Consider the following 72,089-nt stretch of genomic DNA (forward strand, 5'->3'; position numbering starts at 1 on the left):
CCTTCTCACGCTTACCTGGGATCTTTTCAGTTATGCAATAAGAACATCAAAACACATATTTGGGAGCTTTTTGAAGGCACACAGGGTATAGCTAGATGCCTACATCTAAGCTAGATGCCCACATATAAGCTAGGTGCCCAAGCTCCCATTACAGTCAGTGGAAATCAAATCAATAGTCAATAGTTGCACTAAATTTTAAGAAACTAGGTTGCCCACATTCTCCACAAACTTGCTACTAATTTGTTGCATTTAAATTACAGCTTAGGTCACCTCTGCCAACGTGGTGCACTACAACTTGTGCAGTTTATGTGGGTCACACACATTTTATGCAGAACTGGGAATTTACTGCTAGTCTAATTAAAGTCTTGACAGTCTAATCAAAGAATTATTCGCAGTCTGGGCACAATCATATTAACAATTATAATTCAAATTATCCAAACAATACAGCTCATCCCAATAATGATACAGCAAAACCCAAAATACCCAAACTTTATAGTAATTGTCCCTTCTCTGGTATTATGCTCACCCTTTCACTGTCACTCTGGTGACACAGAGATCACATCCTAAGGTTGATGGCTACTGTCTAGGGAGAAGGGTGTCATAGCGAGTTATCCATGGAAAAGGTATGATGTTGGGGGGGTTCTTCCTTCTCTTTTCTGGAAATATGATGTTGGTGTTGATGGTTTCTTCCTCCTTACTCTTGGGTCTGCTTAGTACCATTATTACGTATTTGCTAACGCAGTCCACTTGCTCCTTATTCATTGGTTCACAATTCCATATTACATCCAAATCTACTATGTATGGTATGTTTTACATATATCAGGTACCTGTTCTTTGCTCTTTTTGTTACCCCTAAATTGTTTGACCCAGCTCTCAAGGCTGCATTCCTTTGGCGGCCAGTAACTGACTACTGCTGAGTTGTTTATGACCCAGGGGCCTCTGTTATCATCCTGTGTCTGCACTTTCAAGGCTCCAGTTATCATCCTATGCCTGTAATGCTCTACACTGCATTTTTATTCTAGCGCCAAAGATAGATCACTAGAGAAAGAAAAACTACATGTTGTATCTACTACTTATAAAAATGTGTATTACAGTAACCCTTACACCATTCAACTGTACAAAGCTAAGCAAAGGCTGAAACAAATCAGGTAACAGTCACCTGGTTATCAGACAACTGCTGTTACAGCTAAACAAACTAAACCCAACCTCCAGACAGGTCAAGACAAGTCCACATGAATCCTGACACGTCCTAATGCCTGTGTTGGCAACTTAACACAAGAGCCTGCAGCCTGCTACTTGTAACGGTAGCACCATATGCGCTGGGCTGTAAGGCTGAGGAGTCTGGAGAGCTATTCGGCTCACCCTGTAACAGATGCCTGCATTTGAAGAGCCCAGTCCTGCCTATAGTGTCCTGAATGCATTTTGAATCCTGGCAATGCATTTCTTGATCTTCAAGGAGAGTGAAATATTAACATTTTCTTTACCTAGTTATGATAGTGCGAAGATGAAATAACATTTCTAAAAGTCATCCTGAAAAGAACATGCTTGGCAAAACTGTTTTGAAATGCAAGTACCATGGTCTCATCTATACATGCTTTACCTCCACGAGAGCTCGTATGTCAAAACAACTAGTACATTACACATTTGGAACCAGCTTTTCTATCACTCATAACTCTGATGTCTGAATGAGCCCAACAAATACCACGCTTCCTTCATGACTGGGACATTTGCCTCAGAGTAGAAATAGCCGAGACCAGCACGTCCTTCCAAGTGGACATTTGTGTGCTGAGTTTTCTGTGATGCTTGTTGACACCTGAGTTGCAGTCCTATTACTGTAGTACTTACTGACTTGTCACTATACCTGCTACATGTAGATTCACTTTCGCTGGGATTCTTGCACAAGACCCAGATCTTCATCTCCAGCTGTAGATACCAGAAAAAAATGCTGGAAAACTCTATGGGTCCCATTCAGCTCATAATTCTGGGCTTCGTTTCTGTTGAAACTTGATACGGTACATATCAAAGGCTAGGAAATTTGGTATAATGCGTGCCTGAGTCTGCCCTTCAGATGGAGCTGGGATATGGTCAAGGGAAACAGGACCTAGGAAAGCAATCTTAGATATGTAAGTATAGGGAGCAAAGGCCTATTTCTTAGTTCCAGTCAAACTCTCTCAAAATATCAGCCAGCATCTTAGGCAATATGGTTTCTCACATCTGTTGGTTTCTAAGTTTCCAAAGGTTCTTGCAAATAATTTTTCGCCTGTTTCTCCTCGTCTGGTGCCTTCTCTCTGAGACTTAAAATTGCCTGCAGATTTTATAGAGGCTCCCATTTTCAATTCCCACCATCTTGCTTCTTATTGTACGTCAGTGCAAACAGCTTAATAGCAGTATTGTCAGCACATGATTTGGCACTTCTGGAAGCTCTCACTGCAGAGTATTCCAAATGACAAGGAAACAAGCTCATTTCATTCTTACTCAATATACTTATTAATTTATAGACTCATGGCTGGAACATGCCGTGGTCCTGATCCTCAGTCACTCATTCTCCTTTCTGAGATGGGCACCTGGGTTTTTTTCTGTTATGGCCACACTGCAGAACTAGCATGGTGATTGATGCCCACAAGATTTTCACCTCCAAGAGAATATGGCTGGCATGTGAATACAGTTCCAGAAGTATAGGAGACTAGTCTCCTATGCCTAGAATGAAACTCTTTAATACCCTTTCTCTCTTTCATCTTTTCCCCCTTACTCTGTTATGAGCAAAATTAGCTCTTAAGTGGCCTTTTCCTCAACTCTCCAGCCAGAAAGGACTAATCAAATGAGATAGCTTTAAAAAAAAAAAAAAAAAAAAAAGAGCTCCAACAGAGATGAAGTACCTTCTGCTATTTTTCTGAGAAACATACCCTTATTAAAGATACATTCTGCACACCCTATGGGTCAGCTGTCAGCCTCCTCATCTTGTGCACTTCCTTTTTATGTCTGAATTCATTTAGGAGCTCCTTGTTCATCCATGCAGGACTCTTGCTGCCTTTGTTTGATCTCTTACTTGTTGGGATGGACCTTTCTTGAGCTTGGAGGAGGTGCTCTTTGAGTATCAATCAGCTCTCCTGGACCCCTCTTTTTTCCAGGGTCATATCCCATGGGATTCTTCCAGGAAGATCTCTGAAGAGGTTGGAGTCTGATCGCCTGAAATGCAGGCTTGTGGCTCTGCTTTTTGCCCTGCTTCCTCCTCTTAGGATCCTCCTCCTCCTGGATCTTCCTGGATCCTGTGACTCCAGTGCTCACATGGCCACCGCAGCCAAGGCTGCCTCCAACTTTCATACCCCTGACCAGTTCTTCCTTGTTTTTAAGTATAAAATCCAGGAGAGCAGCTTTCCTTGTTGGCTCCTCAAGGCTGAGAGAGCTGGGATTGTTCAGCATGGAGAAGAGAGGCTCAGGGGGATCCCATCCATGTGTATCAACACCTGAAGGGAGCCAATGAAGAAAAGGTGGCCATATGCTTTTCAGTGGTGCCCAATGACAGGACCAGCGGCATTTATCTTAGAATGAGATGAACTGCATCATGAAAGTGCCTGTCTTTCTCCAGTCACTATAAAAAACATTCAGATATCTAGATCTGATGCAGACATCTGTAACAGAAACATCTAAATTTAGGTGAGCTAACTGCTCTGTAGTGGAATAAATCTGGGCAACACAGCTGACGAGTATTTCAAGATAAGTGTTCCTCCTTTCGTTTAGCTGAACTCACATAACCATGTGCAGGATCAAACCCTTACTGAACTGCTCAGTTTAGAGCACTTCTGTACTTTCCCAGCAGCATCTAAGACACTAAAGCATAGCACTGTCTTTTTTGCCTCAAGACTGACTTGAACACTGACATATCATGCCTGAAGCTACATACATGCACCACACAACTGAACAAAAGCTAGCTTCAGTGGAAATTGTCATTGAAGATTATTTCTCAAAATTAATTTTTACTTTCTGCCACTGCAGTCCTAGGTCAGCTCAGATGTTGACGGATACTTCCACTCACATTCAGTGAACTAGCCATTTTTTCCAGAAAGCTACATGCTTTTGAAAACAAGAGTATGGAAAAGACTTGAGCAATTTTAATTACAGTTGTGACTATGTGCGTATTACGAGTTCCTGAGGTATGTCTGGATAAAATTTAGGCAACTGCCTCTAGCTGAAATAGTACAGTGTATTCTGACAGTGGGACACATGTTGTTTGACTGCTAGCATGCTAGACCAGTGAAAAAGAACATTCTTCTCCATGTTTAACAAGTTACCTGTTGAGGTAAGCGGTCATATTCAGACAGTTTTAATGGCCACCTAAGCTCATGTGTCTAGCTAATAGGTAAAAACTATCCATGTCAGAAATCCTCTAAAAGTCGTTTGAAGGGCTTTGCAAGATACAGAATGCTTACTCAACAGGGAACTCGAGGCATAGGGCCTTAGACAGAATTTAAGCTGAGTTAGCATTGCAGCTGGCTAGGTTCGGTTGATGATATGGTGATTAATGGCATGGTAATGCTCTATTTTTGTTTATATTCTGACTTAAGTTCAAAGGAGACTAAGCTAGCATTACAAGGAGCCACTGTAACAGCGCAACACTGTGTGGTTTTTAATGCAGTTGTATTACAAACATAGAATAAAAGGGTGGTTCCTAATCCAAGAGGTTTACAATTTATGCAGAGCTTAATTTTATATAGAAGAAAATCAATTTGGGCATAAAGCCTGCTCAAGAGCTGTATATATGGCAAACATATAATGATGAACAGACTGAAAATTATTTAGAACAAAACCATTATCAGTACTGTGCAGGACAGTGTGTCACAGGACATCTAATTTGAATGATCAGCATCATTTTGATACTGAAAAGATCATTTTCATTTTATAGCTTTTTCAAATAGATTTTTATATTGTGTTATAAGTGTTAGGAGAAATGCCGATACATCAGACTTACTGACCTAGCAGTAACTTGCCGTGAATATATACTCAGCTTCCCTCTCTTCCTGTAGGACAGAGACCATGTATTGCAGTTAATATTTTAAAGCATCATTGGCACTACAAGAGCATGGAGTTACTTGTGTATCTATTACTTGATCTTTCCTCTTCTAGTTGTACAACAAACTGATTTTCAGACAACATCCAGGCCTTAACTGTTCAGATTTTTTGCATACAACCAATTTAAAAACAAAGTATCTTTCAGATTAATGGCTGAACTAATGTTTGAATAATCTTCTTCCTAAGGAATACACGCTAAAACTGTTTTCTACTTAATCATACCTTACCGAGAGTACAAAGACAAGTATTGCCAAGATCAGAGTGGAAATGTCTTGCCCAAATAGGACTTCATAACAGCAACGGATTTCTTCTTGCAGCATCCATCTGTATTGACTTTCAATGCACAAAGCATATTGCCATCTGTATTTTCTACCATTTCCTCCATTTTTTCCAACAGAGCTCAAGGGTTTGGGGATATTTCTTTTTTTTTTCTTTGTTTTCTAACTGGAGGTATTTTCTCACATATTTCCCACATTCCTTCTCAATTTGGCATATATTTACATTCTTTATTCTGTATTTCTACTTTACTGTCACCAGTTTTATCGACTCTGCCTGACTTCTGCACATTCCATTCAACCCCATTTGTTAAATGGAAACTTCAAAGCCATATGGGGATTTTTTTGTTAAACATTGTTTATTTCCATAACAGCACATGTTGGCTACTGTCAAGACTAGTTTTTTAACATCAGATCTGTATCTGAAAAAACACTGAAAAACTATACCATGTAAATTTTAAAAAATTGTAATTACTTCTCGGTTTTGTTGTTTGGGTTTTTTTTAGGTAGTGTCCACCATCCGTGTTTATTACACACAAATATTTAAATGATTATATTTTATGACAAGGCATTTTCAAAAAATAGTTATAAACTCACAGATTTTAAAGAGAACAACTTCAAACTGGCACACACTCACATGTTTACTCCTGTGATTCTTCTGCTTTGTACTGACTTGTCTCAAAGTACACATGCCCCTCTGAAGAGGTGGGACACTGTTAGACCCTCCTCTGTCACCTGTGTGGAACACCGTCAGCCTTCCCATTCATTCTTCATAACAACATCCAGTTTGTGTCATATTATCTGGAAATATGACTTTTTAAGAAGAATCCACTCTGAGAGACAAGCACACACTGCCTCAGCCTTTATTTAAGAAGGACTCCGTACCACTTCCTCTGGGTTCATAGCTTACTCCACAAAACTGGCTAAGCAATCATCTTGCAGTGGCAGCTTGCTACGTTCTTTTTTTCTGCAAAAACACCAAGCTAAACTGAAGGAGCTGTACTGCTGCTAATGTGAGCATTGGCTCTCCAAATTTGTCTGAAGCGTAGCTATGTCTGTTTGTCAGATAATGTTCCTTCACTTCTATGGTCTCCTGCTTTAACCATGGTTCTGGCCAGCAAAGGTAATTAGTACAAGTTGCAAGGGAGACAACAGAGACATAGGGATCTCACCATGCTACCAATTTAGACAAAGTACAGCTATGACGAGCTTGTCAGAATATACCTGAACAAGTTTAAAACTGTCTCTGTGACTAACAGGAAATAGCTGTGGCAGTATAGGGATCCGTGCAGACTGCAAAATCCATCCTAGACCAAGGCAAATATTTGAGATGTTTCCCACCCTGAGCTCTGTGTTGCAGTAATGACATTTAAAGCTGGTTCAGATACATCCATATGCTATTCGGACATATCCAAGGACCAGATTTGCAAGACTATACATGTATTATATACACACTGAACAAAGATGATGACAATGTAATTGAAAATCTGTATTCAGGTACGATAACTTAAGAGTAGCCCAGTGTTCCTGTTAATGATGGCTCTGGCATTGCCTATGTTGCCTAAAAAAGGAGAAGAAAAGATGAAGAAAACCAAGCCAACCTCCCGCTGTTTCTAAGAAATTCAGTCCCAGTGGTTTCTTTAAGCAAACTTCCTGCTTAAAGTAGCTATCTAAATCCATATAGAGATCAGAAATTTTGTGCAGTTTACATAACTAAGAACATGGAATTAAAAATAAATAGTTTATAAACAGAGTTTGGAAACAGCGAGGAAAACAAATACAGTCAGTAAATTCACAGCCTGGTTTCAGGTCGGTCCATGAGTAAATTAGGTACATTAATTTCATTAGATTTACATTTGGAAAAATCTATTTATTTCCCACTGACATTATCTGTATTAGAGGTTTGAAAACCAATGCAAGATGCAAAATGAAGCTACAAAACCTGAAATTTTATTTTTTTGTTCAGTTTTTGGATAGAAATGTACAGCTTTTATTCTAAATTCTTTATATGGTACAGCAAGCAAAACAGGACAGTAAGCAGAATATTTACTTAAAATAGTACAAAATCGTAGAATAATATAAATCTCAGTATTGGTTTTATGTATGTTTATTAAGATAAAATTAATCTAGTTCTGAAATCTACCTATTATTTAAGCTCCATCAGAAACCTTAAAAACTTGAATACCCTTATACAGGTGAAGAAGGGTAAAGTTAAATATAGTGCTTTCTTATTTGCTGGCCATTGATTGAATAATGAATGAAAAACAAGTTTAAAATTGCTAACAGTCTTGTACTGCTTGCCTTTGTGCAATTACGTTCAGACTTGTCTGAATTCAGATCACATCCTTCAAGTCAACTTTTCACAGAACTGAGCTTGCAACAGTTATTACTACCAACAAGATTCTTTTCTTGGCTCATTTTCATGGTGGAGCAAAGTTTAACCTGTTGTAAACTTGCTGACTACCAGCAATTAAGTTTCTTCTTTTCTAAAACAAATCTGAAGCAACACTTTCTTTTAAATGTTGTTTTGACACTATTTTGTTTACATGCTATTTAGAACACTCTTTATGTTTCCTTAAATACAGATCTTTTACAACAAACAGTTTACTGCAGGATCCAGAAAACAGTGATAACCATTACCGTCACTGTAGGCCCTTAAGGTTTAAGAAGGTCAAACCGAAAAAGTAGATCTTAAAATTAGTATTAAAGTGTTTTAGTCAACACGACTTGTTCATCTAAGTAATAAAGTCCTAACAGTTCTGAAATACACATTCCTCAAGTTCCATATATATTTTGTACAAGAGAGTACGAGAGAGACATGGACGTACTGGAGAGAGTCCAACAAAGGGCCACCAAGATGATGAAGGGACTGGAGCATCTCACATATGAGGAAAGTCTCCGAGACCTGGGACTGTTCAGCCTGGACCAAAGAAGGCTCAAATGGGATCTCATCAATCTCTATAAAAACCTCCAGGGAGGGTGCAAAGAGGACAGAGCCAGGCTCTTTTCAGTGGTGCCCAGTGACAGGACCAGAGGCAATGGGCACAACCTGAAACACATGAGGTTCCCTCTGAACATCAGGAAACACTTTTTTTTACTGTGAGAATGACTGAGCACTGGCACAAGCTGGCCAGAGCTTGTGGAGTCTCCATGCTTGGAGATAGTCAAAAGCCATCCGGACATGGTCCTGGGCAACCAGCTCTATATGGCTCTGCTTGAGCAGGAGGGGGTTGGACCAGATGACCTCCAGAAGTCACTTCCAACCTCAACCATTCCGTGATTCTGTGGTTCTGTGATTTAAAGGTACCTTACTGCTTGCTGATTACTTTGCGTTATAAATTAATTCTATGCCATAGTCAAAACCTCTGGAACTAGACAGTTAAATTAAAATATACAGATAACACTATTTTGAAAACACAAAGATCTGACAGAAATGCATGACCTTCCTTTTTAGCCTTCTACCAGTACAATGACATAGCCTCCTATCCAGTTACATAGCTTTAAAAAAAAGTGTCCATGTTCCAGAAGGAATAAGAACTGAAAGACGGACATATTTAAAGCCTAAGTTAGTCACATCAATTGTTTTGAGGATAAGTCCCATAAGTACACTGATAATATTCCTGAAGAAAAAGAAGTTAGGTCTCTGTGTATCTCGTAAGTTGTACCACCCATCCAAAATTTGCCCCTAAGTATGAAACTCCCTCCCCACACACTTTTACTACCTCTAGTGAATCTACCCCTGCTTCTACTGACTCTTCCCCCAAACTCTATGGAATATTTTCTAATTTCCCTATTAAAGACATTCTAGTTCTTCCTTACTGTACTTTCTTCCCTTAAAAGAAGTGATTTGCACAAGTTCAAAACTGAAAGTTACATCTTAATAAATGCTTACTCAATTGTATTCCAACATTTACAGACTGAAATGTTATGTGGCAGCTATTAACTAGTGCCCAAGTTGGAGTTTCTAGGACAGTGTATTCCACAGAGATGAGAAACAAAAAAAACACTTAAAAAACCATGGAGGTCAGGTGACATTTTCAAAATTTCAGATCAACACTCCATTTCTGATTTGTACACCACTTTTCAGGAAACTTCTACCTGGGCTGAGATGTCACATGCAACACTTCAGAAACAATTTACTTCGGGGAAATTTGTTTCTCACAATATAGAAAACACTAGAAGTTAAACCTATTACATGAATGGTCGAAATTCCATTTCCCATGAAATCTGGTAATATAATTAAGAGATTTTCCTTCTGTTTGGTAATTGAAGCACAGTGCAGTACTCTGTACAAACTATTCTTAAACTCAATATGACCTTTACTAATAACTGTTCCTTTTAAGACAGAATAATTAAACATAGAAACTTTCATTATGTATAGAGGTAAAGAGGAAAAAGGAGGAAATCCTGTTAGGAAAATAATAACATTAATCCATTTCTAACCTATATTTCTCTGCCAACTTTGTTTCCTAACTGCTAGGGCTTTTGATGTTCAACAGAGTTCTTGTATGAGGAACATAACAAATGCAACAAACAATAGATAGGTCCGAACTTCCCAAACTTGTTTTGTTTGGGTAGCTTTAGTAACCGCTGCATTAGCCAGATACAGGCTACAAGCAAGGTCCCAGGCACATGCAGAAAGCCTCACGCTTCCACCTCCTCCTCCTTCATAATCCTGTGTATCTGCATTCCCACCCCCATCTAGAAACAAAACTCTGAGCTTGCCCTCCTTCTCTGCCCTCCTACATGCACATACTGTGACTTCACTCCACTCCCTCAAGTCCTCACCCAGCTTATCAGTAATGACAGCCTGCACGAAAACAGCCTGCTGTGCAGGTCAGCCTCCATACTAGCAAGCACCCTGGATAAAGGTGATGATCTGGGCTGCAGGACAAAGTTCTGCATGCAAGCCATGAGCGTTATCAAGAAGCTGCTTTCGTGAGAGCATTTACCTTGCAGATCAGTTATACTCCGCTACATGTACAGCCACTGCTCTCCACTGCAGCTAGGAGTTGCATCTACAGCTATTTCGAAATTGTTTTGTACCACAGTTACACCTCTGACAGTTTGGGAACCTAGGAATGAGTCAACCTAATCCGATACGCCACTATGAGTGAAGGTGTTTTTCACTGTTTTTACCCCAGGAGGTCATAAACATTTAGTTTTAGGAGAAAGAGAGAAGAAAAAAAGTCACAACATTTTCTTGTCTTAGAATGGTGCTTTGCCTTCAAAGGAACAGAGGGCAAGCAGGCTCATGACTTATAATTACTTTAGGTAGATGCCTATTCAAAATCATTCTACAGGTCCCCAAGATGTCTTCTGTGCCATATCCTACTTCTTCTCGCCACATGGAGATGATTATCTAAGCAAGGCACAGGTTTGGGACATAACAACCTGACAGAACAGTACTGCAGAGGAAAGTCCGGGGAAAGGGCTGAGGTGCAGACACCCAGTCATGAGCTGGGCACCGTGTATGCTACCTGGGAAAAGGCTGAGGATGGCCGCCAGCGGGCTCAGCTCAGCTCAGCACAATGCGCAGGCTTGCAGCAGGGCCAGGGCCTCTAACAGCCCTCGGCCTAGTGGATCCACAGGAGGCATCAACCCTCAGTGCCTTCAGCAGCGGCAGAAAAGATGGCGATGCCCACAGCCAGGAGACCACACAATAGACGGCGGGCTCACCAGCCTCGAAGGAAACAAGGGGAGAAGGGGAGGCGAGAGGAGCGGAGCGAGGCGACGGCGGCAGGCGGAGGGGAGTGGGGAGGACGGCGGCGCGGGGCGACCCTGCCTGCGCGCACCAGCCAGCCCAGCCGCACGCCCCCAGGCTTGGCGAGAACATGGCTGCCACAGCCGCAGCCCGCCCCCGACGGCCCGGGGCGGGCCCGGCGCAGCTGCGCGCATGCGCGCCGGGCAGCGTCGGGGTATTGGGCTGCGGGAGCACGCGCGGCGGAGCACGCGTATGGTAGCGCGTCACGGAGAGGGGGCGGTGACTCCTCCGCGACCCGCCCCGCCCCGCCGCCGTGCGCCCAGCGTGGCTCTGCCGGCACCTCCCCTGGCGGGGGCGGGGCGCGGGGAGGGCGGTGCCTGGGCCGGCCCCGCCGCCGGGGGGGCGGGAGGCGGCTGCAGCCGGGGAGCGCCGGGGCGGCGGCGGCTCCGGTAGAGCGGGCGGGGGAAGGGCTGAGGAGCTGGTCGGAGGAGCTGCGGCCGTGCCTGTGCGTGTCCGCGGGCGGCCAGGATGGATCACCACCAGCCCGCCAGCCGCTACCGAGTGGTGAGTGCGGCGTCCCCGGCGAGGCCCCGCTCGCCTCCCCCCGCCTCTTCGGGTCGGGGCGGCGCGGCGGAGCGGAGCGGGGGAGGGGGCGACCGGGGCGCCCTTCCCCTCTCCCCGCCCTCCCCCCCTCTCCCCTCCCCCCCCCCCCCCGGTTCTCGGCTCCCACGCGCGGGGGTCTGGCAGGGACCCCCTGGCGTTTCTCCAGCGCCGGTACGAGTCCGAGCGCGGCCCCGTCCCCTCCCCCTGCCCCGGCGGCGGCGGAGCTCTGACAGCCGGGCCTTGCCCGGGCGGCGCGGCCCCGGCGGGAGCTGCCCCCCCCCCCCATCCCCCATCCCCCCCCAGCAGCCCCGGCGCTCGGCCTCTGAGGGGGCGGCTGGCCGGCCTCGGCCGCGCTGCCGGCCTGCACGGGAAACCGCCTTCGCCCGCTCCCCTTCCCCTCCCTCCGGCTCCCCCTCGGCGGTTGGTGCCGGTCTGGGGGCGGCGGGTTTTTCCGAGTGCATCCCCCGCCGGTGAGGGGGTGGCGGGCCTCTCCGGAGAGCGCAGCCGAAGCGGGACAGCGGTTCGTGCCCGCCTCGCTGCGGGGTTAGGGAAGGGGTAGGGTTAGTTACCGCTGGTTAGTACGTGCCTGGGAGTGAAGCGGCGTTTCTGCTCTAAAACCTTGTTATTGTCAAGAGCTCGTAGCTGTCTGGCACGGGGACAGAGTGTAATGCGTGTATGTGTGTTGTCATCTTTAAGCCAGTGTGCGTGTCTGTATACACACACACGTGTACGCCGGCTTACTGAAGATTAGATGCAGGGGACCGTAAAACGCGGACGACTGACCTTCAGTAAGCCTCTGCGTGTGTGTGTATGCACACGCACAAACACACACGAGCACAGTGTCTTACTGAGGAACAGTCTTCAGTGCTTTGCAGTTCATTGAGTCCAATTTAAATGTCCGTTCTTTCCTTCCTGAACTTCATTACAGAAAGAGTCATTTAGGATGCCAAGATTTTTCCCCTGCCCGAATTGATGGTACTGCTTGTTTCTTGCAGTCATTAGTTATATTAATCTTGCAGTCATTAGCTTAATGTCAATTAGAATATGTAAGCTTTTCTGATTATTGGTCGCAAAAATGACTTAGGCGCAGTCAGTCTCCTCAAAAGTTTCAATTTTATCCTTCAGTTCCTTGTACTTCATGGCTTTGCTATGTATGTAAGGGTATACAATCAAAGTCTGAAGTCTTTGCTACTGTCTGTAATTAAAATTTCTGCTACAATCTTGTAGCTAAATCCTGAATTATTTATCTTACTGTTTGTGTTTTACAGCTTGAGCAGTGAAAACAATGTCCACAGAAGTAATCACATTTACTTCCGTGTGTATGTAGAACTAAATACTGATACTTCTATTCAGATTGTTCCTAGATTATGATCTAAAAAGAAGTAATAGGAAAACTCTTGTAATAGGTTTGGAATATTTATTTTGATAGTCTTACAGCATGGGAAATTTCTGTATGCTTTTGGACGATTATATACTGGGATTGTCATATAGCTGATGAACCCACCTAGTACCCTGCAACTTCTCAGGCGTGACGTATGCCTTTAGGATGCTAGTCGGTCACCAAGTGCTTTATGGGTCAGTGCTTTCTAGCACGTTTCTTTCCCTGAGCCACACTACCATAACTTGGAATCAGCAGAATTCCTAAAGTCATTCTTTCTTTTTTGCAACGGAGAACAAAAATGCTCGCAGAGCGTTTTCTTAAGAGCCTACAAACACTGTCTTCCTTGAGGCCTGAAGTAACCTGGGTATGTTTTAAAAGGCCTTAAAAGTATATGCTATTAAACTTCAGACAAATATAAGGGAAATTTTAATTCTGTTACTCAAAGGAGTAGAAAAAAAACCACGGTAAGGTGGAACGAAGAAATAATTTGCCTCTAATATTTTTATGTTACATTTGATTAGGAACTTCCAGCGATAGTGCTGGTGCCCAACTTTGGGTAAACGCTCTTTGGTGCAGCCTTTCAAAAGGGCTGATCTTAATATTCGACAGCAGGAGTTGGCCTAAGCAGTTCCCTGTGTATATTAAACTTTGTGATCAATTTGTATTACTGAATTTTGTTACGGATGTGTTCTCTGAAGCCTTCACAATTACAGCACATTAAGTTCCATTGAATTTGTTGTCAGTCACAATGAAAGTGATATCTTAATCTCTGATGTAGTCCAGAGTTTAAAATATGACTTTACTGATTACTGTCACATAGGAAAGACCGTGTTGTTTTATCTGCTCTCTGTTGTATCTGACTGCTAGATGTTGAGATTTTTGTAATTTTATTTACTTACTGTGTTGGGTCAGAGAAGGGAAGGAACAAGGCAATTGCAGATATACTTAATTAACATCTGATTATTCAAGCATGTGATCTTACGTGTTATGATGTGTTTGCTTACATAATAGCTGTGATAGGTAGTAACCAATAGATTATTGCAGTTTTTATGGTTGTGTCCTAATTTTTAAGGACAAAATATAGAAGAAAAATATGACTTAACGTGGCTAATACCACATCAGTTTTGTGAACGTCCCCCTCCCTCGTGCTAAGCTTACAAAATCAGACCAGTTCCGAATAGGAAACACTTTTTTTTTTAGTTGTACCCATTCTGCTTTACTTCTTACTGATCTGTTTTGCTCTATTCAGGGCAAGCTCTCTTCTAAATAGAATTATAGGCGTACATTATTATCAAAAGAATTACTGACTTGCATTTCTGTTCCTGGCAGTGACAGTAGCACTTCAGTGAAGTTGAAGGAGCTATCTCACTGCTGCCTCTTTTTATTTGTGGTTTCTTCAAGTAAGTTAAACTAAAAGACTTAAAGAATGGCAGGCAATTTAGTTTTGAGCTTTAGCATAACAAGCCAGTTTTATGACTTCTTATGGAACAGAAAATGTCTGATTGTAAAGCTAACCTTCAGCTTCTCTTGTTTTTTTATCTCTGTCAGAAATAGCACTAAAGCTTCGTTCTGCATCTTATTCTTTCTTGTGCGTGTGCATTTTATTTAAAAAGGAGTTTAAAAATGTTCAAACCAGGCAACTGTTAAAAAGCTGGTACTTGGAATTGCAGCAAAGTAAGCATTGTGAGCAAAGAGCAGGTGGTACATCAGCATTATGTAACTATCTGCCGCGGGCATGTGTGATTTGTATTGCTTTCTGCCCCTCCTTTTTTGTCCTCTCTTCATAGGGCAAAAAGACAACTAATCGATGGGTAAGAATTTGTCATGCTTCCCTGCAGGAATATGACATCAGAAGTAAATTAGCCAACCTTTGTTGTCTTGCTTTACTTCCTTTTTTTTTTTTTTTCCTTAGTCACTTGCATGCTGCAATCCTGTTGGTAAACGTGTCTTAAATTTTACATTCATAACAGGTATAGTCAGTTCAGTTGTGTTGTTTCCTTATTGTTGTATTTTTTTTCTTTTTCTTCCCCTGTTCTGCTTGTTGTTAGATAAGGGGACTGAGGCATCAACTTTAGGAAAATTACGATAAAAATTCTTCAGTGATCATTCTCCTGATTCTTTTTACCTTCTAGCTCTTTGTCATCTGACCTTAATTTGTACATTACTATCTTGTCTGAAATGTCTGCTGCTAGTCCAGCTTGTTTGCAGAAAAAGTGATTTGAATGATGCTTTGTGAATCTGAGATGAAACAAAGAAAAAGAAATGCAGTCTTTTTCTGCAGTTCGTAAAACTGGGTGAGCAACTAAGTATTAAAGCTCGAGATTGCCTTTTTTTTCTGTGAAATGTGGTTTTTCCAGATAACCGAGTCATGAGGGAAGACTTCACGTGCATATGAGTGATTTAGCCACAGAAATCCCATTGAAGGCTGCAGGACTTCCATGCTGAACTGCTTAAGAATTAGAATCAACTTACCGCTCCCCCAGTCTTTCTTGATTAAAGCTTTGGGTTATCAATCTGGGGTCAGGTAGTCATCAGTCTTTGACTTACGGGGTGGTCAGAGCTAGATAGGTAAGTGCTAAAATGGGTAGGTAGCAAACCAGAACAGATGGAGCCAAAGGCAGCAGTCCACGCGGGTGTCAGTTTAGCTGTCACTGAACTTGCCATGCCGCTGTAGCACCTGGGTTTGGCGGGGTTTGTATGTGATGTGTGATGCAAGACTCTGAGACGGCAGCCTGCTATTGTGCAGCACTACACAGGGATAAAGAAATTGTCATTTTTAAAAGGTGTGTGAATCTTGTATGAATGTAAGTTGTGTGTACTTTTTAGAAACAGGGTCAAGATATGAAAATCGCTACTGTAAACACTTTATTCCGATCCATTTGCCTGCGTAATGCTACATGTTGTGAATAGTTTTACAATTATCTCAGATAAGGCTTAATTTTCCGTATCTCTTAACTCCATTGTCATTGACTCTTTACTCTCACAATGTTATCTGGTTAAAAACCTTAATCAAAGTCAAGATGTCTTTGTGGGTCTCAAACACATGAAAGTCAGCCTACACAGGAAATGTGCACAAAGAAAAATCTCTTCCTTCTTCCTTTCTTTTCATGGGCCTGAGCGTCATAGTGATTGGCAAATAAAACCCCAAATACTGTTTATTCTACACCTTTGATAGAAGACCCCTATCTTATATCTAGCATATTTTCTATAGTATTTATTGTCTTTGGAGAACTCTTATGTGATTGGTGTTACTGAACAGATGGAGCTAGCTTACATTAGGGAAATTCTGTTGCTTTCCACAGATCTGGTGGTGATGTCATAACTGGAAGATAAAATACTGCATCTAGGGGACTATGTTTATAATACTGAAAAATATTGAGTAAAGATGCATTAAGTGATAAGCGTTACTGTTGCTTGCTTGTGACAGTTGCACTGATATTTTTAGTGATACGAGCCTCTTAATCATTGAAGATAAAATTTTTCAGTGCAGTGGCTTTTTGCATGTGAAACGCCTAGCATAGAACTTTAATAGTTTAGAAGGGCAAATGAGGAGCTTCTGAAATGAGGTAAATGACACTTTGAAACAATGGGCTGTCCTTGCATCTTAATTGCTTTTTGGAATTTCGTAATAAACATTTTAAATTTTGAATTTTTCTGTAACATTTTTACCTGTGACAAACTTGTCTATTAAACATAGTGAGGTTTTTTCTTGAAAGAATAGCTTTAATATTTTTATAAACACTTTTCCCTATTTTTTTATGAAGAATCCTGCCACAAATGAAGAAGAAAAATTATAAATGTTGAGGTATGTTTGCAGATACTGTAGTGATGCATTTAATGCTTAAGAACTAATACATTTTGCATTTTTTTCACTTTTTAGTTAAGTTTCTAAATACTTTCATGTTTTATACGAACAAGGAAATAAACCTCACATCTCTTTGTATGTTTCTCCTAAGTCAAGGTGATGAGGTACCGGACAGGTACGATCCTTTCTGTCTGTTCCCCTTCGTAAATTTAAAGTGGGGTGGTTTAACTTTGCGTATTGCCATCACTGTCTGGTTTTTGGATGTCTTTTGGAGGCCCACAGATATGACACCCAGCTCTGCAACTGATTCACAGGAAGAATTGCTGGCTCACTGGTACAGCAGGAGTAACAGCGGTTACAATAGCTTTCTGGTTCTTTATGTGGGCACAGGTTGTGGCACGTGGGCAGTTTCTTTTTGGCGTGGGCACAGAGAGTTTCTTTTTCGCGTGGGCACAGAGGGATGTGAGGTAGTTTGCACACAAATTGGTTTAGTTATATAGGGCACCAGTTTTACTGTACTGAACAAAATAAAATGAGTAGTAAAAACCAGCAAAATGTACCTGGGTTGCTCCGACTCAGGTTTTTCTCCAAAGGTCTTGGTAGGCCAAAGTTTAAGGTTGAGTCTGCATGAGGGTAGTGCAGGAGGAGAGGGTAGGAACAGGACAGTCCTTTCTGGTGGCAGCAAGCTGTTGGCGTGGCTGAGCCTATCTTGTGAAACTGTGGGATTTTTAGGTTCTTGAAAGACACACAAAGCCAAAAGAAAGATGTATCTGGTCTGTGCAGTGACACTAAGTCATGTAATGTAAAAGGACAGCTTCAGGCTGTGGCATGCATACATGCCACATGTAGTAAGTCTTCTAATCCTATTAAAAAAGGCGGAAGTTCGGTAACAGGAATAAAATGCCTTCAAATAGCAGGGTTCTTAGCAGAAGTCAGCTGTGATGTGGCCAAGCTAGATGTTCTTTTCATGCTACTTTAAAAAAAGAGAAACTCTAAGCACTCTCTCAGCATGTTCATATCCAAAAAATGTGGTAGGAACCACATCAGGATAATCTCAGAATCAAGTGCTGTGTTAATATAGCATGTTAGTAGCAGTCTGCTAGATGGTGAAGATGAGGTACTTTTGACAAATGGCTAATTCTAGGCTTTTTTTGAAACTTTCTTCCCAGTGACAGTGTTGACAAAACAACGAAGATGTGGTAACTTTTACACCTAACTTTGTGAGACCTCAGTGCTCAGTTTACAGTCATAGATTTGAATGGTGTATTGAGTTTCATAGCCTCAAACCTCTTTCTGGACTTCAGGTGCGTCAGCAACTTTGGGAAGGGGAATGAACAAATGTACATATACCAGTACACCCACATTAGGCAAGCAAGCCATTTTCAAACAGAGAAGAAAAGTAATCCTAAGAGATTACGAATAAAAAAAAGAATGAAAAAATTAGCAACTTGTTAGGTTGGAGAGGCACTGCCAGCTCTTCCTACTGAAACTGAGCTATTGCCCAGCCAAGACTGTGGGTTTGAGCTGCCTCAGGCTTAGGTCTCCCACTTCCTGGCCAAGTACTGTCACAGCTAGCTGATTTTAGTAAAATGGGCACCCCCTTCGCCAGCTGTGTTTTTAATGAAAATGACTAACTACTTCTGTTTTGTGCTGAAGTCATTTCAGACTTGCACAGCCAGAGCTCACAGCACATGTCAGGATGCGGATGCCTTACGGCTTTGAGATTTACAGTGAAAGTGGAAAATGTATTTCCCTTTTAACATTTAACTGTTTATTCCACTTAAGCATTGTTTCCATTATCACAGGCTAAGATTAGCCTAAAACTGATATAGTCTGGCTTACTCCTCAATCACGCTATAGCCAAAACATTAGATATTGAGTCACCCTGCAACCCCATCCCTGACTGTGCCTCCTCCAGCTGTGTTGGGAATGGACAGAATGATTTAGAAAACAAGCCTCCAAACTTTAAGTGGTGTAGACACAACAAACTCTGATCAATAACCTGTATATTACTTTATTTCTGTTTGTAATCCCTTTTTTTTTTTTTCTTGAGTTACTGTTCAAGGTGCTTGGCAGAGATTTGACATCTTCCTTCTTGTAAAACGTGGCTTTCCAGTAAAAAAATTGAAGAAAAATTTTGGTCTCCCAACTATTGTATGGTAACTTAACATACTCACAAACATAGTTTGTCCATTTTAGCTTTGAACAATATTTTACCTTTTGACAGTAATCCTGTTAATGTTGACTGATTATTGTTGTAGGAGAGGTCAGAATCATGTCCTTGGTAAAGTCGTATATGTAGCTTGAATTATTGAACATGGTTTTGCTTTTCCCTGATTAATCTGAAAAGGTTATGTAGAGCAGCCTTGAGGAAAGGTTATTGACAAGAGGGTGCCTACTGTATCAGTTATCTCCTTACTGCAGAAAATAAGGTTGTGTTGGGTTTTTTTGTGGTTTTTTTTTTTTTAAAGTAGCACAAGCTCATGTTTAAGCATTGCTTTGGTAATGGTTAGTGCAGTTAATACTTGATGCCTTTGGTAAAGTGTGAGACAATTGGGATAAGAGTCCTGGGTGATACGGAGGCCAATTGTCCATTTTGATCATGGTACTTTGAATCAATTGTCATATTTTGGAATTTAAGGGGAACAGTACTTAAGGAATGTACTGAAGCGTTAAGACTCTTAATTGAAACTCCAGAGTTGTGGTCACAAAATTGGCTTGCATCAAATGCATGGAATACATGATTAGAAAAAAGACTCGCACAAGCTGTTTACTCTTAAAAACCTGTTCCAAATTCTACAATGAGAGTGCATAATTTGAACAAATGAGCAGGCCACTAACGCCCTGCAGTGCTGGGCCACAGCTGATGATGAGTGATGTGGCCTGTGTTCCTTTCTCGCGTACCTCAATGTCTGCTACTTTTTTTTTATTTTTATTTTTTTAAAAATACTCCCTATGGTTTAGAGGTAGCACTAGTTTGATCACCTTCTGCTCTATTCCAAAGAGGTGAGCTTCCTGGACTGCTGCTTTTTTTTGTTGTTTTGTTTTTGTTGAGCTGCCTTATAATCAAACAACCTGCTGGAAAGTGCCTGCTTCCAGATGTGTGCATCATCTGTCTAGCAACTGAGAGGTCCAGAGAATTGTCCTTTGGGCCACGTATTTTGTAGGCTTGCTTTAAAATCCTTAGTTGGCACTCTTTAACAGTAGGATTGAAAAAACTCAATACTATCTGTTGACACTTAAACATGCATTCCTTAAAGAAAGGGCCTTTAATGTTCATTGCTGTTGTGAGAGTTGCGTTTGTCTTTGCTACTAAACTTTGTTAAAGATGTGAGTCCCATAGTGGATGGAAGAGAAGGAAGACCACATATCAAAATGAGAATCTTTTCAGTAGAGCCTGTTCTTCTGCATGCAGTGCGCAGTAGGTGTGTTCAGCTGGTGGTGTGTATGTGTGGGGTTTTTTTAAGCTGTTGAAATTTCTGTCTGTATTATCTCTGTAAATTGAGGAGCTCAAGTACTCCATTTCCAGTTACTAAGAAAATGAGTTATGCTGAAAAAGTCAGGCACAATTGACCGGCTAATAAGAATAGAGAGTGTTTGCTCATATTGATTAATAATATCCTCTGATTTATATTTTATTTAATCAATGATTTCATTTTGGGCTACTCTGTACTGTTGAGTAGGAGACTGTTCTGCTTTACTAGCTTTATTTAAGTACACAAGCGGTAAAACCTCTATGTTGTCAATAAAGTTGAGACATTTGAAGTTTTTTCTTAGAGTTTTCCTGCAGGATTTTCAAGGACACTTATTTACGTGTGATACAGGACACACAAACTCGAGTCCTTTTTTTCCTACTTCTCTCAAATCAGGGACTTAAGGTGAAACTGTATACTGCTTCTGCAGTTCAGTTTCTGTGATACTTCTCCAGGAAGAAACTCCTCTTTTTCTTTATCCCTCCCCTTGTAAAATAAATTTGCCATTTTTAGCATCCTCCTGCATTGTCTTCGTTAGGAAGCTTTGTGCGTTAGCCTTCCTATTGTACTTGGGACTTTAAGTGAAACATGCGTAGTATATTTAGAGACATGTTCAGCTTTTTCAATCCACATTGAATTTTTCAGCCCAGATGAACGTAGGCTAAAATGGAAGCTGGAATTAACTGTTGAATATTGAGTTTGCTCTTGGTGACAGCCCTGTCCATTTCCTAATTTTACAGGCTTTCCTATTCCGTCTACTTTTACAGTTTACATGTTTTGTATGTTCTGTGCGACTTCAGAGTGACCAGGATCTGTGTTCTGTACTCATTCTGTAAAGCTGCTGGTAAGTGAAGACATGACCTTTTGACTTGCAGTTCTTGGAGCTGTCACTGATGGTTTGCTGAAGCTGTTGGTTAGTGGCAGCTGCCAACAAATCCTGATGAAACATTGTCCATCATCGGGGAAGATAGTGAGAATGAACAGGAAGCATCATTGTGTGAAACCTGGGACCTGCCTGCATATTGGGTTCTGTACGCAGTTTTGGTCTCTCACAAGAGGAGCCTAGAGGAGCTACAGAAGGTAAAGGGAAGCAGGCTTCTTAAAAGCGGTGTCTGAAATGGGTGGTGGGAGTTGGAAGTGATCAATGCTTACAGAGTCATCAAGGCAGTGGATAAAGCAGTTGTGGAGCTGTTACTCACCAAATTGTGCAATATTAAAACTGGAGAGCACTCACTGAAGTTTGGTTTAAGTCATGGAAAAGAAACTACGCAAGGAGAAGTGAACGTATGCAATTTGTTAATGCACAAGATCGTTGAGGCAGATAGTACTAGCAGATTCAGGACCACAAATTCACGCACATCAGATCTGTAACAGATGCAAAGGGAATAGGCAGAGATGTGCGCTTTACCAGCCGTAATATAACAGCTGTGAATGTTGGGGGAGTATGAGGAAAGTGGATGGCAAATAAGTGACTAAGGCTCATGTGCTGTCCATGTATCTCCTGATGATTGTGTTGGAGACGGAACACTTCCGTAGACTGACCGCTGGTCTCAGTAACATACTTCTGTTTTATTAATGGGTCTCTTACTTCTAACTAGAAAGCATTCAAGGAGGAGAGCCTCATTTTGTACTTTGTTTATAGAATTTAAAGCAGTTTCTCAAGCTGTTCTCGAGTTACCGTTTGACAAACAGAAGGCTACATGGTACGTGGTAATCTTTTTAGTAACTTCTAGAGTGGATCAGAGTTGCAATACCTCATTGTGTACAAGCTTTAGAGTAAGCTTTTACCAACTTTTTTTCTAGAAATATTTTTTTATACTCATGCTTGAAGATTTGAAAAATGTTGGTCCCGGCCATAGTCTTTATTAGTATTAGAGACATCAAGTTTTTGTTGGCAAATTTCATGATTAATTCCTGTAATGATGCAATAGGAAAAACTCTTGGAAACTATGCCCGATTTATAATTTTGCAACAAATACGAAGCATATATCTGCTTGGATCATATCAAAATTCCAATATTCAGAATTATTTCTGAATAATTCTTTAGTAGAGAAGAAACCTAAAAAAATAAGTGGAGAGAAATGGATATATTTTAAAGGATAACACTACACTTCTAGTAGTGTTAGTCTCAGAATATTTACTTTTCTAAAAGATTTCTCGTATTGACACATGTATGTTACTGTCCTTTACTAATGGCTCTATTTTGCTGTTAATGTGGGGGATGGGAAGGAAAAGATGTCTTAGAAGCCATAGGGAATGAATGCAAATGCGTATGTTGTGCTGTTAAATGCGTAATTAATTATTTAAATCTGGATTATAATCCACGAAAAATGAAAAAGCAAGTAAAGTGTTATATGTAAAGTAGCCATTGGGATGGAGAGAGGGATATATAGTTATCTATATATATCTGTCTACACACACGCATTATATATATATATAATTTTTTTATTTTATTTTTTTTCCTTCACAAAGTCCTGATAACCATTGTTGTGGGTTTTTGGGTTTGTTTTTTTTTTTTTTTCCCCACCTGACATGCTTATAAGCTTCTTTTAAGAAAAACTTGAAAAATCCAATAGGTTAAAGATCCCTAGTTAAAGAGAACTGACTAAAATGATTTAACTATCACTTAAGTGAAGTGCATGTAAAACACTTTCACTTGCTGTGGATCACTTTATTTTTACATGAGGAGTCTCACTTTGGCAGAAAAGCCATTCTGTTGCAACACATTTTTCAACAACGTTCAGTATAAATCTCTTCGGATTCTTTTCCGTAGAAGTTTGCCTCCAGAGGTTGTGGGTTTCCATGGTACCTAATCCTTATTTAGCAGACACACTTGGTATTTCTACACAGCTGTGGAATGGCAGCAATGGATTTATGTTCTGCTTTCCTGCTTCTAGTGCAGATTTTTACACCTTTGACCTTCTAACATACTGACTACTGTTGAAAACTTTCTGCAGAGATGCATCAAGAAAAAGAATCACCACTCCACTGTCATGAAGGGCTATTGCTAGATCTGGGTATGTGATAGCTGATGCTTGCCAAGTGATGAGATAGTGGGGAAAAAAAGTGATGTGGATCTGTTCTGTGCAGTTGGGAATTCTGATCAAATTTGATCACTTAGTTTTAAATACATAAAAGCAAAAAGTAGCTGAAAGTTGCTGGACTTTTGTGTTTTACTGGAATGTACTGAAGTGCCTTACAAGCTTAATTGCTTAGTACTTTAGTTGGGTATTTATTAATCTGAAGGCTCCCCAGTCTCTACAGGGTGATGTTTCTCTGGAGTGTTGTGGCTGTGGCCAGGACTGTGTTTCAGGAGAGAGCGTGTTTGGTGCTGAACTGCAAATAGCTGCCTTTCTACTAGGTGGTCTGCACGGGTTTGTGTTAGGTTGGTGTTACAACAGGCATTTGAAGAAAAAGGCATGATGTTGTTGTAAGCTGCCTTATTGGTAGAGGATAAAAACTGATACTGAGAAGAAAGCTAGTAAGTTAAAATACAGTGTATTTAGTTGTGCTTTTTTTTTCTCAAGAATTCTTGTATTTTACAAAATTGTGAAATACTTCTTTCAAAGGCCTTTGTGGATATGGGTTTTTTCCCTGATAAACAAGAAAATTAAAACATTTACTTTGCAGAAGGATTTATTTATCTCTTCTGCTCTTATAATTCTTATCTAAGTGTAATTACAGATCATGGGGTTTAGTTTTGATTTTTCAGTGGCTACTAGTGACCTAAATTAGGGCTGATTGATCTTAGCACTTGAATGGCATTTATGGGTTAACGGTATAGGTTTTATGGGTTTTTCTAAAAATACAAAAATAATAGTCAATTGCATGAGCTGTTGACTATTAGGTGTCATTCAGAAACAATAGAGGTCAGTAAACAGAGGTCAAAGCTGTCTCCAACATGAAGTATTTTTATAACAGGTTCAAAATTAAATTTTATTTCAAGACTTCCTTTTGTTTTTTCCCTTGAAAATCCCAAGATTAATATTTTGCTATTTACAGATGAATAAACCTATTTTTAGACTACTAAAGCTGAAAAAATGCAAAATGTGGTAAGAAAACAAGCATTTAATACACAGCCTGTATTTGTTCAAGTGAAATTATTTTTATGTAGGTAGAGGATTCTGCTTTCAAGCCTCAATCTCAAGCCTCATTTGTAGGGAACAGTTTAGTACAGATTTACAAATCACTACCAGTAGGCAGGTGTAAAAGGCCTTTGAATTTTTCAGCAAATGAAAATATCAGGTGTAAGAGAGGTGAGAAGCTTCCTGAAAGCTTAATGAAGATGATAGCAGTTTTCTTTTTAACCTACTGTTGGTTACACCTCCTATATTTACTGCAGTAGAATTTCTGTGGAATAAATATCTGTGTACCAGTATGGAAGATGTCATGAATCCAATGCGGAAATGTTGGAATACTTCTTGTGCACTGCACAGGCAATCTGGAGAGGAGTCTTTCATGCCCTTCCCTCCAGCACTAGAAGCTGCAGTAAGTGGATATTTTTGGTTGACCTTTTGGCATAGTCTGAAAAACTGACTCTAGAAGACCAAAGTGTTAACTTCTACAAGTGAAGATGATGAACCTCTGTTGCTAAGAGTGTTGCTTTTTGCGGAGGAGGTGTACCAGCTGACTGGTTTGCGTACAAAGGTTGAACTTGCATGATCTACTTAGTTGTCTCCACACTTACTTAAAGCAGAATATTAGGTCCAGCATTATGGAGCTTCTATGCATTGTATTTGTTTTAATGCAGTTTGAAAGGACCCATGAACTGGTCGGTGTGAGGTCAACACTGGAGGAGCCAAGGTTCTTCAAAAATGTAGTATCATTTGAAAGGCTAGAAAGGAGGACACGTTAAAAAGTGCTCGTAATTTACGATTGCCAGTGAGAATGCTGTGAAGCTCTATGGTGCCCCAGGCAGAACCATCACTACTCAAACTTATGCAAAAGCTTATCCAAAAGTCAGGCTTTGTCAAGATGAGCTGGTAATAAAGATATAAAAGGAAACAGGAAAAGAAAGCTGGCTAGTTGTTTGGAATTTTTTTGCACTGTATGGCAGTATCTTCTGCAAAATTTTATGCTACACTAAAGAAATGATATAAATAGCGTGAAAATAGTGTATGTGTATAAAGAAGGTCTTTTAAGATGCTTGCAATGTGCTGTTGAAGTTAATTATGTTGCAATAATTTTATAATGTACTGATTGCTGTAAATCATTTTATGAAATGGGAAAACAGCAGCTTTTGAAATGTTCATAAAATGAGGTAACAGAAATAGTGAGTGCTGTTTGTGTGTTACACCATGAGTATGACTAGAGCTAGTGTGTGCTACTTTAATGCACTTTATCAGAAAACATCGTTCTCATCTTGTGTATGTATGGTACAGGCCTTATAAGACATCTTATTGTATCATTTTCCCCTGATTTTTTTTTTTTAATTTGGGATATTTTAATAACTTGCCTATATTGCCACTCTGGTACAGTCAGTTCATCACAAATGAAGCAAACCCTGTTTATCCATGCAAGCAAACTTTTGTAGGTCAGACAAAATTACTGTCTGCAGGTAAATGAAAAGTGTTCAGTAGAGAATGAGATCGTATTCCCAGTTTAAGTTTTTATTTTGAAAAGCCTAAAGAGTAAAAGCATCTGTATCAATCCCCTCAGTAAAGGCTTCTGTACTAAGCACTTTCTTGTGGTTTTTGTTCTTTGTAGAGTGTCAGGTGATTTCATGTGTTGCATCTGATTACTTTGGAAATAATTACACAAACGAAATAACAGACTGAAGGAAATAAATTACAGGAGGAGGTGCAGTACTTCTTTAAAGAAATTATTTATTTAAAAAAAAAAAGAAATTATAAAATAAAGGTAGCTGGATTTTCCACAATATTTTGGTGCTGAAAGGTCTGACATTGATTTTAACTTCTTTTGAAATGAAATAGTGAATCATTGTTTTACAGAGCTTTTCTGGGAAGGAAACTGAAGGTAGTATAGGGTGAAAATCATATGAAGGAAACTAATGTTTTTTCCTGTACTGTAAGCCCTTTAGTAGTTACCATGAGATTTTGAGTCATTGGTGGCAGAAGAGCCATTGCTCCTCGATTGAACTTTGAATTTTAAGTGTCCATATGTCTATGTTTTTTTTAACATAGATATATCTTGAGAATATGAGCATCATGACTTTTGCCTGTAATGTACTGTAGTTCGAGGGCTGTGAAAGCAAGGATTGAAATACTTGTATAAACAGTTCAAAGAGTAATATGTCTAATAACAAATTATTCCCTTTTTTTAGTTGTAAAGCTCCATATAGTCAGCCAGATACCCTGCGTACAGACTAAGATGTGAAGGAAAAAAATGTCTGTGTCCTGCTTTTAAAATGTGAGGGCAGGGGGCAGGGGAAGGTACTAATTTACAGTTGTCTGTAGTTTAATAGGTCCTGGCAATTGTTTTGACCATAATCTTGGCAAAAGCAGCTGTGTTGCTTACTACCATATAATGGTTCATTGGGGGCTTGAGAGGGGGCTGGGATGATGAACTGTAAGTTCTCCTTAGTCCTTTAATTAAAAAAATGGGCAAAATAATCTTACTATTGGGGAAAACAAAAATTTTACATATGATTTCTCTCCTTTTAATGTTAAATGCTGTTTCAGGTAACATTTAAGTACATAGCATAAGTAATGCCTTGAAACAGACGTTTTCTTTTCCCTTCTGAGTGTTTTTAGCTTGGTTTCTATGGCAATGAAACCTGTACAGAGTGTCAGGCCTCTTCTTCCTCTGTCTCCAAAAATAACTTCTAAATTTACCAGCCAGTATAAGCCAAAATTAAATGGGAAGGGGGAGGCTCAAAGGTAGTCGGATTCCTACTGTTTTCAAGCAAACTGGTGACTCCACGGAGGAGAATCAGTGCCCTGTGAAGACAAGGCAGAGTTGCTACAAGACAAAATGATATAACCACCGCTGTCTACCCTGCTGGCATAGGCAAAATTTCAAGCTTGCTGGAGCAAGTTCTGCTGCAGTTGTGGGTTTTTATTGTTTTGTTTTGGTTTTTACCCCAGTGGAATCCCCCGAGGAGCTGAAGTTACTGCCTTGAGGAGAGACTAGGAGACAAGACACTTGAACGAGAACTAACAAAAGCTGGTTTCTGTTCATGGAACAACTTGTGTTTATTTTTCTAGCTGTAAACACTCAAGCTGCTTAATCCACTTGTGATTTTTATGATGGGGTATTCTGTAAGGAGTCTTAAGATTTTTCTTTAAGTTGCTGCATTGTGATAACCTTCATGCCTTTCAGAATTTCTGAAAGGTCTGTGTAGTAGAAGACAGGATAAATAGAAATACTTGGTCTCTGAATATGAGTCCTACAAAATAAAGACCTTTTGAATGCACTAAAGGGCATAACAGGACTCTTTTGTATGGAGCCCTTAGGATGGAATTTTTCTGTTTCCTAATTGCAGTTGCTATAACAATTGAATGACTTGTTAACTCAGTCTTTGAAGGCAAGAAGTCTCATGTGCATGTTCTTCTCCCATCCTCATGTTACCTCCATCGTGTGTAACTTAGTAAATTACAGATAATTTGGAGAAAGGTAACTTTCAAGAAACCATGTAGAAGACACAAAATTAATTTCCTCATTAATGGCAAAGTGGGTTTTAAGCAGTAATATGCTCTTTGACCAATGAGCTGCTGTGGATCTCTAAGTGTCTTTAGGATAGTGACAGCACATACTATGGCTTGGTAGGGGAAAAAAAGTTGCAGTGATTGAAGCGGGGGGCCAAAGGAGAGGAAGAATGGAGGTAACAGACAGAAATCTGTTAACTAGGCTTTACTTCTTCCCCTGCTTATGGACCAGGTTGTTGTGGTGAGGTATTCAGAACTACACACATGTCTGAAATGAGGATGGGTGTACCAGCCATTAGTGTAGAAGTATGCCAGTAATGTTCTGTTATTTGTCTCATTGCTAATCAAATGACAGTTTTATTTAAAAAATGGTTTTATTTTAGCTGTATCCATTGCAATACTAGATTTTCTTGTGAATGATTGTACTTAATTTAGAACCATAACATTTATAGCTCTCAGGCTGTTTCTCTGACCTGTTTGACCTTTTTAGAGTTGAGTGTTTTGTCTTCTCACTTGCTTTCTGTATCCCTAAATATATTAGGTTGTTTTGAAGTGGGTTTGTTTTCTTTGGCCTTAACTACTCTAAATGGCTATACATATTTCTCAGGTTACTACTTCTTCTGGATCACTGATTAGCCATTAAATGACCTGATTGCTCAGTACTCAAAAACCCTCAATAACCCCTATCAGTTGCATTGAAGGTGGCTTTTCCTTAATAGTATGTGCTCATGTGTGTATTGTGCCTGTGTATATATATACTTACATATGTGTGTGCATATATATGTAGTTTATATGTATAGATAAACGCTTTACTCTTTAAGCTATAGTTCTTTGAATACAGTATTTGGAGGGACTCCTGAAAAACGATGAAAAATACTTTAGCAAGTAACTTTACTGCTTTCTCTAATTTGACACATTTGAAGAGAAGAGTGTGGTAGAAGTCATATGAAAATTGCATAAAGTTGTTCTGTTGCACTAACTTCTTTGGAAGCGTTTTCTGTTTTCCCTTGAAGTATCTTTTCAATTTACCTGCCTACTGTTGAAGTGTCTTCTATGCTTGTAATTCCTGCTGCTATCCTAGTTTTTCACTAGAAAGAAAAGCACGGAATTTGTAACCTGCAGAACTTGAAGATGAGCCAGCAGTGCGTCCTTGCCGCAAAGGCGGCTAATGGTATCTTGCACTGCACTAGGCAAAGCATTGCCATTAGGTGGAGGGAGGTGACCCTTCCCCTCTGCTCAGCATTGGTGAGGCCACAGCACTGTGCCCGGGTCTGGGCTCCCCAGTACGAGGGAGACATGGACATACTGGAGAGAGTCCAACAAAGGGCCACCACGATGATGAAGCGCCTGGAGCATCTCACGTATGAGGACAGGCTGAGAGAGCTGGGACTGTTCAGCCTGGAGAAGAAAAGCCTCGGGGGGGATCTCATCAGTGTATATAAATACCTGAAGGGAGAGTGCAAAGAGGACGGAGCCAGGCTCTTTTCAGTGGTGCCCAGTGACAGGACCAGAGGCAGTGGGCACACACAGAAACACAGGAGGTTCCCAGGTTCCCTCTGAACATCAGGAAACACTCTTTTTTTTCTTTTTTATTTATAATGTGAGGGTGACTGAGCACTGGAACAGGTTGCTCAGGGAGGTTGTGGAGTCTCTATCCTTGGAGATACTCAAAAGCTGTCTGGACATGGTCCTGGGGAACTGGCTGTAGGTGGCCCTGCTTGAGCAGGGGGGGTTGGACCAGATGGCCTCCAGAGGTCCCCTCCAACCTCAACCATTCTGTGAACTTTGATATACTGTGGATATAAAACAATTTTGGTGTGAATATTACACTGCTTAACAAGGAATTTAGTGTTCGTTCTTCTCAGAATGTGCTTTTTGTAATAATCTGATTCTGCTTTGCTTAATATGAAATTAATGTAGTTGTATTCTTAATATATTTGTTACTGAAATTAAAATAATATTTTTCTGTAGGGTGTTCATAGAAACTTAACAATTTGAAGTTACAGAATTCTTTTTTCAGATATGTTCAACTTACTAATCTTATTTTCTGGGTTTTAAATATGGTGCTTCAGTAGTTACCTTCCAGGCATCTTATCTTGTAGTTTACACTAGTGGGAACTAGCACTTTTTTGTTTAATGCTAGTACTCTTTCTTTTTAAAGTTTGATTCATATTCTAAACACTATCAAGTTAGCTAAAATAATAATAAATACCTTCTCTTTAGCTAAAATAATCAAAAATACCTTCTCTAAGAAAATATATTAGTTGCTGGATCTGAATTCCATGGTTTTAATCAACATTCTTGCTTATCCAATTTCTTATTTCTGTATATGCTTAACTGGACATGTCCTTTTAAAACTGCATTTTAAAAAAACAAACAACCAAACAAACCAGCAACTTAAATTTTTAGAGGGAAAGGATTCTTTCCAGACTGTAAAGAAAAACAGATTGTTTTGAAAAGTCTTAGAATTTGAGTGAAGCAGCTCTCTGACAAGATGCAAGAGTATAAAAATCCCAGTTACAGAAGTAGAAATGTGTCTTATTTTTTTATTTCCTGGATTAATACAACAAAAGATACTGTTGCTCATCTGTTGCATTTTAAAATGGGTTAATACATTTTATGAATGCATTTAAGAAAAACAAATGTAATAGTGTTAAAATATTCATATAATAGAAAGTATTTTACAGTCAGCATTTTCCCATACAGTAAACATTAAAAAACCCAGATTTTTAAGACTCTCTGAACATCACTGATAAGAAGAAATCCATTTCTAGGGGGGGGAGGGAAAAAAGGCAGTTAAGATTATCTTTAGCTGTTTGTTTAAAAGGATTTAACCAGACTACTTAAAGTAGTCACGTGCTGTTTTGTAAATAATTTTTGTTTCGTTAAAGGGTAATCTCTCTTTTTGAAGATGGTTCTGCAAGTACTAGGTTGTCATGGAAAGTATTCCCTGAATGTGTCTGAAACTTGTGTGTTTTTCTTCAAAGCTTCACAATGAGGATGACCCCCCAGAGTCTTCAGCAGCCGAGCAGCCTTCCACATCTACAGAGACTACGCAGACTCCCCAGACAGCAGCCTTATCTGAAGCAGATACTTCCCCTCCACCTTACTGTAGCATAGCTGTAGAAGCAGCTGCAACCTCAGGTATTTTTCTTACTTAACAGCTTGTCAGGGAGGAGTGTGTATGAATCAGCACTTGGTTCAAAGTGGTACGATGGTGCGGTATGGGTTTTTTTTTTTTTTTTTCTATGCACACAATTGCAGTAAAAAGCTATGCTTTCATGCACAGCCCTTTGTCTGGTTTGTTCAGAAGAAGCACACTTCTAAATTACGCTGATTGTTCCAAATTACTAGACTAAACGGATGTTCATTAATTAGTGTAATAGGTTTTATTTAAGTCTGCATGTAGTTCAGTTCCACATTTAATCTACATCTTAGCGTAGTGCTCCATTATTAGACCTCATTAGCAATTTTCATTGCCTCTTTATTAAAAAAACCAACAAGGCACTGATTTGTCAAAACTCAAACTTCTTAAGCATGTGCCATTGTTTGGTGAAAATATTGCCATGAAAAGATTCATTTTGCTTTAAAGGCTCTTGATAAAACTTCTTGTGGAAAATGAGTAACAGGGGTCTTTTTCTCCATTTATTCACTGCTCCCTTTCTCATGAGGTTGTGACTTTTCTTTGGCGTATGGGAGACTTAACAGCAGGCAAAATCAAAGTCCCTGCTTAAGCAAAGTTGCTTGGATTTGCATCTCCCATGTGCCAAATAAATATTTTAGAAGTAACCTCCAGCCTAATTTTCTTAATGTTGATTAAAGGAGCAATTTCCTGTCCCTCTTCTTTGAGACAGTGTTTGCAAGTATAAAACATAGCTATGCAGAATTATCCCTATATATAACATCTTTGTGTTGATGTGCTGGCAAATCTTTTTACCATGTGACCTATGCTGACAAATCTTTACCACGTAAGCAATCTTGTTGCAAACTACTGCTGGTTGTAGGAGGAAACTCAAGGTGTATTTTAAATAGTTTTTATTCATTTTGCTAGTAATTGTATTCTACATGATGATGTTTTGCTATTTCAATATATAAGAATGAAGTCTGTGGTCCATTTTGATAGAAGGAACATTTTTAAAAGAATGTGCTGAAACTGAAATCTTGGAAAAACTGATTTTCACAGAACAATTGGAGTTAGCAACAAGGCCATGCTAATAAAAAATACAGCATGATTATTACTGGACTTAAGTAACTAATTGATGTTGACAATTAAAAGCTTTTTTTTTTTTTTTTTTTAAGGATGTTTCCGTGCATGTCTTTTGTATGACTTGATAAAAAGCCTTTGGTTGGAATGCCTAGGGATGTAACTTGGCAAATACGATTTCTTTGTTCATAGATTTCTTGGCTCCTTGCAGTGTCTAGGTTAAGGTTTCTGCCTTGAGTAGCAACTAAAAGCACCATCAAGCTGTTCACTATTTTATTTTATAAAAATAAAGTTTTTTTTAAAACTTAAGAGCTTGGAATACAAATGTCATCAATTTCAGCCTCTGTTGAAAAAAAAAATACTTTAAACCTCAAGAGTTATGTGCATGTAAAATTTAATATTCTTGACATCTTTCTGGCTTAAAAATGCATAACCTCTTTATTTTGAACAGAAACACACAATGAATTTTATCCTGTACCACCTCCATACAGTGTAGCTACCTCTCTTCCTACTTACGATGAAGCAGAGAAGGCCAAAGCTGCAGCAATGGCAGCTGCTGCAGCAGAAGTTGCCCAACGCGTAAGTGATATAGTTCTGCTTTATTTCAATTTTGTGAAACATGTTAGGCTAATCTAATTATTTATAACAATTGGGCCCATATTATGGCCCATTTATTAAAATAATAGTGGGCTGGTGATTTAAATATTTTGGATGCTTAGGTTTTGTATAGATAGTGTAAGTTAGTTGTAAAGTACTATAAAAAGTGTGTCATATTCACTCTTTTCTGAGGCATAGCTGCTGTCTAAACAGCTTTAAAAGCCAAATTTTGGCCTGTTTTAATAGTTTGTCCAGTATTTTGTCATCTTTTAATTAGGTGTCCACTACTAATGTTACTTTGTAGAGTTATTGCTGATATTTAGTGTTTCAGATGGTTTAAAAAAAAAAATAAATGAACAAAGTAGACCTTTAGAGAGGAAGGAGAATTCCAACACTCTGGAAGGGGCAAAACCCCAAATAATGTAGATCTTCTTTAAAAGGAAAGGTCCCTGTTGTTTGCTCCATGAAAACTTTAATACTGAAGTTCAAACAAATGTTCCAAGTACTTAAAACGAACAAAAAAACCCCACACCATGAGTTATGGTAAACAGTACATTAAGTAATAGATATATATTCAGTGTTTATAGTTTTGTAAGAATTAATATTATAAAGAAACAGTCTTCAAAATAGAAAGTTAATATCTGCAATTAGTGTTAAATGTTAGTTTTGTAAGCAAAGTTCATTCTTTTTTTTTTCTCCCAAGTTTTGGAATGTGGAAATTCTGCTCTGTGGTAGTATTGGCCATAATATACTATACCCAAATTAGGCTTCCAGTGCTTTCACTAAAAATCTCCACCTTGAGATCAAATGTGATTGCATTTGAGATGCATTTAAAATGTTACTGACTGCAGTGTGCTTGTGACTGGAAAAAAAATTCTGCTCACCCAGCGGGAGGCTGTTCCTTCCTTGACTGCTGTGCAGTAATCACGGTGCACAACACTCACTTAAGGTATGCACAGCTAAAGTTAAAGTGGATTTGTGTAACATCGCCAGTGAAGGTGTTACACAAATGTGTTTTACTAAATGCAGCAGGGAACCAGGAAAGTTTGCGTGGTTACCTGCCAAGTTTCTGCTATGAGGTGATGATCTCCAGTTGTAACCTTTTAACTTTAACAGGAGCATGGATTCTATGTAGTCTGTCCTTACTGCTTGTCATATAAGTAAAACTTTTGCTGGAATACTGGTCTGAATGAAACCCTCAATCTGAAATTATAAACCTTTAAACTTACTTGGAACATTAGCAACCCAAACCTTAACTTTTAGGGTACCATTACCAGTCCTGTGACATGTGCAGCTCTCTTGCAAGATTCTTGTTGCTTTTAACTTGTAGAACCCTATGGGGTGAAAGTTTCAGACATACAAGCAATCTTCCTTGACCTGAATTTCACAGGGAAAACCTCAGGCTGGGATTCAGCCAATTTCAAGAATAAAGCTAAGCAAAAAAACATATCAATGTTTTTTGCCTTGTTATTTTAAGCTTTTTTTACTTTGGAGAATTCTTTCTCACATGTTCAGGTCACTGTGTCAGAAACATCTTTTGCCCTTCCTCAGAAAATCTGCCTGGTTTTGGCCAAATTACAAGTTTTTGAAAAATTAATTTCCACAGTTGATGCATACAGCTTCAAATTTAGTAAATGTGTGGCAATTGTCTTGCATGAACAAGTTTAGACTGCTCATAGCTCTGAAGGGGATGGGACTGCAGGTGTGCTGTTGCCAGAGAACATTCTCAGATGTCCTGTATCAGAGCAGGATTACGGGACTAAAAGTAGATACACCTTATGGCTGCTCTTGACTGCTTTTGGTGAAAACACTGGAACTGAGAAATAGGAATTTCTGGTGTGCCCTGAAGTAGTTTTATTATTCTTGGCCTTTGGTTAGAAGGGAAGAGGAAAGCCACTTGATTCAACTGCAAGGGCATCAATGGTAGGTGGAGGGAAGAAGGACGACAACTCTGAGGCTCTGAAGCTTACATGCTGTAGGAGGAGAAGTCTGGTTTTGCTTGGGCAAGGAGGTAACTGGCTCAAAGTGAACACAGGCAGGAATCAGAGAGGATGGGTCTAAGTCAAAACGAGAAAAGGCAAGGGTGAATGGAGAGCAGTGGTACAGAGGGAATACAGAGAGATTTAAATGAGAAACAGGAGGGAGAACGATAACCTGGGATTGGTGGAGAAAGGAACTTAAGTAGGACAACGTGGTACTGGGAAAGGAGCTGAAGCTGGTGTGTGAGAAAAGAGGAGTAGGGAGGGAGAAGGAATCTGGAGTTACGAGGCAGGAGAGTAGGATATGGTGACAAAGTGAGAAATAAACTTTTACATAGTCTGCTTTTCCAAAACATACAGTAGAACTTTGACATTCAAGAACTAGGTGCTGACACCACAAGAATTTCACTTATGAAAAATCAGTAGGAACACACCATCATTCCCCCAAAGCAGAGATTGGCTAAAAAGTTGTAGACTTACAGCAGTATTAAGTTAGTATCAGAAGTCTACTCGGTGTACCTAAAAGCCACAGTCCTGCTGACTGCTAAAGATCTCAAGTTTGACAGAATTTCTGCTCAATTTGCTTCTGTGTTTTTTGTTTTTTTGGTTGTGTGTTTTTTTTTAAAGCACACACATGCACACACACAAGCTATACTCAAGAAGCAGTATTAAGGTTGCAAAGTTGAGATTTGGGGAAAAAGTGAGAAATGCTGAAGTTGAGTTCCAGTTTTGTAGATGATATTAAAATTATGTGCCAACACAGTTTTAATTAATGCCATTTTAATTACCTTACCACGTGATACTGCCACAAAATCCCTGCCTTATTTAATACCTCTGATGGATTTACACTGGGGTGGACTAAGACTGTGAAATAAGACTGTCTTAATCTGGCAGATGACTGGAATAAGAAAAAAATGTCATGTTATGGTTAGAGCGGTGGTTTGCCATCTTGAGGGGAAGGATTTTGATCCTTAGCTCTGAATACCCATGGAAGAACAAATAAGTCACTTAAACTTTGCACTACTGGTAAGTAGTTAATTGTTTTCTGACTTTCACTGTCTTGGAGATCACAAGCAGTGACAGCTGCAGACAGTATCTGAGTTGTATATTACACACTTTGCAAAACATACACAAATGATATAACATGTAGTTTTTTCAGTTTTTATTTTCAGCCTTATGAAATTAACGCTCTTACAAATGTGAGCTCTGCTATGATCTGTGCTTCTAGTTTCTTCCTTGTAAAATGAGGATATATTGCCTCTTCACTACTACAGTGTGAACAGTTGGAAAAAGTTAAATGTCCTTATGTTACCTTGAGTGATACATGAAGCTGTTAATTGTTTCATGGTATAGTCCGAAGCGTGCAGTAAAGAAGGCTACAAACCTACTCATTGAGCAAAAGAGAGGAAAATGGTATAAAAAGGCAGCACGCTTAATAAACAGCTTTCACATTTTTTTCCCCTGAATCATGTAGCAATCTTACAAAAAACATTAGTGTGATCATATTAAAGACTTCATCATAGACCCTGCATCCACAGATTGTACGAACAATCTAAACATTTACTGAAACTTTCAGTACTTGTTTTTGTAGTCCTTTGTGTAGTTTGTCTTACAAGAATACATTGTGCATAAACATTTATTTCTTTCAAATGCTCCCAGATAGCTCAATGTATCAAAGAAATTGTAGCAGCCCTATGTCATCAGTAGTGATAGCATTAGTTACCCTGGCTTTTGATGTTTTCCTTTTCAAATTCTCAAGGTCAGTTTGGAAAGGTTAATTTAAATGGACAAAAATATTGCTAACAGTTAAATGACTTGTTTGTATGTTGCAATGAATGGCTTTTACTTAACGCTTTTCAGTTGCATTTGTCTTATGTTTTTCTGTTTTTACATGCTTAGCACGCCCAGTTTAGGGAGTCTAGGAGTCTGTTTGATGAAATATTCCTCAGTCGTCCAGAGGTATGGTATAGTTCTCTCTAGTTTAGACTTTAACTATGAATTTTCCTGCTGGCAAACAAATGCTTCTAGGGTTCGTTGTGCTTTTTTTCCCCCACGATTAACTTCTCCAGATTGTTTTGTATGCTGAAGATATTATTTATGGGGTTTATTAAGTAATTTGACCCTTTCCTCAGAAGTTTTTTCTCTGTAAATCCACTGCATTGAGAAGAGTTATATCAGTTTAGTTATCCAAGGGGTTCCTGAAAACTCTGGTTATTGACTTGATGAAAGGTGGTTGTCTTGCTATACGCCATGCTAGGTTTCAATTTGAAAGAAGTTAAAAAGCCTTGGGGGGAAAAAACAGTCCTCTTTTTTTGCAGAATACTACAGAGCACTGTAGTTTCAGACGAGTTAATAGATTCGACTTCAATAGATGATGTGTACCATTTGCTGTTCTTTTGCTCAGAGAAATTACTGTGTGACATGCCATTTATGTTGATAATATATTTTGCTGTTTAGATGTTTCTCTGGTCATAGGAACAGGAAGTTTTCTGTTTATACAGATCTCAGCATATTTAGCAAAGAAGAAATACTGTCCATGATCCTTAACATGGCTAAATTTGTCAAAAATCAATATGAGATACTGAAACAGTATTATGTATTTTATGGATTTGTGTGTGTCGTGATATGACATTCTTCTCATTAAAAAGAAAAAAAATATATATAAATAAAATATATAATTATTCTTATGGATAAAAAGTCAATATCTGATAGAAGTATTACTATGACATTACGTTTAGTTCTAAGCATCAGCAGAGAGGACAGTCATTCTTCATTGTCACTTTTCATTCCTCAGTGAATGGTGGCAAACAATTACATTTTGAAGAAGGACTGGGACAGTTGACGCCAACTAGATCAAATGAGAGCACTGTGAAAGACAGCCAATATTCGTGGGGCTTGAGCAGGAGCAAATTCGTGTCTTCCGACTGCAGGACTGATTATAAACCACGTAATACTAAATGATGTAGATAGAGACTGAACGTGATTTAAGCGCAGGAAACTTGCATTTCTTAAACATTCTGGTAATTTTCACATGCCAATTTTTGGAGACAGTAAATAGAACTTGGTTTAATATAACTCCCTTTTGACATGGAGTGTGATAAATTACAACTTGTTCAGTTATTGCAACAGTGCCTACTTGCAAATGTCTGCTCTCATGTCCCTAGGTTGTATATTGACCTGTGTTTCTCACACATGTAAGCCTTAGAGAAACCTGTGCGTATAGAGAAACCTGCTAAACTTGTTATTTTAGTTGACCGAAATTTTCTTTTTCTGAAGCAACATTTTGCATAGAGTGTAATTCAGTAATTGGTTTGGAAATGCTAGTATGAAATACAGTAGTTGGCAGACAGTTTAAAAAAAAGTCAAAAAATTATTTTATATGGGGTTTTATAGACCTTCCAAAATCAAAATTGAAAATATTTTTTGTTGTCCTGACTTGAAAAAGGAACTTTTGTGTCATACTTTTCAGAGATAAGCACATTCAAATGTAGCTCTGTTAAATGCATTTTCAGCCCTTCCTCCCCTTCTCCCCCATCACTCTTGTAGCTGCAGCAAAGTTGAGCTAAATAAACTAATGCTTTCATAGTCACTTAAGATGACCATTTAGGGACATCTGGAATTATGTAGAGTTGAATTATAGCCCCTTAAGATTGTTGTTCAGCTAGCTTTTTGTGCTTTCATTAGTATTGTCTATGTGAATAGCAGTGTTTTTGAAGTAATTTATCTGTTACAGAGTCCTGGTTAGTTAATCTGAAATGAAATAGCGCAGCTGGAATTTCATGGCCGTGTTACAAAGAGTAATGCTGGCTGCCTTGAGTTGGTACAGTTCGTTCTAGCACATTTTTAACGATAATCGCTATACCCTAGTAAATTATTTTGCTGTGTTGACAAAGGTGAACATGTCAATCACATGACAGAGCTTTAGATCACTGTGATTGTTTAATACCCTTTTCATTATGAACTTACTATACGAAATAACATTTGGTACAGCAACTGAATAGTATGTTAAAATCAGAAGTACATTATTTCAGTAGTGTTTGCTGTGGGTGAAACAGCTAAGTAAATCTCACTTGAACTAATCTCCCTTGATTTCATTTTTTTAATAGGTCATTTCTTACCTCAATTCTAATACATTATGATTAATTGGAGAAAAAATAGGAAAAGAATGTTATGCTTATGTCTAGACCATATGCCACTGGCAGCATTATTTAACTTGTATCATCCTGCATTGTTTTGATGTTATTCGTTTAAGTGTAAAAATGGTGTGTTTAACTGGTTTTACAGTTTTCATCATACTCTCTTTAGTAAGTGCTGTCACCATGAAAACTTTTACGTTTCCCAGTCTACAGTTGCAGCAATGTTTTACTTGTGCACAGAACTGCATACGTAAGATCTGCCAGGTTCTGTTGAAAATGAAGTACTGAGAAACAAAACAAACTCATACTTTCAGTAGCTTAAGATCTAGTACTTTGACAGGATGGGAGAAATCTTTGGATTGTTTTGATTGACATCTCTGTTTACTTTTGTTTAAGTACTGTGCTTTTTGAGTTTAGAAGACTTTTAAACACTTCTGATGTGCTCGCGCCCTCTGGTGTCCCTAGAGGTTTTCTTTGCTTTGCGTATGTTTTTCTGTAGGTTCTAGGATAGTCAAATTGGTTAGTGCAGTGCTGTTGCGTCAGCAATTTATTTTAAGATACTAACCTTATTCTAAAACTTTATTCTATATTTTGGGGAGCATTAAAAGACTTTTCTGGCAGGAAAAAAATAGAACATACTATATAATGATTTTTGCAAAAATTATTTAATAGCTTGGCTGCATGTCAAGATAGTTACAGTAAAAAAAGAGATTTGTCTTGGTTTTGATTGTCAAAGTACTCATCTGAAATAATTTCTAGCTTCGTTTAAGATGAATAGGCAGTATGTACATATCTTTTACAGAAACTTTTCAGTTAAATTTGGGCTCTGTCAATATAAGCAACAAATAAGACTTGTTTTATAGATATGAATTATTTTTCTTTTAAACTTCCTTGATGTGGACGTGTTACAGAAATGTCAATTTTCTTCTAGCTTTAGAAACATAATTAATACTTTAATCCTACAGATAGTTATTCTAAAATAAACTTTTCACTAAATTATCACTAACCTGTAAATCCAGGAAGAAGAGTATCCACCACGGGATGATTTCAGTGATGCAGATCAGCTTAGAGTGGGCAATGATGGCATCTTCATGTTGGCATTTTTCAGTAAGTTATCTTGTATCCCAGACCTACTGAGGTATATCTTAATTGTACCTTTTTTTCTATGGAATATAAAAGATAGCTGTGATAAACTGCATTAATGTACTGTATTGACTGGATTTTTTTACCTGTACACAGATACAAACACTTCCTATTCCAGATGTAGCAAATATGTTGCCCTTTTTTTTTCTGTGGCATTTATCACAGATAAGGGGACAAAGCAAAATCATAGTAAATGTTTTGAGGCGTAGCAAGGCTGCACTGTTACCTATGAATTGGGAAATTCTGTCATCTTCCTGTTGGACTACCAACTTGAATTAGAGGCCAGATGACAGAAATCTGGCAATCAATTTTTAAGTAGAAAAAATGTGAGAGAGAGATGATGTGCCATATAAAAGTTGCTGATGTTAGCGTAGTGAATTAAATAGCTGTGGGTGGATTTTTGGGACAAATCCAATCACGCTCATTTTCAGGTTGAACTAACCACTAGCATACAAAAATGTACTGTCTTCAGGTAATGTCTGATTGCAACCAGCACTACTATAACACTTCTTCAGGTACTGTGTGTGCACGCTACGCATGTCTTGTAACTTATGTACTGCATTGAGCAAAGTTAGATTTTGCCACTATAAGTTACTTCTAGAAAGGAGCTGCTTCTGTTTTGCCAATTGCATATTTCTTTCTAATTTCTGAGGATATTTTCCCTTTCTGAAATAAATGTGTTTGGCAACCTGGATGGAAGCTTGGTGCTGGGGATGTAGCTGTTCTTTTTAGCATTCATCAGGACGAAAGGTGATTGATTATACGCTGAAATCTCCTTTATGTCTTTCAACCTAGATCTCATCTTAGTTCTTTTTTATTTAATGTCTTTCACAGTCTCTTTATTTAACTGTTACAGATGCGTGTTACAGAACTTTCACAGAAGTTTTTTTCATGTTGGCATACGGTGTACTAGGACAATGTGGTGTTTGCATCTTGGGATAAAAATATATGTGTCTACCTCACATAGCAAATACATAAATACATATATAGGGTAACAAAGTGAGTTTTGTAGTCTGATGTCTTTCTGTAGTTGGACTATAGAAAGGGTATATATTCTTGGGGGCAAAGGGGGGTATGGCTTCATTTTTCTTCTTCCCTTTTTTCCCCTTCCCTATGTGCTACAACTTTTTGTATTTAACCTATTTAGGTTCTGTATTGTGTGAACTTGTTCTTTTAAATCGTGGTTCGGGCCTTCGTTAGCACTGCACTTGGAGGTCAAGTGGATTGTTGGCTCTAATATGTTTTAAGTCCTTAAAATCACAGCTGAAAACGGACTTGTTAGCTTGCAGCTAGGAGCACAGCAGTAGTAAAAATCCTGCTATGCAGAAGCTGACTGGAATCAAAGGCTCCAGAAAGGCTCCAGTGATACTCACATGCAGTTGTCCAAAACTGCACGCCCAGAACCTTGTGTCCACCTTCAAGAATGAAGACGTTTACTTGGATAAACTGGCAACTTTCTCTTCAAATAGCTGTTTAGCTGAGACTGACTGCACAGAGCACTACGTGTACACATTTGACAAAAATACTCTGTAGATCATAATTTTTCTCGATTCTTCTGAGACTATGTTACTGCCAACTTGGCTCGCCTATGAATGAAATGCATAAAATGAGTGCTTACACATTGTAAGATATTTATGCAAGTGTATGCTTAATTGGGATCTGTGTTGGCTGTTATGGATACCAGTTACATATGGAAATCGATAAAGTTTACTTACTTATGTTCATAGTATGAGGAGTTCACAAAAACTCATAGCATTTATAGACCTGTAATAGTAATTTTCAGTAGGTTTTTTTAGGCAAATTGGAGAACTAAATGAAAATTGAGCTTAACTTAATAAGGGGGGATCATAAATAGTGGGTGGTGTATTCCTGTCCCTCTAATAAGGAGACAAAAGTCTCCATAAAGTTGATGTACGTAGATTTAAGAGAGCAGGAATTAAAATGAAATTTACAGTATGGCTGTGTTTTGGTTTTTTTCAGGGTGGGATATGTTTAAACGCTGCACGTAGAGGTGGCAGATCACAGAGGGCCTAGAATACGTTCCCTCACTTAGTTAAAATGCAGGAGAACAGTGTCGGGAACTGTTCTCTAGTGAGAGGAGCATGGAACGAATGGCTTGTTCCAGATGTGCTCTTCCACCTCCTCTCATGACTGTTACGTACAGTGTTGCTAGAAAGATCTTGGGAGGGGGGGCGGGCAGACTGCCTTTGTTTTAAATATAAAACAGTGAAGCTAGCTTTTTACATTTCATTTTATTCATCTGAGGTATAATAAAATAAATGTTTTACTGAGCTTACGTGCATATTGCAATGAACTTGTGATATGTAGCTACCATCTAGTGGTAGCTGCCCAAGTTGCATAAAATTGCTGTCTTAAGGCCATCTAGTGGCCAGACCTGTTTGTTTGGGTTTTTTGTTTGTTTTAGGAGCTTGGTGCATGCAGGTTACAAACCTGTTTCCCATCTAAGTTGTAAAGTACTGTTCTGTTTAGCATAACTAAATAGAATGAGACAATATACTCTAAAGAATAAAAGTGCTTTGCGTGAACAGGTGGGTTTTTTGCTTTCGCACTTGATTTAGAAACTTAGTGGAAAAATTTGGAAAACAACCTATTTTATTTCTAATACTTGGTAAAATCATATGTTTTAAGAAACTGGTGTTGCTCTTGAAATCTGTGATTATGTTGGTGAGCAAAGAATCTGCTCTCTAATGGTCAGGGCTGGTGTTTGTCAGTTTCTGATTTTGAGGTAAATGAATATATTAGTGAATATATTCATTTTGCTATCAGTGCAAAATGCAGCAAATTTTGCTATCAGACCACTTAATATATTTTTTCTATTCTGTATTTTTAAGTCAGCTGTGCCTTATGCAGCATAGTAGAAACTTTTCAGAACACCAGAGGAAGTTTCTCAGAGTGATGTTTGGTTTTTGGTTTGGTTTTTTTTTTTGGTATGCACAACAAAAAGGAGGAATTTCTGAGCTGTTTCTTTTCATTTTGAACACAGCTGTAATGGTGATAGAGCAAGTAACTGTCATGACCCAAAGGGTTTGGTTTTCATGCTTAATCTGCCCGTAGTGGAAGTCTCTTGAATCATGTCTGATGGGCTCATCCTGGTTCATTATGTGAAGGAGGTCGTTTTGGGCAGTAGTAAAAGGCTTACATGGTTTTCCCTTATACTTAAGGAGTGCTTTAGAAATATGAACCAGCCTTTTCACCTGTGGGCCCCAGAAGGAATTGCAGAGCTCATCTGGATTCTTTGAAACCATGGAAGGGAGTTTTGTGTTGTCCCTACAACCTAGCAAAAATGAATATTAATTTGAACCTCACCAACGGGTTAATAAGGAGGAAGAAATGGAGAAAAGTGTTTGATCTTACAGCCAAAGTTTGAGTTCTCATATAGAGATCTGATTTGTTCTTTTTGAACAACATCTGGGCAATTTAAACACTGTGTACAACTCACACCAATAAAATCTCATGATGTGGAGAAATGTAAATGTACATATTGTCCCAGATGCTATATTGGAACAGATAATAGCCACACCAAAATTTTGTAAACTAATGTTCATACAGTTTTCAAAGCTATTAGATACTTCAAACAGTCAATAAACTGCACACAAGCTAGGATATCTACTTAGGGGGTTTCAAGCAGGCACAAGTTGGCAGGCAGAGTTGTAGCACAAGCTCAGGGTGAGCACAGCCTCCTGTTGTATGCTTCCCAAGGAGTGGTAAGCATGGTCTAAATTTCTGGTGGGAGGATTCCTCTGTGTGAATTTAGGAAACCTGACTTCTGTATGTCCACATCACGAATGTTATGCAGGTTTCCCTTAGGCAAGAGAAGCTGAGGGGAAGTCATTTGACTGAAATTACAAATGTTGGAAGGAGATAAAGGAACTGGTTTGGGAGTGCTTATTTCTGTCTGGTTATCAGGGGAGCCTGGCTGACCTTCACACACAATCACTTAACTTCTTTCTTAATGTAGAAAGAATTTGACTTACATGGTTTCTCCATACACGTTGGATATAATACAAAGTAATTGGAACAAGGAAGCTTCTAGTTGGGCATTAAGAAAAATTTACCAACAAGGGTAATGAAGCAGTAGAAATAAATTGCCTAGGGAAGTTTTTGAACATTCACCACTGAGTAAAAAAAAAAAAAAATTGTCTGTTGAAGTTGATAACAAATGTTTCTAGTGATCATCATCAGACTTCAGGTGAGCCCTTCAGGAAGGAGCAAAAACGTGTACCAGTTCACGAATGGAATAAATTCTATGCAGGAGTGGGAAGAATAATTTCTAGTGGTGCATGAAGATCTGGAAAGTATTACTTATTGCAGTATGTTTAGTAAACCTAGGCCAGGTATGAAACATTAAGCTCTTTAGTGTTTGCTGTATATTAAAATAATAAGTAATTGGACAAACAAATTGAGGAATAAAGGATGTAACTGAGCATGGTTGCTTTTTTAATGTATAGTTGCCATTATAATCTTATCACAGGCTTGAGCCATGGTTAAAATTTGGAACCAACATAGGTCTTCAGACGAGTTTTGCTGGCTTCATGATACTGAACATGATCTTGAGACAAGTGATTAATGCGTAGCTGTGGAAAGCTAAGTAAAAAAGATCAGCAAGTGAAGTGCAAGAACAATTGAGGAAAAAGCAGATTTGTTCTAGTATACTTGTCATTATTGTTGCATCTTCTGATGTATTGCAACATGTACAACTCTAAACCTTTGCACAAGATTGCTTAATAGCTTGAAAAACTAAGGTTTTTTTGTTTACTGTAAATTGTGGGACTAGAATGAAAGGATGTGTCAATATTGCTTTGCAACTTAATGAGCACTGACAAAAAGCAAGCATGGATTAATAAATGAATAATGACAAAGTACAGCTTCATACATCATCTTTGCCTTGCATCTCCTGTAATTATTGGAGAATGAAGAATGGCAATGGATACAAGCTTGTGTGTCAAAACCAAGTTGAATTATTTTACTCCAGCTTCTTTGGAATTGCCGGTAGATAAAAGACTTTTGATTTTTAACTTTAATTTTTGATATGAAAAATCCTGTGCTGACCCTGCCCCTCAGAATAGGGCTTTGGGTGTGGAAATAGCTGATGGATAGCCTTATTTTACGTGTCAGATTCTAAGACTTTTACAACATTTAGAACATCCTGTGCTTTGTATTTCGGATGGGGTTATCTTATTGCAAATGATGAAGAGAAATAAAAGTACAACATAATTGTTGTAAGCGCTACATTGGATATCAAGAAGACTTTTTATTAAAAAAGACCTTTGGCCCAACCCTCCTCCTCCCAAAAAGCAACTTCTTACCTGTTTTGCATTGTGAGTTTTGTTGTCACGAGGAAATAACTCTAGTGATTATATTCTTTTTATGTGAATTACATTAATATAGACTTCCTTTCTCCTCTTGTTGTCACTTCAGGAATCTGTCAAAAATCTTCCCAAAAATCTTCCTTTTATCAGTCCCACTTATCTGTATGGTGTTAGAATAGCAAAGAAAGAGACTGAAATCATGATGCCAGCGCAGTAAGTGTGAGTTTCATCTAAATGTCTGCAATTTATTAAAAGAAAGAGGACAATAGTTGAAAGTTGGGCTCAAGTATGAATGTAAACGCTAGCGATCTCTGGAATAGGAAACAATTCTTGCTGCAGAGTGGTTAGTCTTGCAGTGGGAGTCTAGAAGATGAAAACGGAACGTGGCTGTGTGAAGAGGATGGATAAACAGTAGTTAAGAATGCTTTTTTAGTTAACACCATGATGTGGTTGTAACAGCTTGTTAGACTTTCTATCTCATTTTTAGGAACGGCTTTCTTTATGATAGCGTGTATTAGTGTCAGACCAGGAACATTGTATGAGAATGTCATGGGAAGCTGAAGCAGTATGGAGGACGAGGTCACCTCTAACTGCTGAGCAGTGTCATTTACATTTCACTGAGTGAGTGGATGCAGACAAATAGTGGAGGATTGCATTTGTTGCCGCAAAAAGCTTACACAATGACTTAGTCGTCTCTATTTAGTAGATTGAGAAGGAAGTAGATACATCTAGAGAAAATTGTAGATGCTTCCTTTTGCTAGTCTGTCCCCTCACCATTCTATTTTCTTTCTCAGCTTGGTGGAGAAACTTGTGTGGTGGCTTCTCTATGACAATATAGGGATGAAAATTATGGACAACTTTTATTGCAATAATTAGGTGAGGCAGGAATTAAACAGAAAATAACATTAATAACTCTTAAGCAGATGCAGCGTAGACCGCAAAGCTCAGACAACTTGCATGATTGGCAGAAGATATACGTGGAAATCATCGTGGAAAAAGATACAGATAGGTAGATGAAGCTAATCATGACGTGGAGAAAAACAATTGGAGGATAGATAAAAATCTTATTTGTTGCAGTCTGCTCAGAAGCTGGAGCTGCATTTCTGAAAGGAAAGAATGGATTTTGCAACCAAAATGAGACAGTGAAGATGATTTTTGGAGTAGCAATAGGACACGGGAGGTGAGAGATAAGCAATGGGAAAGATTGAAAACATGTAGACGTTATTGTTGCCCATCTTAAGTTTGTTAAAATGATGCAACACTGAGGCAATGTTGGGAGAATTCTCCCTGTTGCCTAGGTTTTACAGAGGTGGAAGTAATACATTCCTCATACTGCTGAAGGCAGGGATTTTTGATTAGGTTGTCACTGCAGAATTTTTCTAATGGATCATTACGGATCGAAACTTAAATAGTGAGATTTTTCTTCTGTATATAGTCCAGTTTTATTGCGGTATGTGAACTTGCTTAGTTTACAACTTTTGTATAGTTTATGCCTTTTCTTTCCCACTTGCATTGTCTGCTTATATAAATTGATGGAACAGCACACTGGCTAAAGGAAAAAAGCTGTTGTGAACAGCATTGGAACATGCTGATACCTTTGCTTTCAGGAGTTGGGCAAAAAACTTAAATATCCACCTAATACTCATCCAGTGGCTGTGGATTCTAGTTTGAATATTCCTTTAGGTCAAATTGAAAGGAGGGTAAAATTGTCACTGTATTCATCTTTGATTATAAGAACTGTTTTTTTCCACCTCCTGTATTTGTGATTGGGAAATCTCTAATTTTTATAATGCGTGTACAAATTAGTTCAGGTGTTATAAAAATCCTTGTTTTTTAATATATACCTAGTAAAATTGTAAGTATTCTGGGAGTTCCTCTAGTCTGCATAGTCCTTAGAAACATGTCTATCTGCTGTCCTTTTTTGCATGCCTGTCTTTGGAGCCACAATCGAAGTCACCCTTTGTAGCTTGAGTAGTGGGGAGAAAGGGAGAGAGCAGTAAGTTGTTATGCTGAGACAGGAAGAGACGCATTGAAGAACTAGCTTCTGAAACCTGTTACTCTTAAAAGTATGGTGAATTTGGAGAGCTTGCTTAGAATAGGGAAATCCTGTTTTCAAAACAATGTATCCAAGCTTTCTCAAATGTAAATGCTTTTCTTGTGTTTTGGAAAGATAGGTAAATGTTAGGGTCACAATGTTGTTCTTATATAATAGATATGCTCTCTCTTTTTTCTTCTCTGCGTATACCAATTTGGAGCAGCATTTATTCACAGTTGTTTGTGTTTTTTGGTTTTGTGGTTTTTGGTTTGGTGGTGGGTTGTTTGGGTTTTTTTTTATTAGTAATTAGCATAGGAGTAAGCTTTCCCATTGCCACCATCTGTTACCTATGGCACTGTCCGAGGCAAGATGTTTTCTCACTTGTACAAAATGACTGTGTTGATGAAGCCTTCCAAAACTTCTCTTGGAACTTCAGTTTCTTTACAGTTCATGGAATCCCACTGCAGTTTTACAGACTAATTTTGCATTTGTGGGCAAATCATTGCATCTTCATGTGGATTGTTGGAGGAGTTGTAAAGAAGTTTTAAATTACAAAAAAAGTGGTTGTTTATAGATAATCCTCCCAAACTGACTTTTATTTAAGAAAACTATTGACCAATTTTCTGTTCCTAATGTTTTGCTATAAGTGTTCAAACTTCTACTGAAAAGACAGACCTTTTTTTTTCTGTAGTGATTTAACATCTGAATTTTATGTGGGTTTTGTTTTTTCCCTAAGCTTGGGGGGGATTTAAAACGTTAAGGATTTGTGTGCAGGGGTTTTGTTCCTCTCTGCCCCTCTTCCATTCCTGCTTGCCTCTTCAGTGGTTTTTGTGTTTGCTGTGGGCTTCCCAAATGTTTTCAGTTTTCCACCGTCTTGTCCTCTCCAGAACTCCTGAATTGTCGTCTTCCACCAGCTCCCCCAGCTTTTCTGTTTGATGGTTTTCTCGTTAGTTGCCCTCACTTGCTCCCAAAGCTGGGACATCACCTAATTGGGAATTCCCACACTTTGACCTAATGCACGCAAACTGAAGTCGATACAGATGATGTTGTTGATTGCCAAGTACATATGCAGATATGAAACTTTAAATTGTAAAACTACTGGGAGTTGTGTAAAAGAGTTAATTGAAGTAACAGTGGTAGTTATGCTCAATGTCCTTTTTGTTTCTTGATTTCTTAAGCTTCTATGTAAAACTTCCAAGGCTTCTTATATCTTATGCTTGAATATAGATCTAAAAGAGAAGACAGTAACCAATGAAACATCAGCTTCTCAACTTGTCTTTGTTTCTGTACTATGTTTACAGAGCACGAGTGGATACTTTTATTCTGTTCGATCCAAACTGGATAAAGCTGAATATGCAGCCTTGATACATGCACGTATGTGTGCATACAACTATATTTTTGGTTATAAAAGTGTAGCAAGGTTTTTTTTTTCTTTGTTTTAATCCAAGTCTTGTATGTTATAGTCCTTTGTTTGCATTTACCCTTCATGTCTAGTGTCATCTGGTTAGATTTCTGTAGCAATGTAATACTTCCTTTTATGTTGGAATTTTCTCTTGTTTAAAGTAGTAGGTTCCAGCCTGTTTACCATTTGCTTTGTTATTAAGTGACTATACCATGGGGAATGTCTGGGTTCAAAGTCAATCTCTGAAAGCCTGAATTACCGGAAGGGAATTACTGACTGTGTAAGCATGTCCTTATTAGTTTAAAAGTGAAATTAATGTTAAGTCTGTTTGCTTAGCTATACAGATTAACAGAAGCTACTGTTTCTTTTATTTTATAGTGGCGTTTATTTTCAACTGGATTGGATTTTGTTTATCCTTCTGTATAACAAATACCATAGCTGGAAGGTATGGTGCAATCTGTGGATTTGGTCTGTCCCTGATCAAATGGATTCTCATTGTACGGGTATGTTCCTTGATTCACACTGTACAGACTCTGTAGAACCAACCCATAACAATTTATTCAAGCTTATATAATAATGGAATTAAAAATCAGTATATTAAATTCCAGTGCTTAACAGAGTGGCTAGAATTTTCTCTGACTTCCACTTTAGTAGAGAACTTACTTGCTATATATTCATATGTACTTACTAATGATGAAGCTTAATCTATCTTTATCTGACATAGCATTTTACGTTCATCTTTCCACTAAAATAAATGCAGAATGACTCACTCTTTGCACAGATATTTGAAAGCATACGGAAGAAGTGGAACAAGTACCTAAAATGTCACTGAATATGAAGTTAGTCACATTTTTACCATCTTAGATGCTCAATTTCTTGGTATTTTCACTGCAAGATTAGGTACTTTTCAGAAAGCTATGTTAGCCAAATGGAAGTTACTTAGCTAACTAAGTGGATGCTAGATGAAATGTAATGATTCTTTGTGAGCTTGAATTCTACATGTCTGTGAGACACAACATTTAAAATCTCATCCTGTCTAATGAAGAAAGAGATCTTGGATAACTTAGTCATCTTTTATGCCCTGCCAACTCTGAATTATTTTATTTTTTTCTGTGTGCGTGCTAGTAACTTAACTTGATTTGGTCTTAGCACAATAGTACGGGGATTGTAGAGAGAAGAGATTGCATGGTCCTTCCTGGACATGTCCTGCATCCTTCTTAGAGCTGAGGGTGATTTTGGGGGGTTTTTTTGCTTACCCAGGGCAGGGGAATGCTACTGGACCAGGTATGATTCTGGTGTATTTAGTTGGAATTCAGGGTTTGGGATGGAATTTATCTTAAGGGAGCGAGAAGACGTGAATTTTTCAACTATGCATTCATTGGGGATATTTTCAGCTTCCCTTGAGGCATACTAAACAGAGGGCAGAACTTGCTCATCATGTCAGTTTTATTACTCCTGTCTGCTTGAAAATATGCTCATAACAAACACAAAATTAATATATGCTAAACTTCCTTGAAAAATTACTGTGTTCTAGACTGTATTTAAATTCTTGTATATAATCTGTCGATAATTCTAAAATACTAGAACTGACCAATTCCAAGACCTCAGGGGTGGATTTTTTTTTCATAGTGAAGATTATAATCTTCCTGTGTTGTCTGCCTTTCTGGAGACAATAGCAGAAAGCTCATAAGGTGTATGTCGACAAATTTGTTTTAATGGTGACACGCAAGCACGCGTGTGTGCACAAAATTGTCTGTTCCTTTGTTTCAAGCTCCTCCAAAGGCTTCTGCTGCACTCTCTCACTCAGGGTCAGTAGTACAAAACTTTACAGTGCCTAAACAGTCCAAGTTCACATATATTCTGTCTGTATCAGTTTTTACTGGGGGGCGGGGGGGGGAAGAACAAAAGCATGATTTTGCTGTTGGGGAAATTCTGCAGCCATGGCTGCTTCTGCCTAAAGAAAGTGTGAGAGTAATGCACATAGGCCAGTATTTGATTGCTGGTTTCAGTAAGTCTTCTTTCCAATTAAATGAAATTGTAACTTTAAAAAAAGTGTGTTGGTATATATGTTTAGAGAATTGAAAATACTGACCATCAAGTGAGATGGGATTGATGATGTTGTCAAATTCCTGGGAATTGAGTATTCATTTGATATTTTAATGAAGTGTCAAAATATGAAATGCTTACTCTGCCGAATCATAGAAATGCTAGTATTTATATAGGGATAATGTAAGTACCAATTCTTTAGTTCAACTTAGCAATTCTGTTTCTTGATTTTTTTTTTATTTTATTTTTTTTCCCTTGAATTGCCCATAGAAATGAATACAGTACAGGATTAAACCTTTAAAGAATTCACATGATCTGCTTTATTCTGGAGAAAACGTGGATCTCAGTGCACAGTTACTTGAAGAAAAAAACAACAATTATATCTAGAGTTCTTTAAATGTCTTGGATTTTTATCTGGTTGCTTATGTGGCCCAGTATCTTCTCTTCTCTCTCTCTCTCTCTCTCTCTCTTTTTAAAAGAGTAAACTGAATTACGTGCCTGAATTATGTGTTTTCTTGGTTGATACTACTGAAATGTCCTAGAAATGGCAAATGGGAAGCACTGTGGCAGGATGCAGTAAACGTACTGAATGATAGTAGGATGGGAAGTGTATGAAAAGTGTGCAGAGCTACTAAATAGGTTATTTTATTCCTTCTGGCAACTTTTCACACATCTCCCCATTCCTACTTCTTATGTGAGTTTTGGAGACATTTGATTAGCCTTTTTATCAGTGAAGCATGCAGTCTGGAGTCTGGTAAAGGCACGGATACCTGTCTCCACTACCATCACACCCTGCCCTCCAGCTGCCTCCCACATCACAGGGAGGACAAAACTGTCTACCATGGTCACTAACAGGAACAGTTGAAATGCCACTTCAAGGTTCATTTAGTTGCCTTCAGCTCACTGCTGGGAACTGAATGCTGGTTTGAAAATGAAAAGACTTTAATGAGTTGGGGGTCTTTATGGGGCTGGTATTCTTGGCAGCGATTAACAGTAGGGGGTATACAGAAGGTCAAAAGCTCTTCTTTCGAGGGGTCAGCAGAACATCCCTGTCTGATAAGATTAAACTAATGTGGCTTTTGGTGTTAATATCTAAAGCAGCAGGCTGCTGTAATGTGTTTGGGATTGGAGGCATGGCGGGGGGAAAAAGGAAAATCGACAAGTGGTGATTCATTATAATAGAAACTGTCAGATGATTCTGGCAAGTAATACAATTTTGAGTTTTTTTTACACACATACATTTTTTAGAGGTTTTAAAATAACTTTGCCACAGACCAACTGACACTGGAAGTGTTATTTGTATATTAAACTGCTGCACAAATACCAGTTTTGCATTTTAGTTCTATATATTACTTTTATGTAAGTTTGCTTTTTCCTCTGTGCTTTCTGTATTTGTGTAGTGCATTAAATGTGTCTTAGTCATCTGTCTTACTGCAGCTAAGCCTCATGTATGAATTTCAGTTTTCAGATTACTTTACTGGATATTTCAATGGACAGTACTGGCTTTGGTGGATATTTCTTGTACTTGGTAAGTGGCAATTGAAAACATTTCTGTTTTGATGTGGAAGTACTTAAAGATGAATCATGTCATTGTAAGTAAGAGTTCTGTAACGTGTTTAGCTATGTGTTTTTCTTTAGCTGCTGATAGTTTTGTGTGTTGTTTTTATTTCCATAGTATTCACGAGGTTATTGGTTACCATAGTGGTGTTATTGTGTGAACTGTGGACTGTTCAAATAACCTTCAGCTCAAAAAATTTTGTTCTACATATGTAATTATGTACATACCTGAGACTTGTAATTTGTGCTTTTTAAGCTGCTTCTACTGATCTAGGAGTGCAGAACTGTGTAATGAAACTTCGGCTTTATGTAGAGAACATATTGAAAAGTGAGTGATACCTAGTACTCACATGTATAAACCTGTATGTCAAGTATTTTAAGAAATGTGACTGATCCTAGGAAGGTGGAGTCTGGTGTCTTGTGCATAAGTCATGAAACGTCCTTTTCTAGTCCTTTGAAATGCATACTGCATCAGTAGTTTCTCAGTCGGACAAGAGAATGGCTTCATGCTTTCTGATCACAGTGCTCCCATGATGTCAGCTTTCTCTTAAGAGGTCTGCCCATGTTCAAAGTCTTATACACATCAAATTCTGCTCTTCTGTCTGTTTTTAATTAGGTTATACCAAACCCCAACCACTATACCTTTTTTCCTACTGTGGATTTTGTAATTTGAATATGGAGTCTGGAATTATTTTCTTTTACAGAAGTGAATGCTACTATCCATTTTATTTTCTAGCTCTGGAAGCATAGTAAACCGTTGCTGGTTCAGTAGGTGGCACTCTTCCCTTTGAGTCAATTGACTCAAATGGCTAACAGCAAATATTAGAATGAAATGATAACTAAATTTAAAAAAAAAAAACCAACACTGAGATCTTGACTGTTTGTGACTCGCTATTTGTCTCACAAGAAATGCTAGAAATCTTAAACGATGTTACCTAAAACTTTCTCTGTCTGCCTTTTAGCAAAGTTCGAGGGCATTCATCAGACTTCTTAATACTCAGCTTGCTGTACTGTTCACTTTTGCTTGAGATATATAGAAACGGCAAATGTTTTAACGCATCACAGCACCAGTCCCTTGAATGCTTTCATGTTGTGTTTGAGGTGATTGCATTTAAATAGCAAGTGAAATGACTCTTTACAGGTACAAACATCTCCAGATAAACCTCTAATTAAAACAAACCCTTTTGGTGCCTGAAATTGGGGTTTGACACTGTTTTCACTTGGATGAAAATAGTGTGTTCTTCCCCTGACCTTTTCCCCCACCGTGTCTATGGAAAAAGCTGTGCATTTGTAGTTCCTCTTTTTCCTAGTCTTTTGCAACACTTGTTCAGAAATTAGCTCACTTAGATTTAGGAAAGCCTTATCTTCAGCCTTAACTGTTTGAAGGTTATTTTTTTTTTCTTTAGCTCACAAAGTTTATAATACACTTTGGAATAAAAGGCACTGTGAGGCATGCAGTGTGCATCCAGCAGTCAACGTTCCCTTGTCTTATGAATGTTTTGCATGAAATACGCTAACAGTGTTTTTAAACTGATAAAGTGGATATACCGAGATTGCTAGAACACCATAGAAGGATTTAACCCAACAGAGCTACTTAGCACAACGTGGAGGAGTATTATCAAGTCATGGGAGCTCTGCCAACCAGATCTGTATTTCATTGTTTCGGATAACTTTCTCATTAGAGCATGTGAAGTAGCACGTCCTGCGTCTCTTCAGAAGTGAGTGAGCTGAGTTGGATTCTCTCTTTTGCATAGTTCTTTGACATAGTTGAGCCCACCTGTTGCATCTTCTCCTCTCTTCTGGTGTTCACGTATCTGTTTCTGCTCCCTTCCCTTCTTTCAATGTCTGGAAAAATCTGCTCACGCTTCACGGAAAAGTGGGCTACTTCCAAGGAGCTGTCATGTATAGTGAACAAATTGGAGAGAGACAACTCTAATTTTTAAATTTAAGTGTTAGCCAATGTTTCTTTTTGAGGAACACAATGGAAAGTGTTGGGGTTTTTTTTTTTTTCCTTCCCTAAACAGAGAAATATAAAATATGGGTTGAACTTGGACTGATTTTCCAACATGTGTAATGCAGAAGGTATGCTTTCAGGCACCTTAAGAGCTGCCTGCCCACCTTTTGCTGTTTCAGCTGCTTTTCAGTTGAACGTGGGACTATCTCTGGTAACGTCTGGGTAGCAGCTTTTGTCGTAGACTTTTGATCCAGATCTTAGTGCTTTCTTCTCCGTGCAGAATTCACCTTAATCACAGAAATGTGTCTGGCTTAGGTCAAAGTTCCAGTGGTTAGCAGAGCATTCTCTGTGTTTGGGTTTTTTTTGTGTGTGTCCTAATGAGGCTTTGGTTTTAAAAAAAGCAAAAAGAAAGTAAATAAAATAAAAATTTACAAGTAAAAAACATTTAGAGAAGAAATAAGCGTAGGAAAAAAAAATCAGTCTCAACGTGGAGAGCAGGAAGAAAAAGTATCACACAGCAAAATATTATTGTAACAATAGAGATTGTTTATTAGGATGTAAGATGAAGAAAAGGATGAAATCCTTTGCTAAACTTGTTAAGCTTCAGTTTAGATTTTCATTTGAACCTTTGGAATCTTAATGTATATATACACAGAAGCATGTATCTTCAAGGTACCTGTGTGTTCATTAAATGAGGAGAATTGCTCTCTAGGCTTGTGTTTCTCTCCACTGGATGTGGAATTCAGATTTTGATCCCCCACCCCCCCCCCCCCAACCCTTTGGGCAGATTGTTTTATCTGTGTTGGATTCTCCCTGATCCAACTGATGAATGGATTAATCTGTTGAAGTTTACTTAGTGGAGGAAAATGGACCAAAGAGCTGTGTCCACTATGCAACAATGTGTTTTTCTGGGTTGGTTTGTTCAGATGTCCAGGGAATCTCTGAATTGATAAAATTCTGTTGACATCATCATGTTAGTGATTTCCATTGTTGCAACTGTAACTTCTGTGTGACTATTCTGTATCTTGTGTTCCTCTTATCAGAGCTGAAATATTCTTTCAAATGCAGTTAAATTTAAATATTTAAAAATAATTTGAAATGTGGAGTTGACAAAAAAGAAGTAATCGTAACATATGTTGAGTAATGTTCTTTGAATCGACTGTTGTTCTTCCTCCTCTTGGACAGGTGCGTTTTCCTGGATGGTTAAATCTCAAGCCATAATCCACTATAATTTATTATTGGCTTGTTGCTAGAGCAAACTGTACTGTTTGGTTGGGGTTTTTTTCCCCTCTTTTTTTCTCTCTTGACTTGCAGTACATTTATCCTGCACATTTCTAAAGGTATGTTTTGTGGTTAGGGTAGTCATCTAACACACTAGAAACTTATTTTAAGAATTCTACTTGAAAAGAATGTGCAGCATGTATTCTTTTTTTTTTTTCTTTTTAAGTTCTTTCATGAAGTCTTTTTAGCAGATGATACTTGAACCCAGAATGAGCGTAAAATTTCTGAAAAGCCTTCCATAAGGCTGCATCCTAATATCACAAGATAAAACCAGAGGACTTGCATATTGAATTTGTGAATGATGCATAAAGACCTCGCTTTACTTAGTATAATCTAGATTTTAAAAAATTATTTTAATATGAATAATGTGGGATAGCATGTACTTAGATTGATATACTTAATTTTGTGCATTTTCTACTCTTTCAGGACTCCTCCTGTTCTTTCGAGGCTTTGTTAATTATCTTAAAGTCAGAAATATGTCTGAAAGCATGGCAGCTGCTCACAGAACAAGATTTTTTTTCTTGTACTGAAGGTAAGCAATTTTTAGTAATAAGATTATCTCTCCCAGGAAAACTGAGAAGAATGAAATACTTAGATTAAAAATAAATAATCAAACTTCTGTCAGAAAACAGAAGTCGCATGGTTTTTGAACATCATGAATGCTGGATATATTCTACTTGGACTTGGAAATATCTGAAGTCTCTTGAAGTCATGAAATTTGAAAGTAAATAATGCATCCTTGTTGCCTCCAGTCTTCCCTGGAACTAATGTTCAGAAAAAACCCCGAAGAGGAACCTGTTTTTTTTTCCTAAGCAAGAAACAGTATCTGCTGCCTCTCAGGATACTGTCCTTTGTGTTGGAAAACTGGCTTTAGTAGTCAACCTGTTGTCAGCAAGTTAGGAAGTACTAATCTGCCTGCATATTAAATCTGATTGACATGGGTCTGAACATGCAAACAATAGATGAGTATTGTCTTTCTTTACATGACTGTCTTAATCCAGTCATGTACAAGTATGATTATTGTGTATGCAACAATGTGCTTTATATATCCTTCAGGTAGCTGACTAATCAGTCTGGCACATATCCACTCTTTTTTTTTTTTTTTTTTTTTATGTTTTTTATCCGTTAGGTGGATGTATTGGACTTCGCTATGTAATGTAAACCAGGGGTCTCCATTTGTGTTCAACTTTTTTTACTTAAACTGCATGATGAGATAAATTTAAGCCTAGAAATAAGTACTGTAGCATTTTCATTACTCTGCAGTTTACTTAAAATGCTTAAATACTGTATTTTGACTTAACTGAGAAGCTATGTTTGCTGTAGTAAAGCAGGTTTTCGTAACTTTTCTCCAAGATTGGTCACAGGATCAATATGAAGTAACCAGTAACACATTATTGAAGCCTGAAAAAAACTGGGACAGTATTTGCCTAGGAAAAAAAGTTACTTTTGTATAAGACAGTGATATACATTTAAAAACAGCTAATGATAAATATCAATGCTATGCTGTATAGTTCTTGATCGTGGAAGAAATCTGTTAACATAACTGTAACATAGTATTTCTTTTTAATATGCCATTTTGTCAAAATTGTGCGGTAAGTTAAAGGTAAATAACTAAGGTGTGTATTGCCTTTTAGTAACCAACCTAAGTTGGCATCTACATGACAGCATTTCCTTTTCACAGTAGTTACATATTGCTTCTTTTCTTAGTGATGTGGTAACCTCTTCAGAATACTGAAATTTGTAGAGACGAGACTGAAAATATCTGTTAGCTTTCAGTACGATAAAGTTTAAAAATACTATTTCAAAAAGAATTGTGAGGACTAACTGGTATTTGAAAGCTGTAGCTTGAAGAGAATAATGAGAGCGTAGGATAACGTGGTCTGGGATTCTTTGCTCTCCTGCAGTTAAAATTCTGCTTTGGGACAAAACACTATTTAATTCAGCATTAACTGAAGTTAATGAGTTGTCCTATCTGAGTTCAGTGGCTTTGAATTTTTCCTTTACCTGTAAGCATCACTGAGATGTATGGGCTGATAAGGTCTGTGGAGTGTTTAGAGAGCTGGACATGTAAATTTTTTTTTTGAAGCATCTTAAGTATTGAAACAAGAAGTTCAAATTAATTGCTAATCACACTTAAATGTCCTTGTTCTTGCATAGACAGATAACTTCCTCTACAGTGACTACTAGTTTTAATAAATAACAAATATTACCTCTACAGTTACAAAATATTATCAGATGTTCTTTTGAAATGATAGTAAAATAACAGTAAGTTTTTGCTTTTTTCTTCCATCCTGACATGGGGGGAAAAAAGGCTGCTGCTTTGCTGCTTCTAGGTTTAACATCAGTTAGCAACACTACTTCTAGTGAATCACTGCAATGAACTGAGGTACAACTCTTTCTTTATCTCCAGACTGCATCGAACAGACATTCCTTTCCTCTACCAGTGTGAAACTTCCAGATGATCTGTAACCCTCCAAGTTAATAGGATAGAAGACTACTAAAACCAGAAGATAAATTAGTGAAGATATGGCTTCAAAAACAAATGACAGGATGGTTTATGCTCAAATACCAGTTCTGGTCATTCTAGTAAATATTTATAATTGCTGCCTTTTGTTTTAGCACATTTGTATATGTGCTTATTAAAATGATAGTATTGAAGTAAGAACAAACCGTCTGTTAGTATAGATTAGGTACAGTCAGACTCGGTTAATCTGTGCTTGTTGTATCTGAAAGATTTAAGTGGTAACTTGTTTCACAGCGTGTATGTACCACTGACTTGTTGATCTGAACTTTGAGTACAATTAAATGCATTAAATGATTGAGATTAACCAGTTCAGACAGTTTTTTATATAATTTAGTTTCATCTAATGATTGTGTAGAACATTTTTAAGTTTACTATACCCCAAAGTTCCTTGTTATCACAAACTTGTATTCGCCAATATTTTATCAAATTCAAACCAATATACTGGTTTGCTTAAAACTGATACTCCACTTTGAGTCCCCTGTAAATAACTCTGCATAAATGACTGTTTGAATTGCTTCTTAGGAAATATGTCAAAATATATTTTGTAACAGCATATTCTCTAAATTTTGTTTAATCTTAGAGCTACATACATCTTTTTTTGTTAATTGGCTATTAAGGGTATAGTTACTATTAGATGTAATTTTGGAGGTAAAGGCATTGAATTGTTTGTCTCATCCTAACTTTCCTCACATGAATTATTAACTGGTTTGGGCTTGAGCCTGAAAGTCGCTATTCACATGCATGATCCCATTAAAAGATAGACTTTGTTCATGTTAGCAGGGATGGATGGCCTTACGTCTTTAGTCCTTGGTTATGCAGTTGGATCCTCGTAGGTGCATCTTTGTTCCTGAAACAGAGTATTGCAAATGTATTCCCTGGGTTGTAACACTGGCTCTGTTTAAGAAGTCTTGTGTTCAGTATAAATACAACATCCACCCTGAGGGCTTCTCAAAAAAAATTCATATAGCTGTCTTACAACACTTGTTTAGAATAAATACTTTGCCATTTCCTAAGAATAATTTAAATGTAAGGTAATTTTGGAAATAATCTATGAAGAAAAAAAAAAATCTTACTTTTAAAGCTCTTAAAGTAGAAAATGTGTGTTGCACCTCTCCCAGTATTCATTTAAGGTATACCATTACTTATAAATATCATCTCTTTAGGGGTACTGTCTACTGTTCATGCATGTGTGGTTTCCTTTAAAATTTGTGAAATTTATGCTTCTCCTTAAGTAGGAGAATACATCTCTCAGTCCTTTGTACAACTGGAATCTCAGTTGCAAAAATACATTGGTTGTTGGTTGCACCTTTGAGGAAAAAAAAATGCAAATACTTTCCTCCACTTTTTCTTTTTATATTAGAATTCTGCCTTTTTATTACTAACATTAAAAACAGTGAGGTTTATGTTGTTTTAAGCTAGTGCTGTATTCAATTTTGTATCTATGATGAATGTTTAAAATATACATATGTAAACTGGTCACATTATTCATTTTCTAAACCTTTCAGAGATACTGAAAGTGACTAAAACTTTAGGGGCACCTCCACTTCCCAGCTTTTTATGGAAAGAATAAAATTAAGTATTATGTTCAATATCCGATTGGGATTTCCTTCTAAACTTACCTGTTTGTTTCTGTGTTCTTTTGCATTCATTGTCCATATGAAAAAGAAGCAGAGAATAAAACATTGCTTTGTTTTGCTAATTAAGACTTACGCTTTTTGGATTTTTTTGTACTTCATATTGAAAAACGCACACTGCAATATTTGTGTCGACATTGAATTACAGACAAATTACTTGGCAAAATAGTACTCTCAAAAACTTCTCTACTCTTCTGCTTTTCTTCTCATGTTTTATGGCAACAAACTGTAAGGACATTTCTTTTAATGAGTTAATACAACTGTGCAAAGCATGCAATATTGATTCATTTTCTATGTTTACCAGTATCAACTAGTATTATTTTCCAACTATATCAGTTTTCCCAAATTAAGTAGCAGTCTTCTGATTGAATTATTTGTGTTTGCTCCACCGCGTTTTACAGAAAACTTGGTTTTGTTGTGGGTTTTTTTCTAGGCTAGCTTGGAAAAATTCTCATTCGGACAGAAAGAATCCGTAGGGTTAAAAGTGTACACATGTTATCTAATCCTCTGTAGTTGATGCAGCAGTTTGGTAGCCTGAAATCTCATCAGCAGGAGGAAGGGAATTGGGACACTGTTTTCAAAGACTCTGCAATCTATTCCAGATGTGTCAAATGCTGCATATTTTCCTTGCTATTTCCTGTGAGCTTGGTTAGGAGCAGCTGGCTCTGTGGTTTAGAGACACCTGGCCAGCTTTGCTTTGTGTCTTAGTCGGGGGGGGGGGGAGGGAAGGAGGAGGGGAAGCTCCAGTATCGCAGTGAAGTTGACTGTAAACAGATTTTGTATGAATGCAAATAAGGCTTTGAAGTTTTGGGCGAGAACAGCTGGGGGAGGGGAGGTGGGGAGAGAAAATTCCATTTTATTCGAGCAGCTGGCATGAATGTAATTTCTTTAGTTTTGTCGTCTACTTTTATTGATGTGGCCACCACAGGAAGATGGACATTTTGAATATGATTCAAGTAGCCTGCAACTCTATTAACACATTTCAGAAATGATCCATCAATCACACTTCCAGTCCTCTTACAGAGAGGAGGTTGTCTCCAAGCTTTCGCTTTGCTGTCTCACCTAGAGTATGGGCACCGTCCTCATCCTGCAACACCTTTTAACCTGGTTTCAACACCCTACTCTTTCTGGGTCCGCTTCCCTCCCTTTGAACAATGACAGCAGGTGAGGAGAAGTGGTTTTATTGACGTGCTATCCTAACATCAGAAAGCTTTTAATCTCTTTTCCACTTTTTGAGAATGTTTTCCCATAATACTCTGCATTAGTCCCTCCCGTGTGGTTGCTTGCATTGTTCATTTGAACAAGAAGTTAATCTCATGAAATTACTATTGCTTCCTGGTCTTTTGAAGAGAAGGTGAATAACCTCTGGTATGGAAATAGATATCTCTGAATAAGGAAAAAAAATTTCTAATCATGCTAAAATGTGATTAACATGTGTGCACAGCTACCCAGAAGCAGTGGAGTCCAGTGTATTGTTTGTCCTATGTATGTTGTTCTTTTCCACCATCCCAAGATCCTTATCTTTTCCCTTTATACTTCTAAGGATACTTTTACCATCTGTATCTTCTCTACTTAGCATATCCTTTCCACTTCCATGCCCCTTCTCCTTTCTCTATGCAATTGTTACGCACCCTGCAAGGACAGGCAGAAGGCTGCCCTGCTGCATGTTGGCTGCAGTTAATAAATAAACCACCTAGCAATTTCTAACTTTTTTTCCTTAACTGCAATGGTGCTTTGTATTTTCATATGTCCATATTTTACAGGTAAGCCAACTTTTTAAAATCAATGACTTTCAGACAACTGAAAATGCTTAAAATACGTGACTGCGCCATCCACCTGTTCTAAGTATTGCATATGCAAGTGGAATTAAAACAGTGGCAGAATTTGTTTTAGGTATATTTTCCTTTAGCTCCTGAAGTGTCTGCATGATCAACTTTAGACATTTTTCTGATATGTAGTTGTTCCCCCCCCCCCCCCCAAATGAAAGAAAAGCCAGCTTTCCTGGATTTTTGCCTGTGGTATATTTTCTACATAAGGAAACTTGCATGCAGTGAGGCTTAAAAGTATTGCAAACAACATCAGCTGTCCAGCTATTCATATTTTTTTTGTGTAAAACAGGTAGGTATATATTCAAAAAATTTTAAAATGTTTTGGTTCTTTTATATTGAGGGATGGTTACAGTTATCCCCATGTTTTTACATCTGTTCTTGTAGTCTTCACTCTTAATTTTTCTTGTGGTCAAAGAAACACTGTGTTTGTGGGGGTATCCTTCGTGTAATACGAGAAGTTGTTCATTGATTCTTCATTATACATGGCTGCACAGATGCCCATCCTTCTTAATTTTCTAGGTTGGTGTAGTCCCATGACTTCCAAATGCCCGGTTTCACATGGAACAGACTGCTGCTGCTATAAATTGTTTATTAGTAAAATAACTATAAAGCAAGCTTCACTTGCATGTGTTCATTAATTGAGTCTTGTCATTTCATATAATTGCAGTAGCATTGCTGGTCAGTCCAATTCTGCTGCTGCTGTACGTAGCTGGTGAGAGCTCGCTCCTGGAGTTTCAAGTCTTGGGTGTATTGTTTTCATTAGTAGTGACTGGGTGTTTGAGCGAAGTCTGGAGGTCTTACTGGTGGAAGCGTTACTGGAATAAAGCCAGTGCTAATCGTCGTGTAATTGGTAGCATGAGCACCTGTGGGACCATTGCTTAGCTCTTCTTTGAGTCTCTAACTGACTTCTAATTAATGAATTCATTTGACAATATCTCTTGCAACTTCCATAGAAAGTCTTTATACGGATTTTCGTCTTAAAGGATGATGAGTTGGTTTTGATGGATCAGATTTACCTCTGTACCTCTCGGAACAAGGAACTTCGGAAGACAGCCCTATCAGTTCACCTCTCCATATACACAGAACAATGGAAATCATTTCTGCAGATTAAACTGAGAAGCCAAATACTACTATTTCTACCTGAAATGTGAATCAGATCCCACCTAAAAGCTGTTACTTTGAGGATAGTCTGACACTGTGGTTAAGCAAAACCAGGAATTTCTATCGTAAATAATTATCGGCAGTCAGTTGTGGTATTGCTCTACTTTGGATTCTCAAGCACTGCTATTTTTTCCCTGAGGAGTCAAAGTTTTGGGGTTTTTTTTGTAGGAAACTCACAACACTTATTCCAGTTCTACTGGTGTTCATCATAATGTGGGCATATGTTAAATGCAAGAAACACTGACGGCATAATTCCGTGGTTAAAAAGCTTTTAGTGTACGCATTCAGGAGACTTAAATGTTTCTGAATTCTGACTGAAAGCTGACGTGATGCGTTGCGCTCGGCAGGTTACGTACGGCTTGGCTCGGGTCTCTGCCTGGTTCCTCCTTCATAAGGATGGTGAGCGCTGCTACGCAGTGTGCTCTGGATATGTCACGGGTTCAAGCAGAGATTGCTGTGTATTAAACAGAGATTCACTATGAAGGGAGCAAGAGAAACAAGGGGAGGAGGAGTGCTTGGACCTTTAACTCTGGGTTTGCAACAGCTGACGTAGCAAGTGTTTCTGGCAAGATGATGAGAGCACATCTGAGTGCAGTCCTCACCCCCTTCCTCCCCAGCTGACCAGCCAATTTGTGTACCTACGTAATCTGTGAAAAGGGCCCTTAGGTTTTCTTTTCTTCCTGGAGACGACTGGAATAGCAAACTCTCCTCCACTTGGACAGGGAGAAGGAGGTCCCAGCTGGCTGTCCACAAAGGCGCTTGGCCAGCAGTTGTTAGCCTAGCTGGCCCCATGGGAAATGTCTCTGGCTGTTTCCCTGCCTTGCCAGCAGGAATGCAATCTGTAGCCCTGTCTTTGATTATACAGTCTGCATGGCATATGCAGCCTTCTCAACTCTTGCAACACTGAGGTTTACATTAACGAAGAAATCGGTGTTGTCAACTTTGTATTTTGTCACAAATCTCGTGATGCTGGGCAGCTTTCTTACCATTTCACTTAGTGTGGTAGCTACATGAGGTTCAGTTTAGGGTGAAAAAAAGGTATGTTCCCTCCCAGCATGTTTTTTAAAGTCTCTTAGATGGACACGATGCTTTCATGAACACTTGCTTCCTATCTACGGTGAACCTCTCTGTAACTACCCTGTACAAAGGCGTCACTAAGATTTGTGACTGGCTTCTTAGGAATTACCATTTTATTCGTAAAATTTGCACTTGTAAAGAGAAACTGCTGCTCACTAGAAATGTTATCTATCCAGTAACAGCAACAGCTGTAGGAGGAACATAGGCCAGAACACTAATAGTTCTCACTAATAGTGTCTAATATGATACCTGTTTCAGTGAATGAAAAATTTCAAGTACTGTGTTAAATTTTTCATGTTGGAGTGTCTTTTTACTTGCTTCTAACTTTGATTTTTATATTTAATTTGTATGGGTTTTTTTTTTTTCCTTTGGGGGATGTAGACATCTAAAGGGTGAATATTGCAGTTCTCAAAGGCTGAGTCACTTAATTTGGTTGTTCCTAGAGGGTCGTGCTTCTTTGAACTGTGAATGTGAAAATTACTTAGGGAGGTTTCAAGAGGAATGAGTTATCAAGAATTTAAGAATCAAATTGATCAAGAAGGCATACCCAAGAAATAAAACAAAGCAAAAGCCCCCCAAAATAATTTAAAAAATTCAGTCTTTCAGCTTTTTGACTTTCATCAACTTTTGGCCGGTCATGCAAAAGTAAATTTAGTTCTGCAAAGTCTTACCTTGCAAATCATCAGCATTAATAAAAACTCAGCAGAAGAAAGTGTCCTTCCAATTATCCTCTTACAGTTGAATTTATATTTAGAGTCTTCCCACAGCATACATATAATCCATGATATAAAAATTCCCTGCAAAGAAAATTAATGATTTTGTAAGTCAAGGAAGGTATCTGTCCTATGACAATAACTAGCTTAAAATTTTGTGCACTTGCCATTTTCTGAGAAATGTCTTTGGTAAGGTGTTGGTTGGGGTTTTCTTTTTACCTTCATGATCAGACTCTTTAATGGGATGTTGTGAAGCGAGTACAGTTCTTAAGACTGGGTGTATATGTTAACTCTGACAAGTATGTGCGATGCAAGGTGCATAATTCTTGGCTACCTCAATTCTTTGAAGATGCATAATGCAAGAAGATCCTTCAGCTTTGTTGATTCTGTAGTATAAAAATGAGTAATTTTAGAATATGGGAAGATAAATGGTTCTTCATTTGCTTTTTGCTTGCAAAAATCAAATAACTGTGCAAGGTCCTGCACCTGGGCCAGGGCAACCCCCAGTATCAATACAGGCTGGGGGATGAAGGGATTGAGAGCAGCCCGGTGGAGAAGGACTTGGGGGTACTGGTGGATGAAAAGCTGGACATGAGCCGGCACTGTGTTCTCGCAGCCCAGAAAGCCAGTTGTATCCTGGGCTGCATCAAAAGAAGTGCGGCCAGCAGGTCGAGGGAGGTGATTCTCCCTCTCTACTACACTCTCGTGAGACCCCACCTGGAGTACTGCATCCAGCCTTGGGGTCCCCAGTACAAGAAAGACATGGACCTGTTTGAGCGGGTCCAGAGGAGGGACATGAAAATGATCAGAGGGCTGGAACACCTCTCCTATGAGGAAAGGCTGAGAGAGTTGGGGTAGTTCAGTCTGGAGAAGAGCAGGCTCTGGGGAGACCTTATCGCAGCCTTTCAATACTTAAAAGGGGGCTTACAAGAAAGATGGGGACAGACTTTTTAGCAGGGCCTCTAGCAATAGGACAAGGGGTAATGGTTTTAAAGTAAAAGAAGGTAGATTTAGACGAGGTGTAAGGAAGAAATTTTTTACAATGCGGGTGGTGAGACACTGGAACAGGTTGCCCAGAGAGGTGGTAGATGCCCCATCCCTGGAAACATTCAAGGTCAGGTTGGACAGGGCTCTGAGCCACCTGATCTACTTGAAGATGTCCCTGCTCACTGCAGGGGGGTTGGACTAGATGACCTTTAAAGGTCTCTTCCAACCCAAACTATTCTATGAATTTAGTAATTCCTACATGTGCTGCCAGTAAATGTTATCACAAAGCATTTTTTATGTTTGTTGTTGTTTCTCTGCGGCTTTTGTAAAGTCTTTCTCATGATGATATTTGGGCTATATAAGTACTATATGTGGAATTTGATCTGTCTCTTGTCCATACCTATAAAGTGACCTACTGTATTTTGTGTGCATGCAGTATACCTTTCTGTTGTGATATCAAGAGAGAAGATGGTGTGTGTTTTTAAAAAAAAAATAGAAAAATCTAGTGAGGTTTGCTTTCAGTTTGTTTTGGAAGTTTCAGCAGGCCATTTATTACTTCTGCATCTCAGCCCTAAACTGTAAATTGCAGTGATAATGGTGATTTTTGCGTCTTCATTTCCTTGGGTTTTTTCTGTTCTGGTTTTTGCGGCCTATGTTAATGCTTGTGCAGTGTTTAGCACAGTCCTGCTCCCCATCTTTTTTAAAGCTTCTAATTATACAGCATCTGTGTTACAAAAGTGATTAAACAGCTAGTGTGTGTGATTTAATCCAGATTTGGGGCTTGTGAAATGCATAAAATGCAATCCAGTAGTACTTGTGCTCCTAATTAGTACAGAATTGTGTTGCCCTTCAGATGAGAAATACTATACGGTTAACTCTCAGCTATCCAGAGGCAGCTTATCTGCGTGGTGAATCAGTGTATGCCAGGGGCTGACACCTGCACTGCTCTTGTTTGGCTGCCAGCTCCGCGCTCATCAGTTTAGTCACGGCAACTATACTGCTGTGAGCCTTGATTTAGGTTTGAGTTTGGAAAAGTTATCACAGCCACCCTATGTCCCAGATCCTAAGCTAGTAAATCCTTTGCAACTGAGCTAGCTGCATGCAGAGCCATCTTCGGTTTCCTTGGCTGTGTCTTTAGTATCTAGACTACTGGGAAATATTGTGCAAAAATTTCGATATGGAGCCAGCATGGCTCTGATGTGGCTGGTTGTAGCTCAGGTAAAACAAATTTGGTCAGGCTCAGGTATATGCCTTTTGGGCCCATGTGAGCATTAGCATCATGCTCTTCAGCATATCTTGAGTATCCCTATTAACTAGATCTTTTTTCATGATAGTGAGAAATGAGTATCAGACTGATGTATATAACATTTAAGTTCCTTTATGAACCCAGTTTTAGGTGTATTGCGTGGGTATACAACAGGTTGAAGTTGAGTTCCTGCTCTCAGGATTATTTCTATGTTTAGCATAAATGAAAATCTCCTTCCCTGAGTATCCCAACGATATGAAAACGGCAGGAAAACGAAATCCTGCCACTCTGTCTTTCTCACCCCTTTCCATCCCCCCTACCATGAGCTGGGTGACCACAATGTCACCATGTAGCACTATCTGAGTGCTATAGCTAGGTGAAAGGGTTGGGTAGGCTCTTACCTCCTTTCCTTTGGACCAATAGTTTCCACACTCACTGCAGAATCAGTCATTTGGGTTGGAGGGGACCACAGGAGGTAATCGGGTGTAAGCTCCTGTTCAAAGCAGGGCCGGTGCTGAATTCAGACCACATTGCTTAAGACTTTGTCAGCTGGGTCTTGAAAACCCCAGAGCGCAGTGATTCCCCACGCTCCCCGGGTGACTTGTCCCCGTGCTTCATTATCCTCATTCGTCATCATCACTGACCGAGTTTCGATGAGGGATGTGCTCAGTGGCTCCTTCCACAGCACCCCACAGCTCCGAGCTCTCTCTTGACAGGCACATCCCGGCATGAGGAGGGATGTAGCCCGGGTCTCTGGGTTACTGAGCAGCCCTGCAAACTGCTCAGCTGTCAAGTGACAAAGGGGAGAAAGCATTTTGAGAGAAAGTGTGTCCAATCTCTAATGAATAGCCCACATTTCCAACACTGAAAAGGGATGGTGGATCTTCCACTATTTCCTGCCAGCTTTTTTAAGCATCTTAGTGCTCAGAGCACTGGACGCTGTGAATTCTCTTAGTTGTTCCTAAAATTGTCACTTCTATGAGGCCTCTTCCTCCATACATGGCACCTGGGTATTCTTCTGTGATTTCTGTTTCAGACTAACTAGGTTTACATATCTGGATCACTTGCAGCAGGACTCATGTAATCTAATTTCATTTGCCTAAAAGTTTAGTCATCTAGTCTAAGCTAGTCACCAAGGATTACTCTATAGTCAGATCAAGAGATGCATCTGCAGATGATGCTTTTTTCCACCCAAAGCCATATGTCCAAAATGGAGTCAACTGAATCAGCATTGAAAAGTATTTGGACTGCAAACTGCACCTTTCAGTACCTTTTAAAAAATGTGCCCTGCAGGTTCTTAAGAAAGCAATAGCTTTTGGTCACACTGGAGCTTGCTGAGGAGTTCCTCATTTATAGGAAAATTGCTTTTCATTCTTTGAAATTCAGTTGAGCAATTTGCCCCAGCTGCCAGTGTTCCTGCCCTTCAGGGACAGCTGTCCTGTGGCTGAGGATACCGCAACTTCCAGAGCTGCCAGTCCCCCGGGTTTCCCCAGGATCCTGCCTCTCATTTGGCAATAGACTTCAGTCTGTGGTGGTTGAAATGTAATGGTTTGGGCTTTGTGAAATCCTGTTTTCCTACAGACTTTGTTTCACAAGCAAATGAGGATCAGCTCTTCACTCCCTTCTGATCCAAGAACTGAGGGGACATAAAGAAGCAAGTATGCAGATGTCGAATTTTTTTCACAAAACATGCCATTGAGCTGTGGGACTCCTTTCCCCAGTATTTTGGTATTTGTTGTGATTAGAGTGGCTGAGTTCTTTACAAAGACCGGAGAAACCAATTTCTGTGGCCAGGCTCCTTTTTAGCATGGTTTGTGGGGGCTGTATGTTTTCATTACAGAGCTGGCAAGGTCTGTTAAAGTGTGCCATGCAGCGAGCTGCTAGTCAAAATTTGTCATGTTCCCAGCTTGTTCACCTAGTTTATGAACAGTATTTGTAGCTGTTATTTTGGGATTAATTGCTACTTTAGTAATTTTGAGATTTCGAGAGGTCACCCAAGTGCTCTGAGACCTACAGCCTGTCATGGTTTAACCTCAGCCAGCAACTAAGCCCCACGCAGCTGCTTGCCCGCTCCCCCCCTGGTGGGATGGGGGAGAGAAGCGGAAGGATAAAAGTGAGAAAACTCATGGGTTGAGATAAAAACAGGTTAACAGGTAAAGCAAAAGCCGTGCACGCAAGCAAAGCAAACAAGGAATTCATTCGCTACTTCCCATCGGCAGGCAGGTGTTCAGCCATCTCCAGGAAAGCAGGGCTCCATCACACGTAATGGTTACTTGGGAAGACAAATGCCATCGCTCTGAACGTCCCTCCCTTCCTTCTTCTTCCCCCAGCTTTATATGCTGAGCATGATTTCATATGGTATGGAATATCCCTTTGGTCAGTTGGGGTCAGCTGGCCCAGCTGTGTCCCCTCCCAACTTCTTGTGCACCCCCAGCCTACTTGCTGGTGGGGTGGTGTGAGAAGCAGAAAAGGCCTTGACTCTGTGTAAGCACTGCTCAGCAATAATGAAAACATCCCTGTATTATCAACACATCATCCCTGTGTTTTCAGCAGAAATCCAAAACATAGCCCCATACTAGCTACTATGAAGAAAATTAACTCTAACCTAGCCAAAACCAGCACAAGCCCCATTTTCTTGAAACCTCCCCCTGCGAAAGCAAGAGCCCTACCAGTTCTGAGTCTTATTTAGTAGCTTGGCATGAAGAATAACAAACCTGCTGCAGGAGTGCTGCTCAGCAGCTAGATGACACTCTCTAGATAGGGCTTAAGAACTTGTATTGTCATGAATTAAACAAATTTTCAGAGACAGCCTGGGACTCTTAGTACACTGCTAAATATCTCAGCTGCAGAAAGGGATCCTTGGCCCCCAGGCCAACGGTGCAGTGGCTTGCATCTAAGCTACTGCGATCCAGCAGACCCGTAGCAGGCTGGCTGCATCCATACTGCATATACACCTTATTTTGCATTTATGTTTTAGTTCAAAGCAGCTGAAATGTGGCCTACATTGCAGCTTTTCAGACTGGTGCTTTTCTAGCATGAAGCAGATGGTCTGCAATATTTTGGAGTGCTCAATGGTTCCAAGGCTGCTGAGATAGTGTTTGGAGGACTGAGACAGTAGCAGAGGAGAGTCAAACCTGGTGCAGTCTTAACCATGCTGCCTGTCAGGAGCCTCCTCTGGAATAATTTCTTGCCAGAACTACATCCAAGTTCAGTCATGGGGAGAGAGCTTAGCTGGAGCAGTCCAAAATAGCACCAGAGAATGACCCAACAGCTAAGCAGTGCAGAAGATCGAGGCTCCAGTGCTTGCATTCAATCCGCGACTCCTTCATTGAGCAATGTGGGCATAACCTTAAAGCCTATTTTCATGATGCCACAAATTTACTTAGCTGCAAGCTCAATCAGAAAAAACCCTGGAAGAAGCCTTTATGCTGTTTAAGAAGTTGTCTAGATTCCCTCTCTCAGCTCCAGGAAACTGATTCAGTTGCTCCAAACTAAGCAGGATTTTCTTGTGAATTGGAAGGTTAAGCCTGAATGTTTTAGTCTGTTATATGAAATGAGAAGTGATCCAAAACATAGTGTAATAAGATGAAGGCCCCGAGGAGCATTTAGTTGTGGCTGCTGGGGAACAGGAGGGTCTATGACCACTTGAAAGCTCAAACCTGCCCTCACCACCACTATTCAAGTTAAAATGCTGTGACTGTGTGACTTCCAGGCAGGCAGCAGAAGGTGCACGTTAATATTTAATTTTCATCCTGTGTGACGTAGAACTGCCTCCCCGCTCCCGACTCTGCTCCGCGTCCCATCTTCTGGCGGGCTGGTTTCCGTACAAAGGAAGGGAGTTACAGCGAGCTCTGAAAATATCCCTGGGTCCGAACAACTATGAAAGGAAGGTGTGTTACCGAATACACTCACCCTGCCCAGCCAGAGAGACCACGTTTCAGATAGTTTCACAAGCTGTAAGGCCTCAAATCCTGCCAATGTTAGCACATAATCTTCGCTTTGCATTTGTAAGTGGTCCCCTTGCTTTCGAAGAGAGGGGGAATTAAGAAGAGAGGCCTCTTTCTGTAGGACTGGGATTTAGTCTGATTTTTTTAAATCTCAGTTAGTGTTTTTGGTTAAAAAGAAAACACAACAAATGTGACTCGTTTAATATTGTAGTCAAGTTTTCCTCCTTGGGATTTCTGTAAAGAGGTACAGAAAGGATTGCAGAGCTGTTGACACAAGGGTAAATGATAACCGGTTGCTCTCTGAGGGGCTGGATAGGTATCTGGAAGGTAATGCTTCACCTGGGCTTCGCGTTCAGGCCCAGTGGCTGTGCCCACCCAGAAGGCTCAATAAAAAACTTTTTTCTTTGTTTTTTTTTCCCTTTACCATTGTTCTACTGAGAGGAGGCTTCCTGAATTCAGCTATATAAACTTTTAATGAGTGACCTATTTGCGAGACTCCTTTCCGCATTGGCAAATAGCATGGGTGGGAGGGAGCTCCTCGTGCTCCCTGCACCACGGCCGCCCTCTCCTCCCTGTCCCCTCTCGATGGGACCCAACCGAGGCAGCGAGAGCTTGACCTGAACTCACCAGCTGTGAAATACAGCGGCTGGACATGGCATTTCTGCACCTTGCTGTTTCAACACCAAAAAAAATAGGCACCTTGTGGTGAAACTGGTGGCGTGTCCCATCTGCCCCGGCCGATGAGAGACTTCTCAGGCCTGAAGTAAACAGCTCTTGCTAAATGCTGAGGCCTGCACTATTGTTGACATAGCGATAAAATAGCGTTTGCAGCATACAGCGTCCTTTCTTTCACTGCTTTTGAAAGGTGTGGTGCATCCGAGCACCAAAAAAGCAGTGGGTTTGGATCTGGCATGTCACGCTTTACAAGGAGAGATCCCAGCGCCCGTCTGGATGGGGCGTAACAGCGCTCACTCCTGCTTTCTCCTCCTCCGCCTGCCGCTCCGAGGGCTGGGGTTTTTCTCCAAACATAGGAAACTCTGGATTAATTTCTCCATACAAAGAAAAGAGACTTTCATGAAATAATATTTATTGCATGTTGATATTCTTTAGGCTTAATGTATTCCTGAAAAGGGGATTAAGAACTAGAACTAGGGGGGAAAGCCCCAAACCTGGGTCAAAATAATTAACAAAAGTGACTGAAAAAGCTAAAGTTAAGATGTAACATTATGTGCTCTTTGAAACTCAGATGACTTCATACTATGCAAGACAATATGGCAAAAGAAGTTTCTAGTGAATAATCCAGTTCATCATATGATATTCCAGTAAATACTGAAAAACAGAATTATTGCTCAAGGTTATGCAGTCAGGTGTTTTTTATGAAAATATTCTGGA

The 72,089-nt window shown here is 39.1% G+C and overlaps 1 protein-coding gene across 2 annotated transcripts; it reads left to right on the top strand.

Moving 5' to 3' along the window:
• Positions 1-11,538: 11,538 nt before the first annotated feature.
• On the top strand, positions 11,539-59,694 carry NDFIP2 (Nedd4 family interacting protein 2). Of its 2 annotated transcripts, XM_050911944.1 has the most exons (9): positions 11,539-11,610; positions 30,903-31,059; positions 32,571-32,698; positions 36,595-36,654; positions 39,851-39,938; positions 49,120-49,244; positions 52,249-52,315; positions 56,006-56,111; positions 57,990-59,694. In XM_050911944.1, the coding sequence occupies exons 1-8, from the start codon at positions 11,575-11,577 to the stop codon at positions 56,107-56,109; spliced, it is 765 nt and encodes a 254-aa protein (XP_050767901.1). In that variant the 5' UTR covers positions 11,539-11,574; the 3' UTR covers positions 56,110-56,111; positions 57,990-59,694. The 2 variants fall into 2 exon arrangements, with proteins under 2 accessions (XP_050767901.1, XP_050767909.1); XM_050911952.1 differs by lacking the exon at positions 36,595-36,654.
• Positions 59,695-72,089: the final 12,395 nt, after the last annotated feature.

The sequence above is a fragment of the Gymnogyps californianus genome, chromosome 1, assembly GCF_018139145.2.
Source record: "Gymnogyps californianus isolate 813 chromosome 1, ASM1813914v2, whole genome shotgun sequence".
In the NCBI taxonomy this organism is placed as follows: Eukaryota; Metazoa; Chordata; class Aves; order Accipitriformes; family Cathartidae; genus Gymnogyps; species Gymnogyps californianus.

What these genes read in the sequence shown, in the direction of transcription:
- NDFIP2 (XM_050911944.1), top strand. Translation starts at nt 11,575, where the DNA reads ATGGATCACCACCAGCCCGCCAGCCGCTACCGAGTG. An exon ending in CCGCCAGCCGCTACCGAGTG is followed by an intron (nt 11,611 to 30,902) that starts GTGAGTGCGGCG and finishes TTTTCTTCAAAG; the next exon opens with CTTCACAATGAGGATGACCC. An exon ending in CTTCATGTTGGCATTTTTCA is followed by an intron (nt 39,939 to 49,119) that starts GTAAGTTATCTT and finishes TTTATTTTATAG; the next exon opens with TGGCGTTTATTTTCAACTGG.